The 71,786-nt window shown below is 36.3% G+C and overlaps 5 protein-coding genes and 1 pseudogene across 8 annotated transcripts; 4 read left to right on the top strand and 2 right to left on the bottom strand.

Moving 5' to 3' along the window:
- The first annotated feature begins 7,123 nt into the window (after window positions 1-7,123).
- Window positions 7,124-8,271, top strand: LOC113324951 (thymidylate kinase-like). Its single transcript, XM_026573221.1, has 4 exons — window positions 7,124-7,228; window positions 7,313-7,372; window positions 7,850-7,993; window positions 8,095-8,271. Exons 1-4 carry the CDS (start codon window positions 7,124-7,126, stop codon window positions 8,269-8,271), a joined length of 486 nt encoding a protein of 161 aa, XP_026429006.1.
- A 17,904-nt stretch (window positions 8,272-26,175) lies between these two features.
- On the top strand, window positions 26,176-33,425 carry LOC113324950 (annotated as a pseudogene).
- A 931-nt stretch (window positions 33,426-34,356) lies between these two features.
- On the bottom strand, window positions 34,357-36,923 carry LOC113320599 (protein DETOXIFICATION 29-like). The gene is made up of 6 exons (XM_026568503.1): window positions 36,472-36,923; window positions 35,846-36,387; window positions 35,580-35,666; window positions 35,437-35,493; window positions 35,118-35,356; window positions 34,357-35,038 (listed from the first exon to the last, which is right to left on the bottom strand). The coding sequence occupies exons 1-6, from the start codon at window positions 36,790-36,792 to the stop codon at window positions 34,758-34,760; spliced, it is 1,527 nt and encodes a 508-aa protein (XP_026424288.1). The 5' UTR covers window positions 36,793-36,923; the 3' UTR covers window positions 34,357-34,757.
- Window positions 36,924-37,863: 940 nt separating this feature from the next.
- LOC113322179 (clathrin light chain 2-like) lies at window positions 37,864-40,294 on the bottom strand. Its single transcript, XM_026570219.1, has 3 exons — window positions 39,751-40,294; window positions 39,339-39,492; window positions 37,864-38,431 (listed from the first exon to the last, which is right to left on the bottom strand). Exons 1-3 carry the CDS (start codon window positions 40,158-40,160, stop codon window positions 38,033-38,035), a joined length of 963 nt encoding a protein of 320 aa, XP_026426004.1. The 5' UTR covers window positions 40,161-40,294; the 3' UTR covers window positions 37,864-38,032.
- An 11,067-nt stretch (window positions 40,295-51,361) lies between these two features.
- On the top strand, window positions 51,362-61,511 carry LOC113320346 (RNA polymerase II C-terminal domain phosphatase-like 2). Of its 4 annotated transcripts, XM_026568259.1 has the most exons (18): window positions 51,362-51,825; window positions 51,933-52,403; window positions 53,213-53,423; window positions 53,899-54,056; window positions 54,146-54,216; window positions 54,322-54,427; window positions 54,508-54,597; window positions 54,773-54,914; window positions 55,005-55,360; window positions 55,491-55,554; window positions 55,690-55,814; window positions 55,889-55,942; window positions 56,075-56,171; window positions 56,303-56,452; window positions 56,764-56,981; window positions 57,831-60,692; window positions 61,045-61,125; window positions 61,248-61,511. In XM_026568259.1, the coding sequence occupies exons 1-15, from the start codon at window positions 51,523-51,525 to the stop codon at window positions 56,811-56,813; spliced, it is 2,448 nt and encodes an 815-aa protein (XP_026424044.1). In that variant the 5' UTR covers window positions 51,362-51,522; the 3' UTR covers window positions 56,814-56,981; window positions 57,831-60,692; window positions 61,045-61,125; window positions 61,248-61,511. The 4 variants fall into 4 exon arrangements, with proteins under 4 accessions (XP_026424044.1, XP_026424043.1, XP_026424045.1 ...); XM_026568258.1 differs by having other exon boundaries at window positions 56,764-60,692; XM_026568260.1 differs by having other exon boundaries at window positions 56,764-60,692; window positions 61,045-61,131.
- LOC113324949 (eukaryotic translation initiation factor 4B1-like) lies at window positions 60,265-61,272 on the top strand. Its single transcript, XM_026573220.1, has 3 exons — window positions 60,265-60,692; window positions 61,045-61,125; window positions 61,248-61,272. Exons 1-3 carry the CDS (start codon window positions 60,265-60,267, stop codon window positions 61,270-61,272), a joined length of 534 nt encoding a protein of 177 aa, XP_026429005.1.
- Window positions 61,512-71,786: the final 10,275 nt, after the last annotated feature.

The following is a 71,786-nucleotide window of genomic DNA, read 5'->3' as shown; positions in this document are numbered from 1 at the left end:
CCCCCAGAGGAATTGTTATTGGCACCCATAATTTGGATAAGGGGCACCCCAAGGACACTAGTTATCGGCACCCCAGAACCTGTTAAGGGACACCCATCTTCACCTTCGTTTGAATCTTATTTTGGCGGGAAGCTGTTGTAGACGGGAGGCAGATAAGAGTTCGAATTTTGTGAAAGATTTAAGGAGATTCACTCAAGAGTTTGGCTTTTAGTTTTTGATAAATCTTCCACAGCACGTGAGAAGACTAAACTCTTCCATTTATATGTGTTTACAAGTACAGATGTATATTAAAGATTCTATAAATCAGGTTTGGATTCTATAAATCAGGAAACTAACACCTTGAGACTAGGTTTGGTTGTTTAGTCATCTGAACTAGTCAGTTCCTGAATGCCAGGTCTTCTGGTAGACTTAGCCCTGACACCGTCCCTCAAGTTGAGTTGCAGCTTGCGGATGTTCAACTTGTCTCTTATGTACTGAAACCTAGGTGATGATAACCCTTTGGCAAATATATCAGCTAGCTGATCTTTGGAAGAGATGAATCGCATTTGAAGATCTTTCCTTCAACTCGTTCACGAACAAAATGGAAATCTATTTCAATGTGCTTTGTGCGAGCATGAAAGACCGGATTGGAGGTGAGATTTGTTGCACCAAGATTGTCACACCACAGTATCGGAGGCGCTGTAGTGATTCCAAGTTCTGTTAACAAAGACTGAATCCATATAAGTTCTGAAGTAGCAATAGCCATGCCTCTGTATTCAGCCTCGGTGCTTGACTTGGATACCGTCTTCTGCTTACGTGCACTCCAGGATATTAGATTTCCTCCAAAGTATATGCAATAACCACTAGTTGAACGCCTGTCATCTAAGCTTCCTGCCCAATCTGCATCAGAGTATGCATGAAGAGTACTACCAGTATTTGGTTTTATGAGCAAGCCATAATCTATAGTGTTCTTGAGATATCGCAGGATCCTTTTAATGAAATCCCAATGTTCAACATAAGGATCATGCATGAATTGACAGGCTTTGTTGACAACAACTGAAATATCTGGACGAGTTAGATGCAGATATTGAAGAGATCCAACAACACTATGATATAATGTTGGATCCTCATATTTAGCAGTACCTTGTTTCTGCAATATCGCCTGTGCTGCCAATGGGGTACAAATAGGTTTTCTGCCATCCATTTTAGTCTTACACGGTAAATCAGAAATATACTTTCTCTGTGTGAGAAACAAATTGCGACTTTGGATGATAACCTCCACTCCTAAGAAGTATGAGAGAGTGCCCATGTCTTTTACTGCAAATACATTATCTAGGTCAGCAATCAATTTGTCAATAAGCACAGGATTAGATCCAGTGACAATAATATCGTCTACGTAGACAAGAACATATGTAATTCCTTCTGTAGTTTTCCGAACAAACAATGAGCAGTCTTCTATTGATCCCTTGAAACCCATCTGAACAAGATAGCCACTTAACCGAGAGAACCAAACCCTTGTAGCTTGCTTAAGGCCGTACAACGATTTGTTCAATTTGCAGACGTAATTGGGCTTATCTGGATCAACATATCCTATTGATTGCTGCATATACACCTCTTCATGCAAATCCCCATGCAGAAATGCATTTTCAACATCAAGTTGTCGCAATATCCAGCCATTCATAACAGCAATGGAAAGAACAAGTCTGATCGTGCAAGGCTTCACCACCGGACTAAATGTTTCCCCATAGTCGACCCCTTCTCTCTGATTGTAACCTTTGGAAACCAGACATGCCTTATATCGCTCAATGGATCCATCTGGATTCCTCTTAATATGATACACCCATTTTGATCCCACTATATTCATCCCATTTTCATATTTTACCAAAGTCCAGGTACCATTTCTCAGTAGCGCATTAATTTCTGCATCCATAGCCTTTCTCCAGTGTGGTTCAACAAATGCCTTGGAGAAGCAAGTTGGCTTCATGAATTCAGAAACTTGTAAGGGATGTTTAGTTGTTGTGAGACACAAACGCTGTACTGGTTTAGTTATACCTGACTTTGCCCTTGTCCTCATTAGATGATGCTGCACTTGTGTCGTGGCAGATGACGGTGCTCCTACATCAGTAGAAGTAGTGGAAGAAACAAGTTGATTGGATGTTTGTAAAGCATCGCCTACTGGACTTAGTATATCAGATGGTCCAGCAGCTGCAAGCACTAGATTTTGTGCAACATCATACGGGGATGCAGTTATGACTTCATTTCCATAACTGCTTTGTGGTTGAGCTGACAAGTTGTGAAGTTGTTGATACATCGTTGCACCATTATGTTCAGTTGGTGCACCAGTAGTTTGTCGTAATGATCTGAAAATGGTTGAAGCAAACAACCTCGTACTTGTCAAATATTTCTGCGGACTGAGCTATGGGACATCCTGCTGCGTTGGGGCGTACGGAAATGAGCATTCTTCAAATCGTACATGGCGAGAAATATAAACTCTATTTGTTTGCCTATGTAGACACATATAACCCTTATGGGAACTGTTGTAGCCTATGAATACACATGCTAATGACCTTGGCTCTAACTTGTTAGAATTGTATGACCGTAGACATGGATACACCAAGCAGCCAAAAAATTTAAGGAAAGAGTAATCTGGTGTTTTTCCGAACAAGAGCTCTAGTGGAGTTTTAATTTCAGACTGTGATTTTGGTACTCTGTTTATGAGATAGCAAGATGTATGGAAAGCATCAGTCCGAAAGTATTTGGGCATATGCGCATGGAAAAAGAGTGCTAATCCTGATTCATTGACATGACCTATCCGTCTTTCAGCAAGACCATTTTTGGGGACGTATGTGGACAAGAAAAACGATGTTGGACTCCAGATTCATTAAGAAAGGCAGTGAATTTTTTATATTCACCTGCATTGTCAGACTGGAAAACTTGGATTTTGTGATCAGTTAGGTTTTCAACCTGCTTTTTAAATTGAAAAAGTTGGGAGTGCATCAGATTTTCGAATAAGAGGAAACACCCATGTATAATGTGAAAAGGCATCCATGATTAACATATAGTAACGATAACCATTCCTAGACATATGAGGTGAAACCCAAATGTCAGACACTAATAAACTCAATGGCTTATTAAACACAGTACTACTAACTGGAAAGGGAAGCTTCTTGCTCTTACTAATGTGGCAAGAATGACAAAACTCAAAAGATTTATTTGTAACTGGAAGAGAAAACTTATTAATGACTCGATGAACAGTACGTTTCATTGGATGTCCTAATCTTTGGTGCCACTGAGGTAGAGTATTTGTGATGAGGTCTTGGGTTGAACTGAAGAACTAGCACCGCCAACATCATGAAATACGTACATCCCATTTCTATTCCGTCCCTGCAGCAGTGTTGTCCCCGTGCTTGTGTCCTTTACAACAAAAATATTTGTGTGAAATTCAAAGAACACATTGTTATCTTTACAGAATTGATGCACAGAAAGAAGATTTCTTTGAATTTAAGGGACATGGTATATATTGTTGAGCTGAAATTTTCTTTTATTGTAAATAAAATAGGATTTAACAATATTTGCAATGGTGAGAGCGTTACCATTTCCAACTTGTACTTGTTCAGTACCTTCATATTCATGTGGAATGCTGAGATTGTTAATATCAGATGTTAGGTGATGGGTAGCTCCTGTATCTGTCACCCAACCATTGTCACCTCGACTTTGTGGCAGTGCAACATACGCATCCGGAGGTCGCTGTTGCTGGACAAACTCCTTGTCAAACCGATACCAGCAACGCACAACCGTGTGATTTCTCCTTCCACAGAGTTGACAGGGTCCCTGAGAAGATGGGTTAGCTGGCCTTAAACGTTGAGGCTGTCGATTCTGAGGTGGCTGATTTCTGTTTCGTCTTGGATCAGGCCTCTGGGTTGAAGAAGATCCTCCAAATGTAGCAACATTAGCCAGAGGCTGCTGAAGTAGAGGTTGTTGTTGCTCAAGCCGCATGTCGTAGGTGAGTATATGCGCTTTGAATGTATGCATGTCCATATCAGTAACAGTACCCAAAGCAGTAACAATGGGGTCATAACTTTGGTTGAGTCCATTAACAATAACAGACTTCATATCATCCGAAGAAACATTGTATCCACAAGCTGCAAGACCGTCAGATAAATTCTTAGCGTGATTAAAGTATTGTTGCATTGTGAGATTACCTTTTGAAAGTTTGTGCAGTTGTCTTCGAAGATGCATCTGGTGAGCTGCTGTTTTTGGAGCAAACTCCCTCTCTAGAGTATCCCTCACAGATTTGGATGTTTCAAGACTTGTGACTTTGCCTATCACAGATTCAGATAATGAAAAAACAAGCCAGCCTAGAAGAAGTTGATCAATATCTTCATGGTTTGTGTATTCTGGATTAATGGCTTCTGAATTTGGAAGGGTTCGTGGGGGAACTTCCTTTGTCCCATCAACGAATCCAATGAGTTTGTAACCTCTCAGAACGGGTTTGAACAACGTTTTCCAGAGAAGATAATTGGTTTCTGTAAGTTTGAGTGTGATAAGATGATTGATGTGAACATTCTGAAGAGTAGTAATGTTCGTCATTGAATGATTTTTTTTTGTGGATTGCGTGGTTTTTAGGATCCTAGCCTGATACCAACTCAAGAGTTTGGCTTTTAGTTTTTGGTAAATCTTCCACAGAACGTGAGAAGACTAAACTCTTCTATTTGTATGTGTTTACAAGTACAGATGTATATTAAAGATTCTATAAATCAGGAAACTAACACCTTGATACTAGGTTTGGTTGTTTAGTCATCTGAACTAGTCAGTTCCTGAATGTCAGGTCTTCTGGTAGACTTAGCCTTGACATATTCAATCTCGGAATTTTGGTGGGATGGACTTCCTAGAGTATAACAGGGTTGGTAGGATTGATTGGATCGAACGAATTGGGATATATAAGCCCGGGAGAAGAAAAGAGAGGAGTTGGAAAGTTATCGGGTTCTGTTATCGGATTTGGGGAAATGTAGTCGGAGTTGGACGTAGAATTTGATTGGGATTATCCTGTTATCATAAACAAGATGCATATGTGTCACAGATTCGAAAAAGATGGGCATAAGTTCTCGGTTCCTGCAAAACAGGGAAGTAAAGTATTATCGGGCTTTTTGGTTATATGTATGGGAGTTGGCGAGATTCTGGAGAGTTTAACTATATTTAGGACTCTATCTTACCTTATCTAAGAAGTTTACAACTCACAGAACCGCGTAGATAAGCTTGGCACGGAAAGAAATCCCGAGACTTGAGGTGGAGGAAAAAGAAGAATAACCGAAGATTTTTTGAGATTCAATCGACCTGTGGGCTATAAAAAGAGTTGATATAGGTCATAGAAGGGTCACGTAAGCCTTGGGGTAGTTGCAGAGAAGTTTATTAGGTTGCAGAGACGATTTCACAATTCACAGGCGAGTTGTAGACGAGGAAGAAGAAGAACAGAGAGCAACACCTAAGGAAAGTCGCAGAAACCGTCACCTATTCTTTCAAATAGAATCTCTTTGTAACAATTTTTCCAACAATTATATTGACATTGCAAAAGTTCTCTTAAGGTTTCTTTGTAACACTAGTTATGTGACAATTATATTCGTTACAAAACATACTGCTTTATACCTTCTCTCCTTTTCAATCAACTTTTGAGCAAAAAACATGTATTTCGAGCAACTGATTAATATGAAGAGCTAAACCCCTTAGCTGAGGCGACGGAGGAAGCCATTGTTCCATGAAAAGTGGTATAATTCTATTTTAATTAATTCTTGCTATTTCTTTTATGATTATTTGCATGGAACTAATATTGGAAATTTGATTTTTATTGAATGATTGTGATTCGTTTTGATGGAGCATGCTTAGTTTTAAAATTTTGATGTTTTATGCTTGATGTTTACAATTTTTACTTCAAAAATCTACTATAGGCAATAAATTAGAATCATTTTTAACGCAAAGAATTACATAAATATTGATTAGATTGAATCACTTAATTGGTCAATGGTGGAATCCTGAGTCGCAGTGCTTTTTATAAGTTTGATAAAAACTTAAATTTGAGTTTTCTCGTTTTCTATTTTGAATTTGAATCTAAAATAGAATCTGTACAAGTCTTTAACGAACCACTTTTCTTACCACTGTAAAAACTACATCAATACACATGCCAATAGAATTGAATAAGATACAAGGAAATTCTTTTATTGTACAATGATTAGAGGAATATCTTGGGACATTTTGATTTATTTTTGAAGTGCATCATGAAGGCTTATTGTCTTGGAGGAAACTGGTAAGTGAATTCTACCTTTACATAGTGCAAAACAAGAAGAAAATTGATTCTAGTTTATTTTTATTTTTTGTTTTTCTGAAAAGAAAGCTGAACCTTATTACTTATACAAACCATTACATCATTTTTCTTAAGAATTTTAGATGATACGCATGGGTGTTTGTGAAACAAGTTTTTTTCCTTCTTAGCTATATAGTTAGCTGCAGAATTGCGCAAAAGCGTGGACTACATCTATTAGGCAATTATAATCATTGTAGATGTGGAATTGAGATTTAGATCCAATAACAAATGAACTGCCTGCAACAATCCAAAAACTTCATCTTGTCAACTACTGTCAATGTGCTTACTCGAGCTCTATAATCTACCTGCAACTTTGTAACTAATAGTACCACTATCACAAAAATTGGTATTAGGCTTCATTGATGCATGAACATAAAGTTGTTTGGACGGCCATTTGTAGTCATTAAGACTAAAGTGAAAATTGTATTCATAAGTAAGGATAATCATATAATTCCCCCTTGTTATGACTAACGGCCGTGATCATTGTTGTTCAGCTGAGGTGTCTTTACTGTCCTTTTTTTGATGTGTAGCTATTAGTTAGCCATGCTAATTAGATGTGTAAATTTTAGGTACACAAGATAAAATGGATGTGTAGCTACTAGTTACACATGCCAATTAGATGTGTAACTTGTAGATACACATGCAAATTGAACAACTGTTATTATTGATTGCTGGGCTCAGAGAGTCGCAGTTCGATGCCATATCATGAGCATCAAATAACTAATATTCCCCTGAGGTAGTTAAAAAAGTAGTGCTTAGTCAAAAGTACTTTTGATGTGCAGAATGTTGATGGAGAGTAAGTTGAGGAGTGGGAAAACCCTAATTGTAGACCGTCATTCTTACTCCCGGGTGGATTTTTCATCTGACAAGGGTCTAGATATTGAATGGTGTAAGGTGATTCTCGTTAGAAACTCGACATACACAGGCTTGAGGTTTTTTTACTTATGAGATGACTGCTGAACTCATTATATGTCACAGGCTCCAGAGAAAGGTTTGCTGGCTCCAGATCTAGCAGCATACCCAAACATACCACCCCAGGTGGTTCCTAACTATTTCTAGTTTCTATTTCCCCTAGTAAGAATTAGGGGTGGGACTTGGGTTGAGTTAACCCACCAAACCCATGCCCAACCCGAACGTTGGTGGACACGGGCAAAGTATTTCAAAACTTTGGACAAGCTTGGACATAAATTTTATAAACCCGAGTTAAATTTTGGCAAGATGGGCACAAATATTTCTAACCCGGATAACCCGCCCAACCCGAAGAACTATAATACAGTTATATAAAACTATTTTTCATAATTGGTATTATCATCTATTTAGAGTAACTTTAGATATTATCTTCAAATCTAATAATGAAAATATAAATTATATTTATCCTTTAATCATTCAATATGAAAAAAGATTATATTATTGTAAATAATTTTCAGTTATTTAGAAATTTAAGATGAATATAGCAATTAAATCTTATTATTATGATAATTTGTTATTATCATATTAACAAACTCGTATGTCTAGCGAAACTTGGGTCAACCTGAGGAACCCGGGGAACCCGAGGAACATAACTTGGGCGGTCTTGGGAAGTACCTCCATAGGTTTCACGGGTTTGATAGGCAATCTGGGCAAAGGATTCCTAGCTCGGGTCTACCTCGGCCAAGCCTTGTAACCCGCCCAACCAACCCAAGTCCCACCCCTAGTAAGAATCAGTTTGATATTTGATACATGTTATAACTTGTGTTTTTATAACTGAAACATTATTTCAGAAAGCTGTAGAAAGAGGAGGTTATGGAGGTGAGAGATACGAGCAGCTTGAGTTCCAGAAGAAAGTTCATCAACACTATGAGATGCTTCATGATCCCACATGGAGGGTACATTCCTGCATTCAATTATCGAGGCAGGCGTATTTCATGGAATTTCTTCTCACAAAAGGACTACCTTAAACTTGAAGTAGACCTAATAGCTTAAAATTCTAGATCCCAACCATTTTTCTGTACTCTATTAGCTTCAAACCTTGATGATCTCGTCAGCTCTGTCATCTTTTTTTAGGCCATTTTTCAATGATTTGTCTCATATAATATTAAACTAATACATGTAATTTTTAGTACGCTTTTTTATTGGTGTCAATTTATTTTCATGTGTAACTTCTGGATACGCATGTCATATGTACGTCTAGCTCTTCTGGATAATATGTCATATGCATGTGTAACTCTTGCGTACACATGTGTAACCATATGCATACACATGTGTAACTGTTTCATGCCATATGGATGTGTAACTTCTGGATACACATGTCGTGTGCATGTGTAACTTCTGATTACACATCATATGTTGGTGGGAGGCGGTAGCCGGTGGTGGTGCCCGCCGACAACGGTTGGTGGTGGTGGTTGCTGGTGGTGGTGGTACCTGCCGACGGCGGTTGGTGGTGGTGGGCGGTGGTGGTTGTGGGCGGCGGTGGTTGTCCGAGGTGGTGGTGGTCGTCGGAGTGGTGGTGGCGGTCGGTGATAAAGATGGTTGTGACATCATGTTTACTATTTTTAATAATTTTGGGCTTAAATTTAAATGTTATTCAATTAAGGGCTTTATAAGGGTATGAATGTCTTTTAATAACTTGGGGCCTAGATTTAAACTTCCTTTAATTAAGGACCTCATATTATGGGTAACCCATGGGTGGGGTCTTATCCTAATTTTCCCGAATATGGGTCATCCGGTCGAATCCAGTGAAGCATGTATTCATATAGTTCACCCGTTTCTCTGCTACTGCAATTCGTTTACAAACCGAATTATCTGATAAATTCGGTGGATGATTAGATGAGCTTCGTACTGATACAATGTTTATTTGGTTGCGGTTGGAAGAAATTTGTGACTAATTTGATTGATTACCGTTAGATTCACCTCAATTTTCAGGAAATTAAAATCAATTTTGTTTTTTTGTACAAACTTTGTGACTGACAAAGACTATGTCTTCTCATCACATAGAAGGCTTCCTTAACAGTCGGCCAATGAAGAATATTTCAGTCCGCATTTTTTGCATCGGTTATCTATTTGATTCTCACGGTTCATTCTTTTGAAGTTCCAAATTCATGTAAGTTGTGCTTCTAATTGCAATTTATATACTATCAAGTATTGAGTATTTCAGAATAGGTGTGTACTGTGTACCTTGTAATTCTTGTAAGGGTACCAAAGCAAACATGCCGGGGTCTGCAAAGCTATAAGAACAAACCCTCTATTTCCTTCTTTGTCCTTTGTTTCTAAAAAAGAGTCTTTTTTTTGCGAAGTTCAATCCGGCAAAAAAAAAAACAGTAATTACAAGGAGTATCCACAAGAGGCCCAAGAAACATGAAATCATGATCAAAGTAGGGGATAAAGATGCTGGGAAGTAGGGGTGTGCAACGGGCGGACGGATTAGGGGTCATCCGCGTCCAATCCGTCAAAATTGCGGATTTGGAAAATCAAATTGTATCCGGCCCAACATCCACGGATCAGAGGATAATACGGACCGGATACGGATTACCCGTGGATTTAGTCATTAAAAAAAAAAATCAGAAAACTTCCAACATTTCTTGTAATAATTCAACCTCCTTGCTTTTTATTCTCAGTAGGTGTGTATTATAGGTTAAAAAGGATGCCATATGTTCAAAGTACTAGAGACATATATTAATTAACTCCTGGGTCTTAACAGAGAACAACATTTGGTATGGGAGGAATGTTATTTCATTTCTACGTTTCGGTGCTAATGACATCACATAAATAACCCAGGAAAGGGTTTATATAGTTTCCAATGCATGAAACTATTTTCATTAACCTCCATCTGGAAATGCACGTGGCTTTACTTAGTTAAGCTTGATCGCGTTGGATAAGGATCAGCTACTTAGTATTTGTCTCTTGCAGTGATGTATATCTCAACTGGGTGCACCTGCTTGATCAAATGGTGCGCAACCACAATCCAAATGTTCGCTATTTATAACACTGCAAGGTATCTTCAGCATTTGTTTCTGATCCTCTGTAAGTTCAACTTGTTAGTTAACGGTGTGGGAGAATTAGCGGATTTCAAATTCCAACCGTAACCGAACCGTTGAATTGTATTATTGTTGGGAAAACCAATATTTTCAACCGTAAATAACTCTGAAACTATTTCAAAATCCCTAATTTGATTAAATTCTAACTATTTATGTGATCAAAATCAACAAAAAAGGGTGGGTTTTCGATTCTTACCTAATTGAAGTAATTATTTGAGGAGAATCGATAAAGTAATTACCTAATTGAAGATGTCGTAAAACAGGTATAGAGGAGAGTAGAAAGGGAGACAAACGAAGAGAACCTTAATAATTACATTTTCATTAAACTTGGAATACTGTTACATTACAATTCACTCTATTATATACTACACTATGGCATCACATATTGCTTGACTTAGTCCTAAAACTAATCATCACTTGCTCGCATTACTTAAAAACTAAAGAAGACCTACTAAAAATCCTAATAATACTCAACTACTTAGCCTACTCGACCAGTAAGACTGTGCTTGCAATTACTGCAACTATGACCGCTAAAATACCAATCAGAGTTGCAGTATTTGCAAGCAAAGTCTTAGTGATCGAGTAGGCTAAGTAGTTGAGTATTATTAGGAGTTTTAATAGGTCTTCTTTAGTTGTTAAGTAATGCGAGCAAGTGGTGAGTAGTTTTAGGACTAAGTCAAGCACTATGTGATGTCATTGTGTAGTATATAATAGACTGAATTGTAATGTAACAGATGTATTACAAGTTTAATGAAAATGTAACCACTAAAGTTTTCTTCGTTTGTCTCCCTCTTTACTTTCCTATATATTTGTTTTACGACACGGTATCAGAGCTAGGGTAGACAGAGAGTAAAGAAGGCTCTAGAGAGTATAGAAAATTTTGAGAGATTATTATTGTATTGTTTTTGAAGAAAACATTATCCTTTGAAAGAACAGTGAAGTATTTGATTATGTGATTGTGATAATAAAATCAGTTTTTTGTTATTCATTTGAGAAGATAAAATCAGTTTTTCCCATCCGTTCTCTCTGTGTTAACACTCTATCTCGATCATCCTTTTTCCTGAGATGGTATACGAGAGATATTTTGGTGTAGTGAAAGAATGTCTTTTCAATTGTTGCTCATAGAGTGTTTGACTCATATGTTACCCTCTGTGTTTACATCTCTGTCTCTCTATCTCGTTCTTCATTTTGAGATTGTATCCGAGAGTTATGTTAGTGATAGAGTATGTTTTCTTTTATCGTTCACAGAGTATTTGATTTTATTATTCAATGAAATTTATTAAAGTGGTTTAGCATTTGGATCTACTTTTCTAGAGGAAGTTTGTAAACTGCTAATGGAAGAGGTTGTTTTAATTCAAAGAAGTTGTTCTTAAAAGGGTAAGTTGTTACTCTACTAATATTTTATAAGTGGTTTTGACTCAAGGTTTGAAGTAGTCAGAAGTGAATGACTTAAATATATCGAGTTGGGTTTGAAGCTTTGGGTACATGGATGAAAGTGTTTCATTCTTAGTGATGGATAGGATCCGTTTCATTTGTAGTTTGTAGTTGCTGACTTGTTGCACTTATTAGTGGCGTTCAAGCAACTAGACAAATAGATTTATCTGTTCATATTACACAGTAAGCATAAGTCTCATGACATGATTATGGTTTCGTGGAGGTAATATTATCTTCAGGTTATTATTGGTCATAGATATTTGGTTTTGCTACTGTGAGGTTGGGTAATATGGTGTTTGAGGTGCACAGGTTTTACATCAAATTTCTATCCACGGTGAGGTTGTCCTTATGTCTCACAGAGATTGGCGATGTATACTTGCAAGGTGTTAATTATATATTTTGACTCTTTCCTGAAGTTTCATGTGTTCAGTTTTGTTTCTTCACGATGTTTAAAGTGAAGGTGTGGATGGTTTTCTAGCCTTGTGTTTGCGGTGGCCTGTGTAAGGTGGTACCTCCGTGTAATTTTTGGTGTCCTGTGTAAGGTGGTGCCTTTATGTAAGGTATTCTTCTTGTCTTTTGGTGGTTGAAGTGTATTCTTCAGTTTTCTTCCTTATAAGGTGTTATAAGAAGATATTTATATTAGAGCTCGAGGTGTTATTCCTCGTGATGGCTAATGCTTGATTCATTAGTTACTTTTGAAGCTCACTATGTGGATCTCAGTTGAGGTTTCCAGAGAACTGTTAGTTTGGATTTCTTGTGATGTGTTTGGTATTTGGTCTTTTTTCTTTGTGACTGTTTTGAAGATTGAGTTTGGGTGATTAGCATAGTTCTCTTAAATTTTCCAGAGGTGTCAGCGAGTTCATGAGATACACATACTTCTCTTAAACCATGTGGACGTAAGTCTGCTAATGAAGCACAAATATGGAGGATATGTCACGGGACAATGCAAGCGAAGAGGTATGTTTGTTGATACTCGTTTGATTATGGATATCTGGAATAGTCTCCATTTTATGATTTTGGTCCAGTAGTGATGATTGGTCTGGATGATGATTGGTCCAGTGGTATAGTGATTTTGCCTCGCACTGTTTGCTGGGTTCCTTCCCAAGGTGGGTTTCTCAAGTGTTTTGATGGTCTATGGCATTCCAGTACTTACAAGGAAGGTTAACGTAAGAATACTCTTGCACTTTTTGGAGATGTGAGTGGCTTCCAGAGATGTACAGAGTTCTCTTGAACTGTTCGGAGATGCCAGCGAGTTTGGGAGATGCTTAGAGTGTTCTTGAACCATGTGGAGAAATGTCTATGAAGACATAGGTCTGATAATAAAGGATATGTTGCTGGTAAGACGTAGCATAAATGAAGAGGTATGTTTATCGTTGCGTATAAGGTTTCTGTTGATGTTAGTGTGTGATTATGGACCTTTGAAATGGTCTGCTGGATGTCCTATGGTAACTAGTTAACAATGTTGGTATAACTTACCCAGGTATGCACTAAGGGGGAGTGTCACAAGTGCATACTTATGTTCTATAATTTTGGGTGTTAGTTGATATCATGTTGAATAGTGGAATTGGTATTTTAGTGGTCAGAGTTGCAGTAATTGCAAGCACAATCTTAGTGGTCGAGTAGTCTAAGAAGTTGAGTATTATTGGGAGTTTTAATAGGTCTTCTTTAGTTGTTAAGTAATGCGAGCAAGTGGTGAGTAGTTTTAGGACTAAGTCAAGCACTATGTGCTGCCATCGTGTAGTATATAATAGAGTGAATTTTATTGTAACAGATGTATTCCAAGTTTAATGAAAATGTAACCATTAAGGTTCTCTTCGTTTGTCTCCCTCTATACTCTCCTCTATACCTGTTTTGCGATAGAAGAGACGATGGAGAAAAAGAAGAGCATTATGTTTAAGATTAGTTTTTGGTTTTAGGTTAATCATTTTAAAATATTTTTATTTTTTGTAGGAAATACCAATAGGTCCTAGAAATAATATATTAGGATGAGTTTGGTGCAGTTGACAGAGTCAACTGTCTGTTTGGTCCTTTTTGGAAAAATAAATTAAAGTTTGGTCCTAAAGATTATGGTTTGGTCCTAGGGTGACGTCATGGACGATGTAATTGTCACTAGGTAGTGGCAGAAATATCCTTTTGGGACCATATATATATATAGAAAAAATCACTAAAAAATATCTTATTTTCAGATTTACTTTCTCTTCTCCTATTTTCAGATCTAGTTTCTCTCCTCTCCATTTTTTCTTTTTTCTGTTGCTGCTCATGAAGAGGATGAAGAACAACGAATTTTTTTGGTTTATTTGTTACTGTTGTTGTTGAATATGATGATGAAGACGACAGAGATTTTTGTGTTTCTTCGTCATTATTTGTTGTTGTTGCTGTTGAAGAAGATGAAGATGATGAAGACGATGGAGTTTTGAAGATTTTCTGCTGCTGTGTATGGCGAAGAAAAAGAAAAAGATGAAGAAAACGATGAAGAAAACTAATATAACCTTCAATATTCATCTCGGATCTAAAATCTTCATATTGGATCTTGATTTGTTTGGCGTTGTTAATGAAGATTTGATGTTGTTGCTGCTGGTGAAGTCGATGAAGATAATGAAGATTTATGCGTTTTGTTGTTGTTGATGTTGCTGCTTAAGATGAACTTCATTACTGAAATGAACTTCATTTTTGGAATGAACTCTGCTATTTGTTTAAGATGAAGATGATGAACTCATGTTTTGCTGCTGCTGCTTGTGTTGAAGATGAAGATGAAGACGACGAAGTTCATTCCTGGAATGAACTTCATTACTGAAATGCACTTCATTTTTGGAATGAACTTCATTGTTGAAATGAACTTCATTTTTGGAATGAACTCTACTGTTTGTTTAAGATGAAGAACTCATGTTTTGCTGCTGCTGCTTGTATTGAAGATGAAGATGAAGACGACGAAGTTCATCACACAGAATGAACTCTGATTTTGATCTGCTCGTGTTATGTTGTTGAAGGCGATCCATGAAATCGATGAAGACGATGGTGTTGCTGTTGAAGAAGATGATGGAGATGATGTTGTTGCTGTTGAAGATGATGGAGATGGTGTTTTTTTAGGTTTTTATATGGAATTCATTTCTGGAATGAACTATGTTGTTTTAGGTTTTTATATGGAGTTCATTTCTGTAATGAACTCTGTTTTTTTAGGGTTTTATATGGAGTTGATTTCTGGAATGAACTCTGGTTTATATAGGTGATTTATGAAAAAATAAGTAGAAATTAACAAGAGTTCATTTTGAAGAATGAATTGCTACAAAAAAATAAGTAGAAATTAACATGGAAGGTGCTTTTGTCTATTTAATATTTTTAAATAATTTGAAGAATGAACTAAACAAACATGGGACCACCTAAAAAAGGACCAAACGATATTTTTTCCTTATTTTTTTTTATTATAGGTTAAATATCCCCTTATCCACATTTGGGTCACTTGAATCAGAATGAGCCCTCAAAACCAAAAACTCGGAGGCCCCGTAATATTTTTCTTATGGCTGCCGGAAACTGTATAATTCTCGGCGATGGAGGGGGAGCCGCCAAATAATGCCCTAACAGAATATCGATTTTGTGATCTAACACCCCCTCTGTCACAACCTACTCTTGACTCCCTAACTGAAGCTGGTTTCAATTACTGTACACCAGTTCAGAGAGCCACAATACCACTTTTTTGTAACAACAAAAATGTTTCTGTTGATGTTGTTATTGGTTCTGGAAAAACCCTTGCTTTTATTATTGTAGGAATTACCAATAGGTACTATTATGGTAGTCTTAGTTAATGGCAGGTCCACCCACTAAAGCCCAGTAACCAGAGGTCCATAATAAAAAGAAAAAGAGAAAAATGGACCAAAAATTTTATCCCCCTGGTCCGGTACACGTGCGGGATGTCATAATCCACTTTTAAAAATACCTTAACTACTCATTCCCTGATAGTACATATATATTTCTTTAAAAAAAAATCACAATTTTTTACAAATCTGAGTTCCGCTCTCCTCCTCTCTTTTTACTTCTGCTCAAATTTTGATGCTGCTTTTGGATTACGAGCTAGAGTTTTTTTGAAGATCTCTTTGAAGATTTAAAGGTATGTTATGTAATATCTCTTTCTGCTGTTTTTTTTTTTTTTTTTCAACTGAATCTGTGAAGATCGAATCGTTTTGATTACGTTTTCACTTTATTGTTTCGTTTTTTGTTTGTTTTTTGCGTTTATTTTTGTTTTAGTTTGTTTTTTATGAATCTTGATCGTAATTATTCAATTTTTTGGTTATATTATGATGTTTTTAACATATTTGAACTTTCGATTTGATTATCTTGTTGTTTTCGCTTCTTTATTTTATCAAAATCGTGTTTGTTTGTTGTTTCAGGGGTATTATCCAACAGTACATATGTTGCATACTGATACAAATTGCTTTTGATTATGTTTTGTTCTTAGTTTTATCAGTTGTTGTTGTTTGATTCATAAGTACATATCTTCGATACTGAAATAAGACTCTCTTGATTATGTTATTTTGATAGATTCTTTACATTCAGTTATTTTTTAGTTCATGAATCAGCAGTACATATGTGGCATACTGATACAAACTGCTTTTTTTTGGTTGATCTATTAGTACGTATGTGTAGTACTGAAATATGTGCTTTAATTCAGCTATATTCATGGATTCATCACTTTTTCTTTACATGCAGTTGTTTTTTTAATTCATGAATACGCAGTACGTATATGGCGTACTGATAGAAATTTTTTTTGATTTTGTTTTTAACATATTTGAACTTTCGATTTGATTATCTTGTTGTTTTCGCTTCTTTATTTTATCAAAATCGTGCTTGTTTGTTGTGTCAAGGGTATTATCCAACAGTACATATGTTGCATACTGATACAAATTGCTTTTGATCCCGTTTTGTTCTTAGTTTTATCACTTGTTGTTGTTTGATTCATAAGTACATATCTTCGATACTGAAATAAGACTCTCTCGATTATGTTATTTTGATAGATTCTTACATTCAGTTATTTTTTAGTTCACGAATCAGCAGTACATATGTGGCATACTGATACAAACTGTTTTTTTTTTGTTGATCTATTAGTACGTATGTGTAGTACTAAAATATGTGCTTTAATTCGGCTATATTCATGGATATCACTTTTTCTTTACATGCAGTTGACTTTTTAATTCATGAATACGCAGTACGTATATGGCGTACTGATATAAATTTCTTTTGATTTTGTTTTATTCAAAGTTTTTCCACTGTTTTTGGGTTCGATCCATGAGTACGTATGTGTAATACTGAAATATGTGCTTTGATTCGGTTATATTCATGGATTCATCATTTCTTCTTTACATGCGGTTGATTTTTTAGTTCATGAATGCGCAGTATGTATATGGTGTACTGATAGAAACCTCTTCTGATTTTGTTTTATTCATAGTTTTGCCATTGTTTTTTGGTTCGATCTATGAGTACGTATGTGTAATACTGAAATATGTGCTTTGTAATGTTATATTCATGAATTCATCAATTCTTATTTACATGCAGTTGATTTTTAGTTCATGAATACGCGGTACATATATGGTGTATTGATGGAAACTTCTTTTGATTATGTTCTATTCAGATTATTGCCACATTTTTATTTGTTTGATCCATGAGTACGTATGTGAAATACTGAAATATGTGCTTTGTTATGTTATATATTTATTATTCATGGATTCATCAATTCTTTTTTACAGGTAGTTGATTTTTATTTCATGAATACGCAGTACGTATAAGGCGTACTGATAGAAACTTCTTTCGATTCTGTTTTATTCAGAGTTTTGTCACTTTTTTTTGTTTGATCCATGAGTACGTATGCGCAATACTGAAATATGTGCTAATTTATTTATAATTGATTCTAACAGATATGTACTTTATCTGGAAGCGGTGCAGCAGATATGTACTCGAATTGTAAGCAGCGGATATATACTCGAATTTGTAAGCAGTGCGACAGATATGTACTCAGATTTGTAAGTAGTGCGACATATATGTGCTCAAATTTGTTAGCAGATATGTACTCGAATTTGTGAACAGTGTGCCAGATATGTACTCAAATTTGTAAGCAGTGTAGACACACACGTTTGGTAGTAAGGGGTATTATGGTCATTTCTATGTTTTAATTAATTTTGGACCTCCGGATGAAAAAAATTCTGGTTGGACCTTACTATAAATAACTATATGGGCTTTGGACCAATCAACAAATTTTCCACTCGTGAGAGATTTCCTGTTTAGTCCACTAAACCCGATCCGGATTAGTGGCTAGTCCAGCGGGAAACAACATTTACTCCCTAGTCCAAAAAAGATTTGAAAAGAGTAAAATTACTCTACTAACCCTAACATATAATATACTATGTATGTTAGTAACATATGTAACTAGTATACATATGTAATATGTAGTAACATATGTAACTAGTAATATGTAATAACTAGTAACATATGTAATATGTAGTGTCATATTAATATGTAGTGTCATATTAGTATGTAGTATGTTATATATTGATATTACATATTAATATGTTACTAGTATACTAGTATACTAGTATAATACTAGTTACTATTAGTACTACTAGTATACTAGTATAGTACTAGTTACTACTAGTAAACTAGTCTACTAGTACACATGTTACTACTAGTATAGTAGAGTAGTTACTTAATTTACGAGTAACATATTCTTTTTACTATTAATATAGTACATATTGATATGTAGTATGACCATATTGATACTATTAGTATGTAGTAACCTATTGCTAGTAATATTAAATGTGTTGATACTAATTAGATCTGTAAGGGTGTTTTAGGCATTTAGAAAATACACTTTATAATCTCCACAAAATTTTTGGACTAACGAGTAAATGTTTTTCGTGGGTGGACTAGCCATTAACTGGGTCATGAAAAATTGGACTAAATAGTTATTCCTACATCTAATATTAGGACAAAAAACGACCCGTATAAACTGAAGCGGCTTGGTACCGGGTAATCGGGAACCATTGACAACCCTAATTTGATTTGATTATTATTGTAGGATAAATCGAAAGAAAAAAGAGCTCCGTCTTTCCATCTCCGTCTTCGCCAAATCATATCTCCTTTATTTTCTTTTACCTTTATCTTTACTGTCTTTCTTTATCCCTCATCTTACACCTAACAACAATGGAGTTTTGGGGTAATTTCTTAAATACTTTCTGCTAGAGTTTTTTTTTTTTTTAGTGTACCAAATCTGTGATCATGTCCAAGTTGCTTAAAGTTCTTAGTGGTGTTATTTTTTCAGAGTGTTTTGGGGTTTTATTGTTGTGATTCTGGTTATGCTATAGCATAAGAAAATCATAATACAGTAGAATGATATATTTTTTTCATTTCCAAAATGTGAGTCGAAGAGAAACTTCTAATTTTTATGTAAAAGATGAGTTTATTAGGTCAAGCCTTTGTCCAAATGTATGTACAACATGATACTAGTAACATATGTTACTACATACTACATTTGTTCTATATATGTTACTACATATTTTACTACATACTACATATTAATACTAGTATACTAGTAGTTACTAGTATACTACTAGTTATTAGTTACTACATATTACATATGTTACTAGTTACTACATATTACATATGTATACTAGTTACATATGTTCCTACATATTAAATATGTATACTAGTATACTAGTAAACTAGTATTAATACTAGTATATATGTTACTACATATTACATATGTTACTAACATACATAGTATATTATATGTTAGGGTTAGTAGAGTAATTTTACTCTTTTCAAATCTTTTTTGGACTAGGGAGTAAATGTTGTTTCCCGCTGGACTAGCCACTAATCCGGATCGGGTTTAGTGGACTAAACAGGAAATTAAAGAGTATACTAGTATGTTATGATTCTGGTTATGCTATAACATAAGAAAATCATAATACAGTAGAATGATATATTTTTTTCATTTCCAAAATGTGAGTCGAAGAGAAACTTCTAATTTTTATGTAAAAGATGAGTTTATTAGGTCAAGCCTTTGTCCAAATGTATGTACAGCATGACATAAGAATGTTACATCAACTCTTATTAATTTATGTCTTTTAGGTTCTTTTGGTGATGTTTTCCATAATTTTGGGATTTATACTACTTAATCATGAAAGTTAGATCGATCTTGTTACTCTCCGGTTTGTAAATTTGATAGTGTTTTACTCTGTGCATGTGTATATACACTACACAAGGAAACGATGTGTTTAGTTAAAATTTTGAGTATGTATCACATCAATGAATGGGAAGCATTTGGTTTTTGATGAAAGTAAGAGCATTTAGTGAATCTCCATTCTCTTAGCTTCCTTCTAAACTTATCTGCTGGTCTACATAGATTTAACTTGACTCACTTTCAAAAAAAAACAAACAACTTTTGATGTCGACACACCACTTGAACTGAATGTAAAGCTCAACTGTATTGATAGACAAGCCTTGTCCAATTCTACGTTATATCGTTAATTGGTAGGTAAGCTTAACTACATTATATCCTAATCTAGCCCTGGCTGTTCATGTTAATTGGAACTGATATGAACTGGCTGAAAATATGAACTGCATGAGTGATATCTAGTCGTGTAATAGTGAGACTCTTTAATTGTGGGCTTCTTTACGAAATCCAAGTGTGATATTTTGGATTAGTGGCTAGTCCAGCGGGAAAAAACATTTACTCCCTAGTCCAAAAAAGATTTGAAAAGAGTAAAATTACTCTACTAACCCTAACATATAATATACTATGTATGTTAGTAACATATGTAATATGTAGTAACATATATACTAGTATTAATACTAGTTTACTAGTATACTAGTATACATATGTAATATGTAGTAACATATGTAACTAGTATACATATGTAATATGTAGTAACATATGTAACTAGTAATATGTAGTAACTAGTAACATATGTAATATGTAGTAACTAATAACTAGTAGTATACTAGTATACTAGTAACTACTAGTATACTAGTATTAATATGTAGTATGTAATAAAATATGTAGTAACATATATAGAACAAATGTAGTATGTAGTAACATATGTTACTAGTATCAATATGTTATATACTGATACTACATATTAATATGTAGTATGTTATACATTGGCACTACATATTAATATGTAGTAACATTATTAATATGTGGTATGTTATATATTGATATTACATATTAATATTGATACTACATATTAATATGTAGTATGTTATTAATATGTAGTATGTTATATATTGACACTACATATTAATATGTAGTGTCATATTAGTATGTAGTATGTTATATATTGATATTACATATTAATATGTTACTAGTATAGTATACTAGTTACTATTAGTATTACTAGTATACTAGTATAGTACTAGTTACTACTAGTAAACTAGTCTACTAGTACACATGTTACTACTAGTATAGTAGAGTAGTTACTTAATACTAGTTTACTAGTATACTAGTATACATATGTAATATGTATACATATGTAATATGTAGTAACATATGTAACTAGTAATATGTAATAACTAGTAACATATGTAATATGTAGTGTCATATTAGTATGTAGTATGTTATATATTGATATTACATATTAATATGTTACTAGTATACTAGTTTACTAGTATAATACTAGTCTATTAGTACTACTAGTATACTAGTATAGTACTAGTTACTACTAGTAAACTAGTCTACGAGTACACATGTTACTACTAGTATAGTAGAGTAGTTACTTAATTTACGAGTAACATATTTTAGTAACATATGTAATATGTAGTAACTAATAACTAATAGTATACTAGTAACTACTTGTATACTAGTATTAATATGTAGTATGTAGTAAAATACGTAGTAACATATATAGAACAAATGTAGTATGTAGTAATATGTTACTAGTATCAATATGTTATACTGATACTACATATTAATATGTATATGTTATACATTGGCACTACATATTAATATGTAGTAACATTAATATGTGGTATGTATATATTGATATTACATATTAATATTGATACTACATATTAATATGTAGTATGTTATATATTGACACTACATATTAATATGTAGTGTCATATTAGTATGTAGTATGTTATATATTGATATTACATATTAATATGTTACTAGTATACTAGTAAACTAGTCTATTAGTACACATGTTACTACTAAGTAGAGTAGTTACTTAATACTAGTTTACTAGTATACTAGTATACATATGTAATATGTAGTAACATATGTAACTAGTATACATATGTAATATGTAGTAACATATGTAACTAGTAATATGTAATAACTAGTAACATATGTAATATGTAGTGTCATATTAATATGTAGTGTCATATTAGTATGTAGTATGTTATATATTGATATTACATATTAATATGTTACTAGTATACTAGTATAATACTAGTTACTATTAGTACTACTAGTATACTAGAATAGTACTAGTTACTACTAGTAAACTAGTCTACTAGTACATATGTTACTACTAGTATAGTAGAGTAGTTACTTAATTTACGAGTAACATATTCTTTTTACTATTAATATAGTACATATTGATATGTAGTATGACCATATTGATACTATTAGTATGTAGTAACATATTACTAGTAATATTAAATGTGTTGATACTAATTAGATCTGTAAGGGTGTTTTTGGACTAACGAGTAAATGTTTTTCGTGGGTGGACTAGCCATTAACTGGGTCATGAAAAATGCCCTAACATAATATCGATTTTGTGATCTAACACCCCCTCTGTGTATGGCGAAGAAAAAAAAAAAGATGAATAAAACGATGAAGAAAACTAATATAACCTTCAATATTCATCTCGGATCTAAAATCTTCATATTGGATCTTGATTTGTTTGGCGTTGTTAATGAAGATTTGATGTTGTTGCTGCTGGTGAAGTCGATGAAGATAATGAAGATTTATGCGTTTTGTTGTTGTTGATGTTGCTGCTTAAGATGAACTTCATTACTGAAATGAACTTCATTTTTGGAATGAACTCTGCTATTTGTTTAAGATGAAGATGATGAACTCATGTTTTGCTGCTGCTGCTTGTTGATGAGTGCCAAATATTGTATATATTTATCCCTTTTTGTTGGCATTTAACTCATCTTTTGCGCATTAATTCTACATTTTATCCCATATTCTGTATTTTCATTGTTTTCAAGAATAAATATTTTTATTAATTAATTTTGCATTTTTAGGTAATAAATAAAGTTCGGATGAGTCGCGGAGCGAAAAGAGCAGAAAAGTAGTGAAAAGCCGGGAGAAATTACGCAAGGAAGCCGCGAAGAATGGTGCGCACAACCTCATTTTCTACACAACAAAAGCGCCTCCGTTCTCAGCCATCAGATCAGTTCTCAGGAGCATCCGACGGTCGCTCCTTCATAGAGCATCAAAATCTGAAGTCTCTGCCGAGCACCACAGCGCTGAAATTCCAAGCCTTCAGATTAGATGGTAGTTGAATCCAGCGGTCACCTCATCACTGTGCATCAAATCCTGATGGTTCCGCCCAACACTACAGCACCTAACCTAATCTAGCACCGTTGACTTCGTTGTGTTCCGCATCCAACGGTCGCTACAAACTGCTTCTCTCTTAGCCGTCCGATCTACCTACCATCGTCACATCCTACGGACCAGATCGCTGCTCATCAACTTCAGATAATCCCGCTTCACACCCTAGCACCAAACCCTATACTACCACCCAAACACTCCCTCCTTCCCAAAACTTCATCTCCTTCACCCGACAGTTGCAGAGCTCTGCAACTCCACCACCTCCCCTCTCTGCCGCTGTCGCTTCCTTCACCACCACCAGTTCCATCACTGCCACTACTATCTCTTCACCGACAACACCCCCATATCCCTAGCCTAGTTATTTTCTTCATCTCACAACCTCTGAAACCCTAGGTTTTGGGGTGAGTAAAATAGCTAGAAATTAGGGGACAATAGGAGCAGAGGAAGAGCAACAAGGACTAGAGGAGGCATGGGTCGAGCAAATTTTGGGAGTTTGTAAGTAAATTTTGTGTAATTTAAAAAAGCCCTAATTTTCTGATTTGGGGAAAATGGGTGTAAACCCTAATTTGATAATTTGGGTATAAAAGGGAAGTGATGTGAGATGTAAAAACGGTTCTTGGACTAGCCAAGTTTCCACCCAATTTGGGTTAGCTTAATTTCAATTGTTACTGTTATTATCTTGCTCCTGTTACATTGCACTGTTAACCATTTGCATATGTTTTTATTGTGCTGTGTATGATGTTGTTGTGTGTATCTGTTTGATGTTTGTTAGTTTAATGTTCTAAATTCACCACTAGGGTGAAGATGAAACCTTAATGCCACTGTGTAGGAGACTACAATTCTGGCCTCTCATCACATTGCTCTCACATTGTATGTCATGCATATAGTGTAGTTAGGATCCCCCTGTGACTGAAAGTGCAGCAACCCATGTGAATTGCTTATGGTCCAAACCTCAGACTAGTTATGCTTTAATCAGATAACTAGTACCTTGGGAGGACATTTTGGTTGCAATTGGAATATCCAACTTAGTCTAGGTTAAGAGGTGGAATCAATGCCCTAGTTTGCCATCCATCTTCAACTGTTAGTATTGTTTTCTTTCATTTGTTTGGTTTTCCTGCATTTTCTGTTTTGCATTTTCATTGTTTGTTTCCCCTGCTGCTATTTCTCTTCCTGTTAATTGCTCCCTTTTCTTTTTCTCTTGGCCTTGTGCTGCTGTTACTTGTTATTCTTGCTGCCTCATCCTTGTGCTGCTGCTGCAGTACTGCTTTTTCTCTTGGCCTTGCAGACTGCTGCTGCTACTTGCACTGCTTGTGCAGCTGCTGTACAGACCTGCAGTACTGTCTGCTGCTTCTCCTGCTGCTTGTGCTGCTACTTCTTTTCTTGTAGTGCACTTGCCTTGCTGTGCACTTTCATCTGCTGCACTGTTGCTGCCTTATTTGATATTTCTCCTGCCAAGGCTGCTGCCAAAGCTGCAGTTCCTGCATCAAACCACTACTACTGCTGCTGCCTGCCAAGCCAAGTCCACAGTTCAGCCCAAGTCCAAAGTTCAACTGAACCCAAATTCAATCTAGTGAAGCCCAAAGGCCTAGCTAAACCAAGCCAACTGAACCCAAAGGCCCAGATTCTTGACTGAAACAAAAGCCCAAGGTTTAGTTCACTAAGGCCCATTTCACTAAGGCTCAAAGCCCAGTTTAGGTTAAGGTTAAGACCCAATCCAATTCCACTGTGGGCTTAATCAAAAGCTTAAGTTTAAGTCCTAAGCCCATTTGCACTTCAAAGAACATACTGAGCCCAAGCTCAGTTCCTTTTATTGAGAACAAACCCAATAGTACATTAAGCCCAACACTTCCAAAGGGCTTCTAAGCCCAAAGCAAATCTAGGAACCCATTTAGCTAAAACACTTCCGAAACACACCCGATCTCTGTGGATCGACCCGTACTTGCACGAGCTACAACTGACGACCGTGTACTTGCGGTATTACTGTAGGCCCGCGTTTCATCGCTTCATTTAATACACCCTTTCAAGGCCTGCCACTTGTGTTGAAGATGAAGATGAAGACGACGAAGTTCATTCCTGGAATGAACTTCATTACTGAAATGCACTTCATTTTTGGAATGAACTTCATTGCTGAAATGAACTTCATTTTTGGAATGAACTCTACTGTTTGTTTAAGATGAAGAACTCATGTTTTGCTGATGCTGCTTGTATTGGAGATGAAGATGAAGACGACGAAGTTCATCACACAGAATGAACTCTGATTTTGATCTGCTCGTGTTATGTTGTTGAAGGCGATCCATGAAATCGATGAAGACGATGGTGTTGCTGTTGAAGAAGATGATGGAGATGATGTTGTTGCTGTTGAAGATGATGGAGATGGTGTTTTTTTAGGTTTTTATATGGAATTCATTTCTGGAATGAATTATGTTGTTTTAGGTTTTTATATGGAGTTCATTTCTGTAATGAACTCTGTTTTTTTAGGGTTTTATATGGAGTTGATTTCTGGAATGAACTCTGGTTTATATAGGTGATTTATGAAAAAATAAGTAGAAATTAACAAGAGTTCATTTTGAAGAATGAATTGCTACAAAAAAATAAGTAGAAATTAACATGGAAGGTGCTTTTGTCTATTTAATATTTTTAAATAATTTGAAGAATGAACTAAACAAACATGGGACCACCTAAAAAAGGACCAAACGATATTTTTTCCTTATTTTTTTTTATTATAGGTTAAATATCCCCTTATCCACATTTGGGTCACTTGAATCAGAATGAGCCCTCAAAACCAAAAACTCGGAGGCCCCGTAATATTTTTCTTATGGCTGCCGGAAACTGTATAATTCTCGGCGATGGAGGGGGAGCCGCCAAATAATGCCCTAACAGAATATCGATTTTGTGATCTAACACCCCCTCTGTCACAACCTACTCTTGACTCCCTAACTGAAGCTGGTTTCAATTACTGTACACCAGTTCAGAGAGCCACAATACCACTTTTTTGTAACAACAAAAATGTTTCTGTTGATGTTGTTACTGGTTCTGGAAAAACCCTTGCTTTTATTATTGTAGGAATTACCAATAGGTACTATTATGGTAGTCTTAGTTAATGGCAGGTCCACCCACTAAAGCCCAGTAACCAGAGGTCCATAATAAAAAGAAAAAGAGAAAAATGGACCAAAATTTTTATCCCCCTGGTCCGGTACACGTGCGGGATGTCATAATCCACTTTTAAAAATACCTTAACTACCCATTCCCTAATAGTACATATATATTTCTTTAAAAAAAAATCACAATTTTTTACAAATCTGAGTTCCGCTCTCCTCCTCTCTTTTACTTCTGCTCAAATTTTGCTGCTGCTTTTGGATTACGAGCTAGAGTTTTTTTGAAGATCTCTTTGAAGATTTAAAGGTATGTTATGTAATATCTCTTTCTGCTGCTGTTGTTTGTTTTTTTTCAACTGAATCTGTGAAGATCGGATCGTTTTGATTACGTTTTCACTTTATTGTTTCGTTTTTTGTTTGTTTTTTGCGTTTATTTTTGTTTTGGTTTGTTTTTTATGAATCTTGATCGTAATTATTCAATTTTTTGGCTATATTATGATGTTTTTAACATATTTGAACTTTCGATTTGATTATCTTGTTGTTTTCGCTTCTTTATTTTATCAAAATCGTGTTTGTTTGTTGTTTCAGGGGTATTATCCAACAGTACATATGTTGCATACTGATACAAATTGCTTTTGATTATGTTTTGTTCTTAGTTTTATCAGTTGTTGTTGTTTGATTCATAAGTACATATCTTCGATACTGAAATAAGACTCTCTTGATTATGTTATTTTGATAGATTCTTTACATTCAGTTATTTTTTAGTTCATGAATCAGCAGTACATATGTGGCATACTGATACAAACTGCTTTTTTTTGGTTGATCTATTAGTACGTATGTGTAGTACTGAAATATGTGCTTTAATTCAGCTATATTCCATTCATCACTTTTTTTTTACATGCAGTTGTTTTTTTAATTCATGAATACGCAGTACGTATATGGCGTACTGATAGAAATTTTTTTTGATTTTGTTTTTAACATATTTGAACTTTCGATTTGATTATCTTGTTGTTTTCGCTTCTTTATTTTATCAAAATCGTGCTTGTTTGTTGTTTCAAGGGTATTATCCAACAGTACATATGTTGCATACTGATACAAATTGCTTTTGATCCCGTTTTGTTCTTAGTTTTATCACTTGTTGTTGTTTGATTCATAAGTACATATCTTCGATACTGAAATAAGACTCTCTCGATTATGTTATTTTGATAGATTCTTACATTCAGTTATTTTTTAGTTCACGAATCAGCAGTACATATGTGGCATACTGATACAAACTGCTTTTTTTTGTTGATCTATTAGTACGTATGTGTAGTACTGAAATATGTGCTTTAATTCGGCTATATTCATGGATATCACTTTTTATTTACATGCAGTTGACTTTTTAATTCATGAATACGCAGTACGTATATGGCGTACTAATAGAAATTTCTTTTGATTTTGTTTTATTCAAAGTTTTTCCACTGTTTTTGGGTTCGATCCATGAGTACGTATGTGTAATACTGAAATATGTGCTTTGATTCGGTTATATTCATGGATTCATCATTTCTTCTTTACATGCGGTTGATTTTTTAGTTCATGAATGCGCAGTATGTATATGGTGTACTGATAGAAACCTCTTCTGATTTTGTTTTATTCATAGTTTTGCCATTGTTTTTTGGTTCGATCTATGAGTACGTATGTGTAATACTGAAATATGTGCTTTGTAATGTTATATTCATGAATTCATCAATTCTTATTTACATGCAGTTGATTTTTAGTTCATGAATACGCGGTACATATATGGTGTATTGATGGAAACTTCTTTTGATTATGTTCTATTCAGATTATTGCCACATTTTTATTTGTTTGATCCATGAGTACGTATGTGAAATACTGAAATATGTGCTTTGTTATGTTATATATTTATTATTCATGGATTCATCAATTCTTTTTTACAGGTAGTTGATTTTTATTTCATGAATACGCAGTACGTATAAGGCGTACTGATAGAAACTTCTTTCGATTCTGTTTTATTCAGAGTTTTGTCACTTTTTTTTGTTTGATCCATGAGTACGTATGCGCAATACTGAAATATGTGCTAATTTATTTATAATTGATTCTAACAGATATGTACTTTATCTGGAAGCGGTGCAGCAGATATGTACTCGAATTGTAAGTAGCGGATATATACTCGAATTTGTAAGCAGTGCGACAGATATGTACTCAGATTTGTAAGTAGTGCGACATATATGTGCTCAAATTTGTTAGCAGATATGTACTCGAATTTGTGAACAGTGTGCCAGATATGTACTCAAATTTGTAAGCAGTGTAGACACACACGTTTGGTAGTAAGGGGTATTATGGTCATTTCTATGTTTTAATTAATTTTGGACCTCCGGATAAAAAAATTCTGGTTGGACCTTACTATAAATAATTATATGGGCTTTGGAACAATCAACAAATTTTCCACTCGTCGAGATCCTTCGCAGTTCGTGGCACACACCTAAACCTCATCAGGTACGCAGGAATATAATTTGATTTCTTAGTCTTGTGTTTTTGTATTTAACAGCGATCCCAAGGTTTTTTTATTTTATACTACAGGTTCTGGGGATGATTCTTTGTCCAACAAGAGAGTAGTGGCAAAGCCTTTCACTTCAACGTTACTGAATGTTAGGCCAGTGCTTCTTTTTGATCAGAGAGATGATATCACCAAAATTGAGGAGGAAGGAGCTAATTTGATTATGGGCACGCCTGGGAGGATTTTAGACATTATGGATCGGATGGAGAAATTTTTAGATTACAGAAACTTTGAGGTAGTAGTACTTCATTAAACCCATTATGTTGTTTGTGTAGACAATTTTATCCAAGTGATTAGGTTTTATGTTATGAATAATAAGTGCAATTTGAAAAAATTTAGAAAACTATAACAAGATTGAGTGGAACACTGAAATGGGAGAGTTCCCTATTGGTTCCTTAATTACCATTCCTTTGATATGTGATTTGTGACCATTCAACTTCTTTTCTCATTTTCATTGTTAAGTTTATTTACTTTTGTTTGGGACAGATTCTGATCTTAGACGAGGCTGATCAGCTACTAGGAAGCGATTCCGGTAGGAAAACAAATTCCATCATATCTCGCTTACCGAAGCAGCGTAGAACTGGTCTTCTCTCAGCTACTCAAACTGAGGAAGATTGCGAGCTGGCCAAAGCCGGATTAAGGAATCCTGTTTCAGTGAGGGTTGAAGTTCGAAATGAAGCAAAAGATGAGCTACAGTCTGCATCTTCAAAAATACCTCCGGGCCTTCATTTGGAGGTATGCATCAATGATTTCGAAAGCTCCCCCAATTTCTTTATTTTTTATTTGTTTGCTGGGTTTTTATTATGTTGCTTCTGGAGAGGTGTATGTTAGTTTGGTGGCAACAAGTTTGATTATGAATTTCTGATCAACTGTTTGCCTTGGTATGGTTTTGTTATTAGTGAAATCTGAAGACAAGTTGACTAGGAATCTTGCTTATTAACTATATCAGTAGAGCTTTCCTCACATAAACATTCACTGGAAGTTGGAAAAGTTGTAGCCGAGCTGTTAAGTTCTTTGAACAGGCGCATTCAACAGGTTAAACATAGGTTGGCTAGATGTCTTGAACCATTGTTACGCTTAGTTTTATGGGTGACTCGCGAAATCAGAAATTAAGACCATTTTCTTAGTTTCTTTCTCCAATTCGTACTTCTGGTACCTACATATTCTTTGGTTTGACCCGGCGCTTTCCGTTTTGAGACCATGTTTTACATCCTTGATCTCGCAGTACATGGTATGCGAAGCCAATAAGAAGTCATCACATCTTGTTGATTTCCTTATAAAGAACATGAATGAAAAGATCATCATGTAGGTTATGCAGCTGGCCTATTTTGAACATCGATTGTTTCTTGATTCCTATAAATGTGAGGTATATTGATCTCACTGATACACATATCCACTTGTTTTATTTTGATTTCTTCTTTGTTGCAGCTACTTCATGACATGTGCTTGTGTTGACTACTGGGGAGTTGTTCTTTCAGAAATTGCTGCTCTCAAAGGTTGTTCCATCATTCCTCTTCATGGGAAAATGAAGCAGGTTGGTAAATTTGAATAGCACCATGAGTAGTCTGATTCATAGAAGCTGAAAACCTATATTGATAGTTAGTGTTCTGTTCTCCTTTTAGAGCCTGCAAGAGAAAAAGCATTGGACACATTTAGAGAAATTTCAAGTGGAATTCTTCTGTGTACCGATGTAGCAGCGCCGGGACTTGACATTCCGGGTGTTGATTTGGTCGTGCAGGTATATTCTATGGTGATCTTTTTCTTTTTTCTTTGGAACTCTATAACAACCATGAGTCATTCGAGCATTTCTTTCTGTATATAATTTTGTGCGTGTCTGACTGAAATCACAAGGCAGTGATTTTTTCCTCTTCAAAAATTTGATAAAACACAAAGAAGATAGTAATTTAATAAAAAAAATTAAACACAAAGAAGTTGATAATTTATTTGTAATAAGGAAAAATCCAATGAAAGTTTCTTCTTTTGAATGCAGTATGATCCCCCTCAAAATCCAGATATGTTCATACACAGGGTTGGCCGTACTGCACGATTAGGCAGACAAGGACGAGCTATTAATTTTCTCTTACCGAAGGTTTTCCTCTTGTACTTGCTCTCTCTTTTTGTGACTCTTATGTGTTCCCATGGGGGAGATTCATTGATAGTGTAACGATACATCTGATTTTGTGTAAACTTAATTACTTTGTGGTTTCTTGTTCTTTTTAGGAGAAGAAACTGTATAAAGAGTACCAAACAATAAAAAGGGTCCCACTTCAGAAGAGAATATGTTCTGACGATGTTCCTGATATCATTCCTCAGGCCAGTATATACGACACCATGATCTCGCATGCATAAACTTATCTTTTCTGTTCGGTATCAGAAAACATCACCTTGTTTATAGTAGAGTTTCATTTAGATTAATGTGATATCTTTAGTTACCAGGAAGAAACTTGAAGTACAGAAACGTTCATAATTACGTTAAATATTTTCAGCCTTGATTGTTTTTTGCTCAAGCATTTTTCTTGTAGAACTCAACAGTATAATTCTATGACTCCTATGCCTGACTTCCTAATTGTTCTTAACTTAAAGTAGATTATATTATCTGGCTACAAGCATCTCTGATCTGGTGAAAACTGATTTTTCAGATAAGAAGTGCTGCAAATAAAGATCGAGATGTCATGGATAAGGGAGTAAGAGCGTTTGTCTCCTTCATTCGTGCATATAAGGAGCATCACTTGTCTTTCATTTTCAAGTTAGCTGCTGAACCTTCCATCCACAAATTTCTCCAAACCGTTCTGTGTCCTTAGTCTTGATTGTTTGCAGGTGGAAGGAACTAGAGGTGGGGAAGTTGGCGATGGGATTTGGGCTGTTGTGTCTCCGTTCGATGTCGGAGCTGAATATTCGCTCACTCGTTACCCATGGTTTTGTTCCAGCTGAAGTTGTTAATTTGGCAGAGATCAAGTACAAGTAAGAATTGTTCATTACTCTACCAACTTCTTGATGAATGGAAATGTAGTAGACACCCGGGAGATCCTCGAACTGATTCCCACTACTGTATTTGTCAATTTTCCCTGAAAATATTTGCATTACTTAAATGTTGCATGCTGTGGAGTAGTCCTATAATAAAAAACTAGTACAGAACTACGGATTCCATGCAATAATCTGCATACTGTGGAGTTAACTTATGGGTACTTTTAAGAGTCTCTGAGAGTGCAACTAGCTTTCTTTTATTCTCATCTGCGCCTGTGTAAAATGCATCTCAGCATCTGTTTGACACTAATTGTTCAGAGATAAAAATCGCGAGAAACAAAGACAGAAAACCCTGAAATTGGAGAAAGCAGCAGAGCTTCAAGAACCAAAATTCAATAAACCCAAGCCAAATCCAAATGCATCAGTTACGAGGAAAAAAACTGCTAAGCAACGGCGAGCAGCTCAGTCAGTTGATGACGCAGATGAGTTGGACAGGGACTACCGCGCTCTGAAGAAGCTAAAAAGGGGTGCTATTGATGAAGCTGGATTCGTAAAGCTGACACAAGGAAAAGATTTACTCTGAGCAATAGCACTATTTTATGGAGGTATCTTTATCTGCAACATTAGGTTAACTGATCAAGTAATCCTCCATTGTTTTCCTTCTCCTTAATGAGCTATTTTAGTAAGTCCTTTTGAACTTTTACATTGTGCTGAGCGAGATCTAATTCAGTATAAGATCCCAACATCACAGTGTGGACCCTACGTTCCGAATGGGATCCACGTTTCTTTATACGCTTTGCTTGTACATTACATCCATCTTTTAACGGTTTCATATTTCGAAACATATGTATGGAAAAAGATCAGTTTTCATATACTTGTACGCATGCTCAGGATCACAACTGTTGCCCTTTACTCCCTTAAAAGAGTAGTCTGCATTCTGCAAGCATTCCTCTATCTCTCCCTTAATTATGCATGCATCACTGTAAATGCTCTAAAGAACCGACAATTCCATCTCATGAGCTGTCTGGCTTGTTGTCAGTCAGACATGGGTCTTATAAATCACTCTGCAGCATTTTGATCCAAGATTGGTGTCAGTCCATCTAATTTGGGGAGCTGGACTTCGTTTACAAGGCAGTAGTTCATTTGCATTTTTTCGGTTTCTTTTCTTGGTTACTGGTCAAGGCAGCAGTGTGTATAGTGAATTCTGTTTTGAAACTGTGTTTCACTTTCTCGTGGGTTTTTTGTTTGTTTTTTCAGACTTATGCATGCAGTGGTCGTGGAAGATTGGAAACTCTCAATGTGAATCTCTCAACTCCCTTGGTATTTTTGTTAAGATTTAGATGAGGTAATGATATGAAAGCGGACTGAATTTGGAACCAGCTTTGCAGAAACCAAGGTTTTTAAGCTGTGTTTCGTAGAACTGCAAATATGTAAAGAAAAAAAAAAAAAGTTCTGGTCATGGAATTCATCTCCCCCTACAGTAATTTTTTAAAATGCTTTCTGACTTTTCACTACTCAACTACTTTAATTAATTAAGAAAAGACTCCAGATCAACTACTCAACCACTTGTGTGTACTCTTTTCTACCATCTTCAATTTTTTCCCAGAAGTGTAAAGATGGGAGCAGAATTCAGTGGTTCACCTCTGTCTATTTATTGAAGTATCTTGTCTTCCTCTCTGCTTCCTCTCATACATCCTTCTTCCTTGTCCCTCTGCAAAACCCACAAGCAATATTTTCCAATAGGAAGAATACTAGATCTTAATCAACTACTGATCATGATTGCTAGAGACAAACTCTTTAAACTCATGCCACAGGAACCCCACTTCAAACCCCTGGAAAACTTTCCTTCCTAATAGTCTTCAAGGTTTCAGGGTCAGAAACCCTTAGAAAAACCAGGCAACTTCTTTTGGTCACGTAGAAGAATATACTTCTCAAGTCACTTTACTTGAAGAGAATGGGTATAATGTGGGTCAGCTTTCGGTTAAGTTTCATAAATTGGTGGTAGAGAGAGTAGAAAGGAGCATCAAGATCAGAGGAAGGATAAACTTGTTAAAGCAAAATATGAGCATGGAGGATTTCTCATTGTGTTATATCTTTGTGTTTGGATTGAAGAAGCATATCAAGCTTAACTTGAGCGATGCATTCTAAAAAAGAGAATCGTTATAGTGCCAAGTTGGCATCTCCAAAGAGAAATTGGGGTGGAACACTAGCCAAATGCTGCATTTGAAACTGTGGAAAGGATGGTGTGTGCTCTGAGACTCTGTTCTGCTTGGAATTTTCGCATTATACAAGATGATACCACCCATACGATCTCTGCATGTGAATTCCTAACATGTCCTGTGACATGACATAGGGTTTCAAAGGTACTTCCCATCAGCTGTAAACATTGAAATTATTAAGCATCCAAAAAGAAGAAGAAGTTCTGGTATTTAATTGGCATAGGGTCTCAATACTGCATTCTTCTTCCATTCAAAAATAAATAATTCATACTCTTCTTAGAAAGGAGGAACTTTTTGTTAGACAGATGATGATCCCACTCACAGACACAGACACAGACGTGAGTGCTGCTGATTAATTTTTAAGTGTGAGTTGCGGATAGACTATAGAGGCAGAAATTCTCTGCAAAAGTCAAATTCATCCAAGGACCATCAATCAAAATATTCACTGCCTACAAAAAAGAAGTAACACTTCTCAAACCAATCTTAAAAGTAGCACTATCATAAAAGAGATGCTGTGCTCGACTTTGGTTCCTTTGCCGCAACTTCTGACGAGTTTCGATCCAGATGGGCACCCCACTACATTGGTGATAAAATCAAACCAAATTCTTTTTCTCTTCTGCATCGGGTTCGCCACCCCATTTTCTAATCCTATAGCCTGCAATAGAAGCCTCTTTGTTCCAATTCGTCATGTAAGTCATTCCAAAGAGGATACCAGTTTGCAATATAGTCCCTAAAAGCATTCCGCACCAAATCCCCTGGACACCGAAATCGAGCTTGTAACCGAAAATGAGACCCAAAGGAATCCCGAAAAGATAGTAACACCCAATGTTTACATAAGCAACTAGAGCTTGCCATCCTGCTCCTATTGCCACACCTGTTTTTCAAACCATGTTACATTCCGTTGGCACGTCGCGTTTTCATGTAAGATATACAGAAGAAAAACAACTGAGTACCTGAGAGGACCGGCTGCACGTTGTTTATGATGATGGAGAAAGCTAGCAATGGGGTGAGAATGTAAATGAGTTCCTGTACCTCAACACTGTTTGTAAATGCCGACGGGTAAATTTTCCGAGTGGTGATAAGAACCAAGGCCATGATCAATCCCAGAACAAACGAACTTAGAACAACCACTATTACTGAAAATTTCGCGGTTCTTGGATGACCTGCTCCAAGTTCATTAGACACCCTCACACTGCACATAAACATAAAAGGGTGCACAATTTGGATTCCTGTTTTGGTAATCGGTAAATTCAAATGCTAACTCAAACGAACCTGGTAGCTGCATTGAATCCGAAAGCCACCATTACTGCCCAACCCAATATATTCATACTGCATAAAATCCAACCGGAGGTTCATTTTGACTGTATCGATTCGATAAACATAAACCGGAGTCGATTTCAAGTAGTATTACTCACCAAGTGGAGAGGGCATCAACTGCAACTTCAGGGTTCTTCAGATATCCAGCAAATAGAATCAAAGCCATATAGTACCAGACCTCCAAACTGTACAGCCACCAGTCAATGGACATCTTTTCATTACATTTTCAAGTAGGTGTTTCTTGGATATATACAGACTCTAAAAATACTCACTCCGTTTTCGGAAAAGTGATCATTTTTCCAATTTGGCTTATTTTTAGGCAAAAATGAAAAGAAAAAAATATGATAGAGAAAGATGAGTATACCAGAGCATTACGGCGGATGCAAGAGATAACTTAACAAAACCCCATAAATTCTGAAAAGCCTTCCATGAAAATCCAGACCAAGCTCTACCACAAGTTCCACTAAATATGTACAGCAACTGGCCGACAACAATTAGCCACCAAGATGCATTCAAAACCACAGCTGCCCCGACAAGTCCCCATCCAAGTTTCAACATGACGACCCAACTGAATACGGTGTGGAGAATTAGAACCACAAATGATATCATAGCCATTACCATGATCTTGCTCTGTGCTTGCAAGAACTTGGCTATCGGAAAATTCATCGAGTACGCAAACAACTGCGGTATCATGTATATTGCGAAAACGCCAGCTGCTTCTGCTATTTTCGTATCTTGTCCGATCAATTTCAAAAGTGGTTCCGCAAATATGTAGAGGAACATCAAGATAATTGACGTTGCGTTGAGTATGACCCATGATCTTTGCATGTAGATCCCCAACATGTCGTGTTGACCGGCACCATATGCCTGGCCGCACAGGGTTTCTAAGGCACTTCCCATTCCCATCTGCAAAACATAAGAAGATGAAGAAGAAGAAAACGAAATATGACTGCAATTGTTGTACAAATCAGTTAAAAGTATCTACCATACCATGATGCCGAAAGAGAATCCGGCGATGACAGAGTTTTCTACAGAGAAAGCAGCAAGTTCTAGCGTACCGACTTGACCGGCGAAAACTTGAGTTATAGCTCCAAGTGAGTACTGGCATATTGATGTGAATACAGCAGGACCAGCTAAAAGCCATAGTTTCTTGGATTCGACAGAGAATTCTCTAAAGAAATCTCCAGCTCCTTGTATTGGTAAAATATCATCTTCTTGTACAAATGATGAACTTTCTCGACGGCTGTTCAATACTTCTCCGGCTTCATCTCTGTTTGAGATAAGAGGTTCGTAAGCAGTAGAATTCTCCATCTCTTTCTCTCTATCTCTTACCCCCCAACCCTCAATTATTAGAGGGCAAGCAGAGAGAGAGAGGACAGAGTTAATATTTATTGTGAAACTGAAATGTTTTGGTTGGATCCTGGGATGTTTATTATAGGGGGAATTAAGGTTTTAACTGATCAGAATGCCTCATATATGTACATTATTGATGCCATCATCACTGACGTACTTAAGTTCAGTCCTGATACGTAAGTACAATCGTCCTTGAGATTTTGATCACACGATGTTGAGTTGAAACCAATTCAATGTGGACAGTCCATATCAAAACAAGGCGGCTGTTTACCAAATCCGTATAACAAACCTCATCACTAGATTAGAAGTCGAAATGTAATTCTTTCAATTTTGATGGTTCTTATCCTGTATAATAATATGCATTATTGCATTTGGAAAAAAATATCTTTTCGAGATTAGCAAGAAAGGATAATCTTTTCATGAGCTAATCTGAAAGATGATGATTGACAAGTGATTCCACAGACAGAAGAGGGTGAACAGATAAAGGTAAAAGTATGAGTTATTTAACCAGGGAGAGAGAGAATCAATTGATTCGCTATATTATTGTAATTTTAAATCCAATGGACCATAAATCTTGCTGTTCTAATTTGTGCTTGTCATGGACTCATGGTGGCCGTCTCTTTCTATCACTTGGCCAATTTCTAAGTTCTAAGCATGATAGACTCGTTAAATTTGGCCTTGCATACTGTCCTAGTTACTAAAGTTCAATGCAATTGGTTAGTGTGGTACAGCATATGTGGTAAATGTCATATCCATATAAAATCCAGTCTTTTTTTCAGTTCTTATTTGAAAGTATCAAGTTGGAGATGAAGCTAAATTCTTGATGGTTTTGAGTTTGCAGCATATACGGCCCCTTTTAAGGAGGGGATTTGGGATTTTTGAAAGTCTCTAATTATAGACCTAAAGTTGACTGATGCTTAATGTTGCACCAGATATAAATCCTAGAAGTGTTGTTTTTCAAGGTACAAGAAGATAATCCCGCACCGCCATCCCAACCAAGGAGAGATTAGTGAAGTCCCTCAAAAGACATTAACCACATACGGTTGAAGTAAAAATATGATTATAGAAAACTCCTGATTTTCACGCTTTAGTTGCTACTTCTATCAACTTTAACCAAATCATCATTAATATTACACCAAATGCCACATTTTCCTGAAAACAAGAATAAACACTCTCCATTTCAATTTTTTTCGTACTCTTAAGCTGTAGCTGGTACAGCGGCAGTAGTCGCAGCTGGAGCCTTGGAGGAAGCAGTGGCTGGTCCAGTTTTCCCGTCTTTAGCAGCAGCTCCAGTTTTAGCGTCTTTGGAAGCAGCAGCTCCGGTCTTAGCATCTTTATCAGCAACCGGTGGTGGAGGCTTCATGTGTGCAGGAGTGTTGTGCTTGAGCTTCGTTAGAATCTGACGCATCCTAGCGAGGTCAGTTGGTTTACCAGGCTTTGGCCCTTGAACCACAACAATTGATGGTTTCTTGTCCTGGTCCTTCTTCCCCCTCCTCTTCTCAATAGCTGGGACTTCATTAGGGACGAGCTCAGCAATAGCCTTCCAGTAATTCTTGTCAGCCTCAGAATGAAACTTGTCTCGATTGGCCACAAAGAGCTGAGATACAACACATATACTAAGTCAGTAACATTGTCAAAACACTGACACTGCTTTTCAATTTAAACTATATTACAATTCATCTATTTCTTATGACTCGGTCATACTGAAGGTACAACACTTCAATCCTTAAACAGATAAGGTAATTTGATAAAGGATATAAAATTAAACACCTCAGCTTCAAACTATTCAATAGCTATTTATTTCTACTGTGTTAGCAAACAACTGGGTTGAAATGGATAGGTAATTGGTGGGAATGTACAGACCCTAAAAGCAAGGTACAGACTTCGAACTTCATCAAAATATGTATCATGATTCATTAACACGGTGCAAAAGACTACACGTAATTGCAAGAAACATCGATACAATTTGTGGAAAGCTGTTAAATATTGATCTTTAATTCATTCCGACTTTATCGTACACAACTCATGTAAAAAGTTGAGCAAGCATACTATCCCGTGATCTTTTAAAACACACATCAAGGGACTGTGAATCCATACCACCCAAAAAGGCAAAAACACGCATGACTTGAATGGACTACACCTACCGAAACTTATTTTTAGCTTGAGATGTGTATTTCTATGACATTTGATTGTCCAATTGCATGTCACAAATTGTGACGATGGAACACCTAGTCCGTGACTTAAAAGAAGCATAGCCAAACTCTCTTAGTCCTAGGATTGTATTTCTAAAACATTCAATTGTCTTAAAGCATGTTGAAATATCCAGGGTCAACAACGTCACAATCTACAGATTCTACAGAATAGCTACCCAAGATGGCTAAACCTTCATCTTCTTGTTATGATCATCGTCACGCAACCAACATAGAGAATCAAAAACAGTATATAAAATCAATTTTCATAATTTAAGGAGAATATCTTACTTAAACAACACATAAGCCACTCACCTTCTCTTTTTCCCTGTTTAAGGATTTGTTGCTGTCCATAGCGAGCTGCCTCTTTCTGTAAAACTCAATTTTGTACTCATCGGCTTCATCTATTATTTGATTCAACAATTCTTTCTCATTTTTCTCTTTCTCTGCTAACTGAATAGCATTCACCCTGCACAAAACAAACACAATCGAATTAAGCACCACTCAAAGATCTCAGCATATATCCCTAAAAATTCTTTCAAAACCAAAAATTTGATTTCTTCAAAATAAATCAAGATCTACCAAAACTTAACTTCAATTATACTACTCAATATTAAATTAACATCAATTTATACTAAAATATCAAAATCCACATGGGATCATAGCTCAAAAGCACTCAAAACCATCAGATCATTAAGAAAAAACATCAAATCAAACGAAATCTAACCTCCTCCACTCACGAAGAGCGAAACCTTCATCTTGCATCTGATCAGGTGGTGGCAAAACTGGACCATCAGATTGACCAAAAACATCATCGTCAACATCAAGATGATGTTTACCATTCAATTCAGATTCAAACGGTGAGAAACCAGAACCAGAACCATAGATCGGTGCCTGTGGAGAAGGAGTATCAGGAATCGGTTGATGATGAGATGAAAACATACCATCATCATCCTTAAAGATCGGCAACGAGGTATTATCATCACCACCATCTTTGAGAGAATCGTTATCAGTGAAATTTGTAGAGGCGTTGAATGAGTCAAACCGTTGAGAAGGAAGACGAGGATCATAACCTAAGTAATTATCATCATCAAATGGGCGAGTTGATGAAACCGATTCATCGAATGAAGATGACATGGTGATTTCTCCGATCTACTCTGCGTAGAACACTCTGTCTTGATGGCTGAGCGCGCACTGCGCGCTTAATTATCAATTCCTACTGCTTCGGTGTCTAAATCGACTTCCTATACAAATACACAAATGAATGTTCACAACAAGACGGTGCCTGCCAGCCGTCATTTTTGCTAAACCAGGATTGATTTTTCTTTTACACAAAAATGGTTAAAAAGACTAAAATCAATAATTTTTGGGTGAAATGGACAGTTAGATTTTGATACTGTTTAAATGGACAAAAATGTAAAAATAGGCAGGATGTAACCAGTTTCATCATGTCTATTTTCAAATATTTTTTCTTATTTTTAATTTACACAGGATGTATCTAGTTTCATCCTTACTATTTCTTAAATTCAAGCTAGGATGAAACCAGTTTCATTCTTACTATTTTTTTTGGCCATTTCACTTAAACTATTTTTTACTCGTCCATTTGAACCGTTATTTAAAAATATTTGGACAAATGATCCATTTTCCGTTTCTTTTATGCCCGTATTGGTGGTCCATGAGCTGTAAATTCTTGACGCCTACTATGCAGGGGGTGACTCTAAGTCTGATACCGCCATGGCCAATGGTTAGGCTCCAAGTACTGCATATGACCAGTGGTTAGCCTCTAAGTGATCGATCAATATCTAGCAATTGCCGAGAGAAATAGAAAAGTGTTGTATGGAAATGGTTGATGACCACCGGAAGCTTCTCTAAGATAAACATATCATAGTTTAACACAAACTTTGACTTAGTCAAAGCAATATGTTAAGGGCATGTAAAGCCACATCTTTTAATACGTGTCATACGTATGTTCTAAACACGGGCCTATATAAAGACATGATACCATTGTACTGATGGGTTAGAAATGAAGAAAACTTGAGAAGTAATAAAGTTCTTTCAGTATCATTTCCCTTTCTTAATTTAGTAGTATGTACGAATACAAAGTACTACAAACGTAACATTTCAGGCTAAGTTACTTAACTAATTAAGTAGCTTCATATCACCACATGAAACTCAGTTAGTAAATTAGTTGTGTCATCGTATCATTACATAACACGTTATGACCATGAATTGCTCGACAGCTACGGTGTGTTCGTTTGATTAATTAGAGGAGATGTAGCGGGAACAACATTTATAATCGGCGGAGATTATTATTTTTCCTTCCCTGATTCTTTTGTTTTATGTCCATTGAATATAATTTTAAATCTGTACTTACCTATGTTATTTTTGTTGTGGTCAGGATACCGTAACGGATTAAAGTTTCGATTTGTACAGTTAAATTGAACTTTATCCTAATTAAGACGCATATATATATCAACGTGATATATATTTTAATTTGTAATTGTTGGTAAGTATGGGATGGTGAGTATCGCAACTCCGTGAACTTTGTCAATTTTCTTTATCATTTTATTATGGTACTAACGGTTTTAATATCGGTAAAGCGAAAAATTGTCGTATCCCTGAATGATAGTGTAAATTTGATTTTCTCAGCTTTGATAATCTCCAGAAATTTTGAAATAGTTCCACCAGAAGATGGAACATCGTGTGCATAATATGGGAACCAAATGTGTACTCCGCTAGTCCGTTGGTCCCAGAAGTGACCCGTTATAAAAGTACTAGACGTTCCTATCGGTGGTCCCTGAAGTGGCCAACTAGGCAACTTTGCCATAACCAACTTATCCATTTGCGCACTTGTAAACTAATATTTTATTGACCTTGAAGGTGACGAAGTTGGAGATTTGTTAATATTGTATTAGTACCATATGTGTTTTGATGTTTATCCTTTGTTTTAAGTTTTGTTTATTTTCTTTGCTTATTTTCGTAAGTAATGGATTCCAGAAGTAATTCATGAGATGTTGTCGACTCCAGAAGTAGTCCAACATATATTTTGTGCCTTCCTGTAAGAATCCAAAATTTATGAGTTCCAGCAGTAATCCATAAAATAGATTCCAGATTGGGTTCCAGGAGTTAGCCATGAATTTTTGGGTTCCCGAAGTAGCCCATGGTTACGTAATGATTTTGTTAATGACTTATTAATGTCTATCTCTCGTCTATATGTGACAACAGATACGGATTCCTGAAGTAATCTATCCATTTTAAATAGACGATAGAGATATCTGTCTTAAAAATCGGAATAATAAACACGATTTTTCGAACCACTAATAATTTTATAACCTTGAAGAGGTTTGATTTTTTCAAATGTAAAATCATTCCAGTTACGAATAATATGATAGACGGCTCCGCACGTGTATCATTTTAGTGGTATAACAGTCATCTTTATTAACGCCTTATAATATTCCGGATTCCTGAAGAATCTGTTGAGTTTTTGAGAATATTTGGTGTTACCACCTTGAAATTATAAACGAGCATTTTTATGGAGTATTTTATTACTTCATTTGTTCTTGTGGCAGAAGCACATTTAGAAGAGCTTGAGACTCTCTCTTTTATGGGGTGTGCCATATGAAAATTCTATCAGTAGAATCTTAAAGTGTCATTAGCCAGAAGTTTGATGACCTCGATTTTTCATGCTCATGCATGATCGTTATGGATACCAAAGTTCTACCAAGATGAGTAGACAATTTAAAATGCTCATGGACATCCTTTACAGAACCTGAAGCTTCCGTCAAACAAGGTTGTAAATGGTGTTGTTCTTCCTATGAGACATTTGTCTCTTTAACTGGTATTAACAATAGCCTTACGGTAACCAGCTGAATCACCAACATTCTAGCAAAGAGGATTTATGGTGGCATTTTGTAGGGCTTATTTGCCTGCACTCTGGACAATTTTTTAATACTTCACTGTATTAATAAACGCACCTTCTAGATGGTCTCTTATTATATTAACACGTAATGTTATATTTTGCCAAACTGTTTGTGTAAATCTTGTGGTTGCGAGACTCTCCAGTTAATTCCATTTATTTCGGTGGTAAATTGATAGGCTTTTGATGCTTTGCCTTCAGTTGGTATTGTATCGAGCATATAGTTAGCACGTGTGTACACTCGACATGGTCTAGTTGAGTTCTTTGCTTAAGCATCTATAGTTTATTGCTTGACCAACTATTTACCATCAATTATGTCTTGCAAAGAAACCTTACAATTTACGTGTTTGGTCCATAGCGTCACCTAGCTGTATATGTTGGTTTCAATTCATAAGACATTTACAACCATGTGTTGGTAATGTCTTATTGAAGATGAGACTGTATTCCCGCCGTTAGGGGGAGGAAGTAAGACGTCGAAAAGGAACGGCGTGAAATGTCTCATCTCTTGTGGAGCCTGCAGATGTTTTTGGGTACTTTTTGTAGTTAAATTAAAACCCAAAAAACTATCAGGAGCAGAATTTCCTTTGAAAATCAGGCAATTATGGAATCAGAATTTTCCAGAAATGAGATAGTAATATTTCCGCCATGATCAGGAAGACTAAGATGCCACCAGAAGTTGGCATGATAACCCGCCACCAGAAGTTGGCGTGACCAAGTTGATAACCTTAGAGGTTCTCCCACTTTAGTCAGGGGGAGAAAAGTCACCACAAGAGGATGATGCGAATTATGTTAATAACCTAAAAGAGGTTCTCCCCCTTAACCAGGGGGAGAAAGACTGCCGTCTGAAGATGACACGTATTATGTCGACAAATTTAAGGGCTTTTCCCTTGAAGTCATAGAGATGACAGACACCACCTAAAGGTTGCAGTAAGCAATGTCGACAATTCAACAGGTTATCTGATTAAGTATTTATCCTGATCAAACAAAGTTTGGCTGTCGTTAGATATTGGCGTGAAACTATCTCAGTTTATTGTCTCACACCAAGATATTTGATGAAATTGAGGTGTTGGAGATTACTCATGATTAAAACACATAGCTGCAGTAGTTTTTGGGAAGTATTGTTTGTCACTTGCTTGAAGATGTAGACACAAGAAGTTGTCACAACAGGGAAAATTATGCATCTCGTAGTGACCAAGTCGTGTGTGTTAGGACACGCTTGAGACATGAATAATTGCCTCATATATGCCACTTAAAAGAGAACCCAATCACCTTTATAATATGTAGTGCTCTAGAAGAGACTGCATATAGTGCTCGTGGAGACTATCGGAATATGATCCACATTCTCTAAGTTTATGCCTCCTTATTAAAGATAAGGAGATGTTAATGCCTCTGAAGTGACGCTGGTACCAGTATGTGAAACTTCTATTGATTGTGCATGCATTAGAGAAATGTGTGGGATCTATATGATTGTCGATTATTGCTTATAATAGTGATTGTGTACCCCTCTGCAGAGGAACATCGATATTGTGACTGGTAGGCATAAAATTTGATCTCCTCAAACTAAGTTAGAGGATGAAATCTCTTGAAAAAACGCAAAAGTTCGGATCCGACTCACACCGTAAAATTGTGAGGCCTGAAAATTACAGGTTGGTGTTTGAAAAGAAGCACAGAGAGAATAAAATAATCGTGATTTGAGGGTTTTTCCTGCTGAACCCCAAGGATTGGTTCTATGAAACGAACATTATTCTCCTAATATAGATGCATTTTAGCGTGGTAGTCCCTGAAGGACTCATATTGCACCTTGTTATGACTAGTGATTGTGATGAATCCCTAAAGAATTCGAGTTTCTGACTCAAGCAGCCACCTGACTTTTTGAACTATGTCAGGCTTGAAATTAGGTCATAATCATCACTTCGGAAAGGAGAAATTTGTGAACAATCCTTGTATGTGTTTTTATGTTCTTGGTATAAGGTTAAAATCCAAATGGATTGATGATATCATTTTTGGCTTCTTAAAGAGCCCTTAGTGATGCTAAATCCACGCTTGAACTAGACTATGAGATCTCGTTGAAATCGAAATATTTCTCGGCCAGAAGTCTGAGAATATGCTAGCACAGACTAGAGTATCTAATTTTTGATACTGGTAATACTTATTGTGCTACTATAATTAGCACCATTAATATGTAATTCTCAAAGGTGGAAAGTGATCGATCTATCTGATACGTACGTAGAAATAATACTTTATGGTCCAGAAGTACCATGTACAAGTATAATGTATGCATTCTCATCCTATTGCTCTAAATTTTGTTTTGCAGGTTACACTTTTAGAGGTTGAAATTGATTCTACGATATTTATGAGTTTACAAAAGGCCTTTCATTGTTGTGCTTGAAGTTAAAGCGGAAAATTGAATTTGGTGTGCAATTTGAGGATTTAAACGCGAGGTGTACATTGTTAATGGTACACCCTGCGCAAGACCTGCAGTCAACCCTCCATAAACTGCAAATGGTAAAGCAGTTTTCTGAAGGCTATATAATATTTGCACCGCCAACCCCTTTAAGAAGTCATGCTTCAGGGAGAGTAAATTCGTAGAATCATTGGATGGACTTAAACGCGCTGTCCTATTTTTCCTTCATTAAGGTTTTGTCTCGATGGGTTTTCCTATCAAGGTTTTAACGAGGCAGCATATGCGTGTCCAGCACCATTATCGGGCGACGTTCGTTGTACTCTTTTTCTCTGGTCTGGTTTTGTCCCACAGGGTTTCACAGACGAGGTTTTTGACGAGGCAACATGCTCTTAGACGTCGAAATTATTCTGAATTTGATTGCTCAGGTTTTGTCCCAAGAGGCTTTCCTGGAACATGCGTTCAGGTTTTGTCCCTAGTGGTTTTCCTGACGCAGGCGTGTAGGTTTTGTCCCAAGTGGTTTTTCTAACGCAATCTAACGGAGGAAGTATTTCCCAGCGCTCAGGTTTTTGTACCAAGTGTTTTTCCTAGCACAGGAGTCCAGGTTTTCCCAAGTGGTTTTCCTGGCCCAGCTTTGTCAAAGAAAATATTTTCGTGGCGACGATCACCCTTATTATAAGCTCAAGTTTTGTCCTAAATAGTTTTCCTGACGTAGTTTCGACAAAGGAAGAAAGTAATAGCAGCGACTAGCCCTATTTGGAATTTCAAGTGCTCAGATTCTTGCCCTAAGCGGTTTTCCTGACACAACTTTGACTAAGAGAGCAGTTCATGGTGGTCCTCACCATTTAAAGCTTCCAGTGTTGTACTATTTTCTTTCGGCCAGTTTTTATCCCAGTCGGAATTTATGGAAAGGTTTTGACGAGGCAACAAATTCCTTATGCTCGGATTTTTCCCATCGGATTTTACCGGCAAAAGTCTTAACAAGACGACATTTCGAAACGGTGGTCATTCAAGGAGAGTGTTGTATGGAAATGGTTGATGACCACTGGAAGCTTTTCTAAGATAAACATATCATAGTTTAACACAAACTTTGACTTAGTCAAAGCAATATGTCAAGTGCATGTAAAGCCACATCTTTTAATACGTGGCATACGTATGTTCTAAACATGAGCCTATATAAAAACATGATACCACTGTACTGAGGGTTAGAAATGAAGAAAACTTGAGGAGTAATAAAGTTATTTCAATATCATTTCCCTTTCTTAATTTAGTAGTATGTACGAATACAGAGTACTACATACGTAACATTTCAAGCTAAGTTAATTAATTAATTAAGTAGCTTCATATCACCACACGAAACTCAGTTAGTAAATTAGTTGTGTATCATCGTATCATTACATAACAAAAAGTGAGTTTTTCCTTTTTTTAATGGGAAAAAAATTTCATTCGACCATTCCTGATTGATACAGAGTTTTCCTCTAATGAGGGACTCTAACCAAACCGGGATATTATATTTCTCGAAAATAGACTGGATAATAGTATTAGCATCTTTTGCTAGTTTATGCACTACACTGTTTGTTTCCTTTGGAATATGAGAAATAGATCACTTATTAAAAAAATTTAAAAGTTCCAGACAACCTCTTATTATTGAATTTGTTATCCACTTTAAATAGCCTTGAGAACCATTCAACGCACTGACTACATTAAGGCAATCTCCCTCCAGATGTGAGTGTACAACCCTTTTACGCTTTGTCAGCTTTATTGCTTCATATGTAGCTAATGCCTCAGCTTTCTCCCCATCTTTCCGATTGTGAAAATAAAGAAATCCAAAATTTCATTGATTTTTGAAAATTTTGAGTTTGGGGTTACTAGAACAATCGGTAGATAATGAACATCACGAAAATTCGAGAATTTACTACCGATTATGTTTGTGTAGAGAATTAGAAAATTTAAGGATTTTGGTACAATCCAATTTTGGGGCTACATTGTAATCGGAAGCTAATTAAATATCATTTTGTACCGATTGTAGCTTACAATCGGTAGACATGGTATTCCATTATCTACCAATTCTGGGTAGTTCTCAATCATGTGAAAATGGAGTTTCCTCTATATAACAAATTTCTCCCGATTGTAAACTTAACTACCGATTATGGAGGGCATATTTGTCATTTCGAAAATTTTGAGATAAGGGGTGACTTCGTTTTACATTTAGGCGACCCTATTTTGTTTTATTGGTCGCCCCTAATTCTTTCAGGGTTGCCCCTAAAAATGCTTTGATATTTTCAGTGTTTAGATAAAAAAATCTTGAACTTTTCTTTTTTTTTTTGCAATATGAAATCTATTTAAATCATACGACAACGTTTCATAAGATAGATTGGTAGATATGATGAGTAAATAAGATAGGCCCGTCTTCACATACCTATGTGTTTAGGAATTTCTCACAAATGTCTTTGTTTGTTCTTCAGTCTTCAATCTTTGAGGGTATTTGGTGATATTTAATACTCAACTACCATGCTCTAATCCTAGTATGAGACTTGCTAGAAATCAAGATATAGTTGCATCTAACATCGATAACAAGATTGAGATGGTAAAACTTGCGATTTCGATGAGTGATGCTCTAACAAGTTGCTTAAGATTATTTATCACATTTTTTATCCTTCACGAACAAGAGTGAGATTTTGAAGACTTTGCTCGGGGATCGTAAATCACATGCGAGCTATCTTATTTTCTATATACTTAACCTGTATCTAAGTGATTATCATAAACCATAGATTAGATAGATCAAGATATATCTAGATTTTTCTAGGTGATCTTGTGAGGGAGAATCAATTAGGTAATGGAACGTGTAAACCCTAATTGTTGAGGAGCATCCTTTACATATAATTAACGTTTCGCTAGAATATTTTCAAGAGCATCTTCTAAGGAGAATTAGTATCCAACTAAAACAGTAACAAGAACAATTCCTAAAGAGAATCGGTCTTCTGCTTGGAGTTTTTATAGGTGCACAAATACAAGTAAAGCAGGTATTACATATAGTCTGAAATCTGGTGGTAGGTAATTGGTGTGACAACTTATATCAGTGTGTGTTCAATCTGGACTAGGTCTCGAGATTATTATACAAATGTATAAGTTCCCTGTTAACATTTTTTTTGTGTCCATGTTATTTCTTTTCGGCATTATAGTGGTTCATCTTAATGATTGAAATATCACATGTTGGACGTCATTAAACCTAGATAATATTAACTCAACTTTAAAGAACCTACAAGAATCTTTCTTGTTGAATTTGTGTTTTAAAAAATAAATTACAAGACTTGTTCTTGTTGGAATTCGGTTCGTGTAAAATTCAACATACTAGGTTTACCTTGTGAAAACAATCTTGTATACAGTTTCACAACCAAACGTATAAGTTGTACAAGGATCATCCATATAGTTTCCAAATTAAAAAATCTGGTGGTGTACTAGTTACCCTCTCCCTTTCACTTGTTACCCTTTAGTGATGTATGCGTTGCCACATCGCACATTATTGCCAACCGCCAGACCAATATCGCAATGAAAATCCTTTCATGTGACGTATTTGATGTCTCATATAAAATAATGCAGTAGTGGACTACTAGTATTGTGGTTAAGTCATGTGATGACTTGTTGATACCAAATACTCAACTCTGTATTTAGTTAAGTAGACTTGATCAATGTCAAGTCTAGTAAAGATAACAAATCTGGTAATGACTTGAATTCTAGTAAGTTTATAAGTATACTATATTTTCATGACTAGAGAGTAGAGCTCCAATTATGATGCCACTAACATCTAAACAAGATGATACTCGTTAATAAGACAGTTGGCCAAATAATGGTATCTCGGGTGATCTCAGTTGAAAGTCTCACTTGTAAAATATTCGTGGCTCAGGGCATCGAGGGAATAGCTCAAACAAAATGTACACTTGAGCAGGATGAATATTTTGGTGTTGTGATGAGGTAGTGCTATAAAAATCACTTAATTGGAGTATAAGACGCAAACAATAGGATAACACCATGGATTAGTTTGGCGTTGGAATATCCAGCATGATTAAGCAAGTCTAGCGCCACAAAATCCTGGCGCTGGGATTCCAGAGCATATTAGTAGGTAATTATGCTAACAACTAAGGAAATCTGGTGATGAGAATCCCCCTAGCGTCACTAGGACTTCGGACTGGCACTAGACAAGTGATATTTAATGACTTGGCCATACTTGATAGCTTGGCGCTGGCTTATGTGAGAGCAGTTCAGACCGAACCGTGTTCAATTGTTAGGTTAGGTGTAAACTAGACTTTGCCAAAAGGTAGGCCTAATCCAATGGACATGAGCTTTCCGAAGGTGAACATGCAATCCTCTTTCGTGCTCAGAAACTCGAGAATATACGCTTGTCTTTGAACTATATAAACCTCACATGATTCTACTGAGAGTAGCCATGACTCAGCTCGATAAATATGTACTTAGCGGTTAAACTTCAAATGTTGGAGTTTTATGTGGATATTGTGAATACAATAGAAAATTGATATTTTTCAAATAAGAATTTGAGCTTTGATACGTATGTAGAACGAGTTTAAGGAATTCAACCGTGAAATTTCTGCAACTTAAGACAAGTTCAGTATTGTCGCATAATAGTAACATAATTATTCAGTAATATATAGCACGACAACTTATTTCGAATATATATCTTATATAATCAGAGAAATTGGGAGAGTTCACATCAAGCACCATCAAATCTTCCAAAATTCAAGTAATTGAAAAGAATTATATATATAAAATCGGTACTAAGTCATACAATACTGATACTATATACACAACATACTAAAAGTTCAGATGGGTGAAGCAGATTTTACAATTTTTGTTTTTTCTCATGGTTCCTTTTTCTTGAGACACAGAGCAATGGTCGCTAGAAAGTACACTTAGGTATAAGCCTATGATTTATGCTATTACAAGGGTTCGATCCCAAACCTCCATATTAGAGTAAGCTTGAGAACCGTCAGACTACTTGATAGCTCTCCGCATTTATCAAAAATACACCATCAACACAAAGATTATGAACACTAATCTATTAAAAACAAGTTAGACAAAAGCAAAAAAAAAAGGTAGAGACATGATAAACTTCATTTGATGTTCATATGGGCTTGCCGCCGATCATACCTATTTGACAATTTGACGTGCCTTATATCATGTCATTTCCATGACAATTGGTCAAAACAAAATTTAAATCTTTGGAACAATGCAGTGGTGGAGCTGAAAATTTAACTTGGGAGTGTTTCTTGGGGTGATTTAAGCGTATTACTTGGACTTATTTTTATCAGCTCAACTAAAATAAATAGTAAAAAAAAGAGTTTTGGGGATTTTAGGGATGACTTAAACCAGTCCTAGTCTGGATGTAGTTCCACCCGTTGAGCGATGTCATTCACAATTTTACTAGCCATTCTTCCCATGTTTAAAGTTAACGTGAAAAAAAAAGAAAAATGTTTAAATGGATTTAATTATGTTTACCATGTGTTACGTGGTACTTCTTGATTTTGCTGGCTTGGGTTCTGCCCCTAAATATGGACCCACCACACCAAACTTATCTTCCAGTGCAGGTCTAACCCATGACCCCAACTACATCCGCCAACACACAACTTAATACCGCTAAAATGTTGTTAATTCATCCCTCGTGTGTGATCAGTAGCAAAAGTGCCTTTAAATAATTTTCTCCCTCTTTTTCTGTTATGAAAACAACCTACGTGGCTAAAAATGTTAGCGGCAACAACACAGCTCCCGTCGGCATTTAGTGTTTTTTACGACACCTGACAAAACGGAAACGCATTAAACCATCCCCTTTATTTACACAATCCTAGTCAGCAGTCGCGTGCCGAGCTTCCCAACAAAAGGACATTTCGGTAAACTTACACAGCAACCCCTCAACTTCCCATTTCCGCCTATAAATAGGTCTATTGATTTCCTCACAACTCACAAGAAACCGCTCGTCTTTTTTTTGTAAGAGAAGAGAAGAGAAGAGAAGAGAAGAGCAGAGCAGAGCGAAGCAAAAAATTGAGGGAGGAAGGAGGAGAGGAGGAGGAAGAAGAAGAAGAGTAATAGAGATTCCCAAATCTCTATCAGAAACCCTAATTTTTGATTAAAAAAATTTGTGGATTTCTCGTGTCAAAATTTGTTGTTTTTAAATGAGTCGATTAGGGTTTATTAAATGTAAAGCGTACCACGGAGATGTATATTTGGGTGAATTGGAAAATTTACCCGCCAAAAATCAAAGGCATTTTCAATTTCCGAATGATGAGATACGAATCAATCACTTGTCTATGTCTAGTGAAAGATGTATTCCGCTATCGATTCTCCAAACTATTTCTCCATTCTCCATTCGTTGCAAACTCGAAACAGCAACACAACCAACACCACTGCCAAATCCGATCAACAATGAGCAACCTCCATTAACTCGTCTGCATTACTCTTGTTTCCATGAACTCAAGGTAATGTTCCATTTTTTAATATCTTTTTCATAATTCCAAGAATCTTTGAGAAATGATTGTTAAATTGTTTTAGTTTGAGTAATTCTGTGGGATTTTGAATGTTGCAGACTGCGGTTGTGGTGATTGGAGATGAAGAGATACACTTGGTAGCAATGCCAAGTAAACAGGAGAAGTTTCCGTGTTTTTGGTGTTTTTCAGTACCATTAGGTTTATATGGATATTGTGTAGGAATGTTGAATTTAAGATGTTTAGCAATTGTATTTGATCTGGATGAGACACTTATCGTTGCTAATACAATGAAATCATTCGAGGATAAGATCGAAGCTATTCAACGTAGGATATCTTGTGAAACTGATTTGTTTAGAGTTCAAGGAATGACGGCTGAAATCAAAAGGTATATAGATGATAAGTTACTATTGAAACAATATTTAGAAGGAGATACAGTTTTTGATAATGGTAAACTACTTAAAGCTCAAACTGAGGAAGTTCCCCCGTTATCGAATAGTCATGACAGAGTTGTTCGCCCTGTTATAAGATTGCCAGATAGAAATACTGTTCTTACTCGAATTAATCCAGAGGTTAAAAGAGCTAAAACCCTCTCTCAATTGTTTATTATTGCCATTGTTATGATTTTAAACTTTGTTTGTTTTGTGTAACTTCGGCTTGTATCTAATTTTCCGTTGCAGTTGAGTAAGTCAGTAACAGGCTTATGTATGCAAAAGTTTGATTGCTAGTTGGTTTTCCATATAGAGGCCAATGAGGCCAACCATGAAAACTTGACCTGTATGCTTGTATTAGCTCGTTTTCAAAGTCAACCTCATAGGTGACCTTTAAAAATGCTTCTAAGCTGCTGATGAAGTGTGTAAAAGGAAACATTTTGTAATGCTCACGGAATTAGATATTGTTTCCCACGTTTTTGTTCCAAATGATGTTACTCCTGTTTCCTGAGGGTATAAGTAGTGTCCTGTTATTAAGTCTAAATTCGATATAACTTCTTCGTGAAACCTGGATTTCTCAGATTGTAAGATCCAACTGATAATTCTTTGATAGATGGCAACAATGCTTGAATGTTGATGGAATAGTCCTTTACCAGAAGAAATTTAGGATCACCACTTTCTCGAGAGAGGTTACTTAGAAGTCATCATTTCGTATTCGCAACTTTGTTTGTAGTCGTGAAATACTATGTTATCGTGGTGTTATTGCTCTGTAAATTAGTTTAGCATATGATCGGTCTGTTACCTGAAATATCATAGTTGGATTACTAAGTTGCAACAGGCAATCCATTCAGTTGCCCGCTCTAAATTACTACAGATTTGTTTCATTTCGTGAGTCTTGGAGCATGTGTGTGCTTCCTATAATTTTATTCATCTTATCTTTTTTTCTGCAGGTTCGTGATACAAGTGTGCTTGTGAGATTGCGGCCTGCTTGGGAGGATTTAAGAAGTTATTTGACAGCAAAAGGGCGTAAACGTTTTGAGGTGTATGTTTGTACAATGGCTGAAAAAGATTATGCTCTAGAAATGTGGAGGCTTCTTGATCCAGAGTCACACCTGATAAACCATAAGCAAATTCTCGACCGCGTTGTGTGTGTAAAATCAGGTATGCAGATGATTTTAAATGAGAACAATGTGCTTGAACATCTATTAGAAGATTCAAACTTAAGATGTTAGTATTAAGTTTTCTATTTATATAACCAAAATCCCGAAGTTCACTGCGAGTTCAAGTGCAGACCTTGTGAATAGCAGTTAATTTATAATCAATCAAAAAGAGCAGATAGAACCTCATTGGATATTCATAATGCATCTTATATAGATAAGCCGTCTTTGTCTTTTTGTTTTTTGAAAATTGGTACCAACTTCCCTTGCTTTAACTGGGGTCGAGTGGTCATTCTGTCCGTGTTCCCCTTCTCTTCTCCAATGCATATTTCTCTGTTAATAGAAATGACAAATGGGATTTGGGAATGCGTTTCTTATTCCACTGTTGGCTGCTTTTGTATTATGCAATTTTTCTTGTGTCCCCTCACCAAGTTCTTGTACTGATTTCCTTTTTTTTTCCTTTCTTAATAAATCCGTAGACTCCAAGAAGTCATTGCTAAATGTCTTTAGAAACCGAATCTGTCATCCAAAGATGGCAATGGTGATTGACGACCGGCTGAAGGTGTGGGAAGACAAGGATCAGCCTCGGGTTCATGTTGTACCTGCATTTACTCCATATTATGCTCCTCAGGCAGAGGTACTAAGTTATGGTTTTTCTTAAGCTTGTTCATTGAGTGGAATTCTGTATCTTATTTAAATCTGAAGGGCTTCTCTTGTTCTTGATAGACAGCAAATGCAGTACCGGTTTTGTGTGTAGCAAGAAATGTTGCCTGCAATGTTAGAGCTGGGTTTTTCAAGTACGTTATAAAGCATTTATTTTATATGGTTCTTTATTGGATTATTGTTATCATCTTCAATTTACCTCTTAGTATCTGATGCATTAAACATGACATATTTGGCAGAGAATTTGACGAAAATCTATTGAGAAAAATCTCTGAAATTTGCTATGAAGATGAAGTTGCAAATTTGCCTTATCCACCTGATGTTAGTGATTTTATGATGTCAGAGGTAAGCAAGTTGGCTGCATTCTATACTGGAACCAACAAAAGATTCGCAAATGTTAACATGTTAGTTCCCTATTTTGTCAGGATGCTGGTTTTATACCGAACGGCAACAGAGATGCCCCCATAACTGAGGGTATGCATGGTGCTGAAGTTGAACAGAGACTAAAGCAACCTGTGAGTTTGCATTGGTTTTTTTCATTAGTTTTGATTTGCACTTATCTGTTACTAAAAGAAAATTTGATGACCTTCGTTTTAGAAATTAGTTGTCTTTGCTTCATTTGGAAAATTATTTGCACTTATTGTCATTATTTGACCCCCAATAATGACAATTAGCTTGTTTATATTTTAGGATGACAAGAAAATGGTGGATTCAGCAGCACCTTTTGTTGGTAATAATCATGATTTGAGGCCTCACATTTCGCAGCAACCAGTAACTGTCTCGCACGATGTTACCTGGCCGACGGCTCCGAGAACCCTTGTGCCACTACAGAGTAAAATGATTAGCTTTTCTTGGCTATTATGTTCTAGTGGTGTTTTTTTTTCATCATGTGCTCACATCATGTTCTCCACATGCATTTTAGAGCCTAGTTTGATTGGAGTTTCTGTGAGACGAGAAGTCAATCCCTCAGAGTTATACCCTGAGTCAGGGAGAAGAATCATCACCATGCCTCACGGACAGGATGTGCGGGAACTTGGGTTGGGTGACTCTTCAAATCTATCAAGACCACTTGTACAAGTAGCGGTACCATCAGTCCAGGGTCGCGGAGGTTGGTTGGTGGAAGAGGACCCCAATGTGGGACCTAGTAACCAAACGTTAAGGCATCTTCAGGATGCTGGTGCATCAAATCTTGACAAACAACGAGGTTATCATCGCAGTGTTGAGAATTCCTTACCCTCTGGCACTCTTCCTCCCCTACCTCAAGTAAAGAATGAACAGGTTTGTCTCGTATTTGTGCCTTGCTGACTACTGGAATTCACCTGTTAGTTTTGGCACTCACTCAAAGCCACAGTTAATTATACAAGTCATACGGAACAAACCAGTTAGTTAAATTCTTTCTAATATGCAGGAGTTTTTGGGACATAAACGGCAGAAACTTAATGATCAACCGTCAAGCCAGTCTTTGCCGTCTGGTATGTAAAAAGTTTCACCAATTGACAATCAAAATGGTCTCTCTATTATTATATTTAACTGGCAAATAGTATACCCGCTCCATTTCGTGTCTCGCATTCATCAATATGCTTGCTACTTGTTATACTCTTTTTCAGAACAAAATGGGATAAATTTGAATCAAGTGTCCATTACCACCAGAGAAAATGAAGCTGGAAAAGTGTTTCCTCCCTCTATGTCTATAGGAGTGCTGCAAGAAATTGGTCGTAGGTGTGGCACTAAGGTATGTCATACGGATACTTTGAACCCCACATATTTCTTAAATGTTTTTGTTTAATGTTGCTTTTTCCTGTTTAGGTTGAGTACAAATTTGATACAAGCACCAGTAAGGATCTGCAGCTTTTCGTTGAGGTAGGTTATCATTTTCCTTGCTTTCGGTCGGATGTTAGAGCATTTCTATTTTGTAAGTTTGTAATTATGGATGAACTGCTTATACTTTCTACTCTTGACTATAGTCTGTATTGTTTCATGAATCTGATTCAGGTTTTGTTCGGTGGTGAGAAGATTGGTGTTGGCAAGGGAAAAATGAGGAAAGATGCTCAGCAACAGGCAGCTGAGAAAGCTCTTCGCAGCTTGGCAGGTATATGCGCTGATTATCCGCTGTGACCTGTTGGTTAAGGATATGGTTGTATTGAGAAGATCTATTCAAGTGCTCTTTATGTCATTATTTACATTCTATAGCTAGTAATTTATAATATGGTAACAATGCAGATAAATATGTTGCACACATTGCACCTGAGTCTGGAGCTGTGCACAAAGATTTGGATAAACTCTCCCTCGGAATGGAAAATGGATTCATATGGGATATTGTGGATCCAGCTAAGGATGAGTTGTCGAAGGAGGTGGCTTTACCAAACTTAGGTACTTTGCGTTCACCTTTTATGGTGTAGCAACAAATTAGAATTAGTTTAAGCTAGATTAGAATAGTGATAATTTCACCTAAAGTGATTGAAGTTTTGATCATCATGTTCTTAAGCTTGTAATTTGGTCAAGGCTGTCATATCCTATTGGTCTGTAATAGTCAGGTGATTAGTTGTCGTAATTTCTTTTTTTTGCTTATATTTTTCTTTTTTTCTGGTCTTCTTTCTCTAAACCTCGTTTCATTCTTTAATACTATTACCAAGGAAATCTGGTCAACGTCTTTGACCAAGCAAAACCTCAATTTTTGGTAGGAAATGGGCCTGGAATGGATGCTATTGGATTAAGCGGCGTTCAAAAATAACAACCAGACAAAAGTCCTGTGTATGGGGTATTATATTATCTCACAGTCACATATAGCATTCAAAAGGGAACTGAATTTAGTTGCGAAGTATGATGTCCGAAAATTACATCTAAATTCAAAGACAAGTTCATCATGCAGTTCCAACTTGAGTAATGCTGCAACATCCAGGTATTGCCACACTTTCATCTCTTTTTGTGTTGTGCAATTGTGATAATTAATGAGACTACTTGACATATTTTTTTTTGATAATTCATTCCAAATCCAAGTCAGCAATAACGTTCCGTTAAAAGAGTACAAGTGTCTTAATCTGAGTGGATAGTGTTGGTTATGACGGAGTTCTTGATTTTTCGTTAAATGAAAATAACCGCCTTTTTTTCCTTTACAATTTCTCTCCTCATTCTTATTCGTGTTAAACTCTAAGTTGAGTTTCTGAACAACTGCGAATTAGCTTCTTCCTCTCCGTAACTTTTTCTTCTTCGAAAAACCTAACAATTTCTCTCCTCATTCTTGTTCGTGTTAAACTCTAAGTTGGGTTTCTGACAACTGCGAATTAACTTCTTCCTCTCCGTAACTTTTTCTTCTTCGAAAAACCTAACACACAGAGAAACAGACAAATTCTGTAAGTTTTCTTTGAATTTTCGACAAGTATTGGATCTTATTTCGTTACTCAGCAGGAGAGGATTCTGATTGGCGATCAATCTTCTTCTTCGCTAAAAGAACCCTAAAATCCACTACATAAATTGATTCGATTTTATGTTTGTTTTGGTGGTATGGTGTTTTGCAGCAGGACTGTTCTTGTTTTTCAAATGTGCAAGTATTCACTAACATCTAGCCTATGTCATGATTTTTTCTTTTGTAATCAGAACCTGGGCAATCCTACAGAGTGCCTATGAGTTAATGTAGTATGTTCAGTTATTTTTGTTTGAGAAGTTTGGGTTCAAAATTAACTTAATTAACTCTGGGTTCTAATTGTTCCATGGCATGATACTGATGGTTTCTTTCTTCTATCAATATCAGGATCTAATGGCCTTTAGGGGTTTTTGTTTTGATGACCGCTTCGGGGGTTGACACATGAGTTACTCGGAAAAAATTATCATGTAAGTTTTCAATTTTTAGGTTTTTACATGTCTTTTTTTTTGCGTCATAGGAATAAATTCTATTAGGTAAATTATTAAAACGAAAAGTAGCCTTCATTGTTATATTAGATTCAGTGGCCAGACGAATAATTCCAGTCTCCAGTTCTCCAGATTATCTCTCTGTTTCATTGTTATAAACACTGCAGTTCTCCATGTCTTTTTTTACATGTCATTTCTGCATTTGATTATATGTTCTATTGTAGGATTCTTTGTTATTATATGTTATACTAGTCCTAGAGCAATATGAGCTTCCAGAACGACCAACGAATCTGGGTCAACCAAATATAATAACAAAGAATCCTGCAATGAACATATAATCAAATGCAAAAATGACATGTAAAAGGACATGGAGAACTGCATCATTTATAACAATGAAACAGAGAGATAATCTGGAGAAACTGAAGACTGGAATTATTCATCTAGCCACTGAATCTAATGTAACAATGAAGGCTATTTTTCGTTTAAATAATTTACCTAATAGAATTTATTCTTATATCGCAAAAAAAAGACATGTAAAAACCTAAAAATTGAAAACTTACATGATAATTTTTTCCGAGTAACTCATGTGTCAATCCCCGAAGCGGTCATCGAAGCAAAAACCCCTAAAGGCCATTAGATCCTGATATTGATAGAATAAAGAAACCATCAGTATCATCCCATGAAACAATTAGAACCCATAGTTAATTAAGTTAATCTTAAACCCAAACTTCTCAAATAAAAATAACTGAACATACTACATTAACTCATAGGCACTCTGTAGGATTGCCCAGGTTCTGATTACAAAAAAAAAGTCATGACATAGGCTAAATGTTAGTGGATACTTGCACATTCGAAAAACAAGAACAGTCTTGCTGAAAAACACCATACCACCAAAACAAACATAAAATCGAATCAATTTATGTAGTGGATTTTAAGGTTCTTTTAGCGAAGAAGAAGATTGATCGCCAATCAGAATCCTCTCCTGCTGAGTAACGAAATAAGATCCAATACTTGTCGAAAATTCAAAGAAAACTTACAGAATTTGTATGTTTCTCTCTGTGTTAGGTTTTCGAAGAAGAAAAAGTTACGGAGAGGAAGAAGCTAATTCGCAGTTGTTCAGAAACCTAACTTAGAGTTTAACACGAACAAGAATGAGGAGAGAAATTGTAAAGGAAAAAAAGGCGGTTATTTTCATTTAACGGAGAATCAAGAACTCCGTCATAACCAACACTATCCACTCAGATTAAGACACTTGTACTCTTTTAACGGAACGTTATTGCTGACTTGGATTTGGAGTGAATTATCAAAAAAAAAAAATGTTAAAGTAGTCTCATTAATTATCACAATTGGACAACACAAAAAGAGATGAAGGTGTGGCAATACCTGGATGTTGCAGCATTACTCAAGTTGGAACTGAATGATGAACTTGCCTTTGAATTTAAATGTAATTTTCGGACATCATACTTCACAACTAAATTTAGTTCCCTCTTGAATGCTACCTGTGACTGTGAGATAACATAATACCCCAAACACAGGACTTTTGTCTGGTTGCCATTTTTGAACGTCTTAACCTCGGGCCGCTTAATCCAATAGCATCCATTCCAGGCCCATTTCCTACTAAAAATTGAGGTTTTGCTTGGTCAAAGACGTGATTTTCCTTGGTAATAGTATTAAAGAGTGAAACGAGGTTGAATGCTCCTATTGCTTCATGGTATTCGTTGGTGGTTTTGGAAAGTATTTCGTGGGGAAAGGGAAACGATGCAGTGGCCAAGTCAGTTGAACTATGGAATGAAGTAACTAAAAGAAAAAGGTTATGCCCAGATTGAAGAGCGCCACTGGACACCTACTTCTATTAGTTTTGAAGTCGTTTGCAGGGAAGCAAATTACCCTTCAGATTTCCTCTCCCGTTTGCAAAACAGAGCAGGGAGGTGCACAGTAAGGAAAGCTGGAGATCCAGATTTCGAGATTTCCTTCCTCGAGTATCTCCTCAAACGAGATCGGGAAGGATATTATATCAAGCACGATGGTAATTACCCATTCATGCAGCGCAAACCGAACAGACTCGCGAAGCTAACAGGTCAAGGCAAGGCAAGGCCAGTGAAGCTAAACCCTGGTTTTTACGGGAAGTTGAAACTAGTGTTGCGATGGTTACTGGTATTTGGAAGCATGATTGTGTACGTGACTTTTAAGAGGAAAAAAAGTTAACAGTTCACATATTATGGGATTTGAAGACTCAACTGTTGATGAGTTGTTAAGATTATCTACTGGATCTAAAGAAAGGTCTGATGAAGAAATGGAATATGGAAGAGGTGGTTTAGGCGGTGGATTAAAATCTTATGGTGGTAGGTGGTGGTGATTCAGATGGATCTTGGGGTGGTGGTGGTGGTAGGAGATATGATGATGAAAGCAGAGGACCACCACCCAGGGTTTCTGATAATTTGGCTATGGGTAAAATACCATTAACTACTTCCAGGACTAGTAGTTTTGGTTGTGGTTTTGGGAGGGATTCCAGTGATAGAACTAGAATGTCGCTTAGTCCACCTAGCGTTATGGAAGGTGGTGCTTTGAGTGAGCCTGTGAAATCGTCAAGGCCTAGTCCATTTGGTGAGGCACGTCCTAGGGAAGAGGTATTAGCTGGAAAAGGTTTGGATTGGAAGATTGTGGATGCAGAGATTGATGCAAAGCAAACTACTAGCATGCCAACAAGTGTTGATTCTAGTCAGCCAACAAGTTCTTCAAGCAGGCCTCAGAGTCACGACCAAAGGTCAATCCTTTTTCATACTACAATTTATTTACTGTTTTGTTATTACGATCTTTGGAGTTAAACATTGTTATTCCTCCGTAGTTTCTGTTATATCTATATAAATTTAATTTGCCTCATTCTTATCTTAGTGACATGTTGCTCACATGTTGGCCAAAAGATTATGGATTTTTAACACTTGTGACAGTATTATCTCAGGGTTCAGGGTTGCCACAAGTGTTATCTCAGGGCTGAATAGATTATATCATCTCAGGGTTTAATTCTTTATACACTTTTTAAAACGTATCTTAAACATGTTTGTGCCATTCAATGAAATGTTTATTTAAATTTAGTGGATGGGTGTTGAATGTTTCAGGGTTGTCGATTTCACGGATCAGAGGCCACTGTCACAGTCTGCCAGGTCCGATGACTCGAGACATATGGAGCCAAGGGGAAGGTATAGGTCGGCAGTAAGCTATATCTTGCTTGAAAGACGATTAAAATTGCTGCTATATAGATGATTACTCTTACCAGTTCTGTGTCATGATGCTAAAATTTCTGTTATGTTATTATTGGCAGGTCCAAGCGAGGGGATAGGTTGTAAAGGAGGTTGGTCGTGTGAATTCTGCTTGAAAGGACGTTGTTTACTCTCAATAGTAGAACGAGAGGCTCCACTGTGGTGGAGTTTGTAGGAGTTTCATTAACTGGGTTACTCCCAATCTGATTCACAGTTTCCCCAAGTTGTCCTTCAGCTTCTATATCTTCAATATTACTCATACTGTTATTGTTTGAACTATTTTTGAAATTGCCAGGGATAACATAACCAGAGGAATGAAAACATTATTCTTAGTGAATAGTTGACCTAGAAAGACAGCATTGAGATTTCTAGCACCCATCATACTTTCAAAAAAGTGAATGGTATCTTGAATAACATCTATAGCATCTTTTTTTTCTTTGCACTTATTTTTATCATGCCTTAACACCAGACAATCTCTACAAAATTTGGGTGGCTGTTTTTCATAATAAAACTTGACCCATTTGGTAACTCCAGCAGCAGTGACAGCCAAAACCCCTCTCCTTATTGCAGTATGAAGGTTATATTAACACAGACCTTGAAATATTCTCCAGCCTTGGAAATAACCAGATTTAGGTTCAGTGGCAACTACTTCTCCTAGCATTGCTCCCATATCCTTGATGCATCTTTGATTCATGTGTTCAGGTAGTAAACCTTGAAGTGGGATCCAAAAAAGATGGTTATCCCAAGTATTTTCAACTATAAACCTTGACTGTAATATCATAGTAATCCACTACAAGATGACCATCAAAAGACCATGTTCTTTCATTAGAAATCGATTCCATGAGTTTGAGATCTTTTCTAAAGTTGAAAATGACAAAGTTTTGATCAATGTCCATCACACTAACAGCTCCAGGAGCCACGAATGGCCATGTGACCTTCTCAATAGTCTTGCTGGGGGTCTTTATAAACTTAATGTAATCTGTCCTGAAGTGAAATTGAATGATTCTTCTGCTTACATGTGTGTGTCATTGGATGTTTGGCATGGTAGACTTGATCATGTAAATTACAAATCAATGCATAAACTGGCTGGCGTAGGCTTCATACCCAAATTCACTTTAGATAAAAGTCATAAGTGTGAGTTTATCGTAGAATCTAAGCATGCTAAGAAATCATTCAGTAAGAATGTCCAGAGAAACATGAAACCCTTAGAGTTAATCCATTCAGACCTAGTTGACATGAAGTCAGTTCAAACTAGAGGTGGTAAGAAATGGTTTGTTACCTTTATAGATGATTATACGAGGTACTGTCATGTTTATTTGCTTAGAGGGAAGGACGATGCCTTAGAAGCCTTTAAGATATATAAACGTGAAGTTGAAAACCAATTGAATGCTACTATTAAAACTATTATGTATGACCGTGGTGGTGAGTATGAAATTCATGTAGGAAATTTCTGCGAAGAACATGGCATAATAAATGAAAGTACATCCCCTTATTCACTACAATCCAACGGTGTAGCTGAACATAAGAACCATACCCTTAAGGATATGATGAATGCCATGTTCATTAGTTCAGGATTACCTTCGAACTTGTGGGGGGAGGCCATCCTCTTAGCCAATTACATCCTGAACAGAGTACCCTTTAAAGGATCAGATAAAACTCCATATGAGTTATGGAAAGGTAGACAACCATCTTATGCTTACTTCAAAGTATGGGGGTGCTTGGCAAAAGTGGCAATCCCTCCTCCTAAGACAACTAAGATAGGACCCAAAACCGTTGATTGTGTTTTTATAGGGTATCATGAGCATACTAGTGCTTATAGTTTTATGGTTTTGAGTTCTGAAATTTCTGACATAGGGTTGAATACTATCACAGAGTCTAGGGATGCTGAGTTCTTTGAGAATGTCTTTCATATGAAATGTGATTCTCGAAAGAGATGTTTAGATGATCCCCTAGAATTTCCGTCAACCAGTCAGTCATTACCTTTAGAGGAAGATGAACAAGAAATAGAACCTAGAAGAGGTAAAAGGGTTAAAACTAAGAAAACCTTCCTGGTTGCATTACATACCTAGCCGAATCTGATCCTCAGAATAAATAAGCCATGACTTGTCCTGAAGCTCCATGGTGGAAATAAGCTTCAATTAGTGAAATGGATTCCATTCGAGAAAACGGTACTTTTGAACTTGTAGATTTACCTCAAGGGTCTAAGGACATAGGTTGTAAATGGAATTTCAAGAGAAAATGTAATATAAATGGAACTATTGAAAAATACAAGGCTATGTTGGTAGCGAAAGGCTATAAACATATAGAAGGTATAGATTTCTTTGATACATATTCACCAATGAGTAGAATTAGCTCCATTAGGATGTTAATTGCTATAGCTTTTGTCCATAACCTAGAGAACATCAAATGGATGTAAAGATAGCGTTTCTGAATGGTGAATTAGATAAAGAAATTTATATGGAACAAATTGAAGGCTTTGTAGTTAAAGTTTGTGAAAATAAAGTTTGTAAACTCAAGAAATCTTTGTATGGATTGAAACAAGCACCTAAACAGTGGCATGAGAAATTTGATCATGTGAAGATTTCTAGTGGTTTTAGAATTAATGAATATGATAAGTGTGTTTATAGTAAACTTGTCAAGGATGCCTGTGTGATTTATGCTTGTATGTTGATGATATGCTTATACTAGGTACAAACATGGATGTTATTAATACCACTAAGAAACTGTTGAATGAGAACTTTGACATGAAATGCTTAGTCCCCGTTGATTTCATATTAGGGATGAAGATTAGAAAAACTTTTAATGGTTATAGTCTGAGTCAGTCTCATTATGTTGAATCCATACTTAAGAAATATAATCAATTTGACTATAAACCTGTTTGTACTCCGTATGATTCTTATTGTCATCTCATGAAGAATAAGGGTGTAAGAGTTAACCAACTTGAATACTCGAGAGTCATAGGAAGTCTGATGTACTTGATGAATTGTACGAGACCAGACATTTCTTATGTTATGAGTAGGTTAAGCAGGTATACTTGTAATCCAGGGCAGAAACATTGGGATGCACTTATTAGAGTTCTAAAGTACTTGAAGTACACAATGACCTTTTGTTTGAATTACGAAGGGTATCCGGCCGTCCTTGAGGTATTTTGCGATGTAAAATGGATAGCAGACTCAGAGGAGTCTAAGTCTATGAGTGGATATGTATTCACTGTAGCAGGTGCGTATGTATCTTGGAAGAGTTCCAAACAGACATGTATAGCTCGCTCAAATATGGAGTCGGATTTTATTGCATTAGATAAAGAAGGAGGGGAGGTAGAATGGCTAAGAAATTTTTTAGAAGATATTCCTCTCTGGAATAGGCCTGTGCCATCTATATCTATACATTGTGACAGCAAATCTGCGATAGGTAGAGCTAAGAATAGCTTCTACAATGGTAAGTCTATACATATGCGTAGAAGACATGATTCTTTGAAAATACTAATCTCAATAGGAGTTATTTCCATAGATTGGACAAGGTCCAAGGAGAATATCGAAGACCTTTTGACGAAAAGTTTGTCCAAGGAGATAGTTAGTAAAGCATCAAAGGGGATGGGGCTTAGGCTCAAGTAATTAAACTTGCCATGAAGGATACTCAACCTTGATGACTGGAGATCCCAATATCAAGGTTTCGAATGAGACAACTAATTTGTGGTGGGTAAAGGTAAACAATATCAGAGAATTTCATTCTCTGTCCCTTCCCTATGGTGTTGATGTGATAGTGTGACTGCATGTGGATGATTACTTTTAATCAAGTCATAATGAGTTTTATAGTTTCAATTTAAGATTGAAGTGGGGTGTAACAGTAAAAACTCTTGATGGAAATCACCTATCTGAATGAAGAAGTGGGTTGCTTCCTATGAGAATAGAACCGATTCTCTAGAGCATTCTGAGAAACGGGATATGTCCAGGGCCAAAATGACATGAACTTAGCAACACTTGGAGGATATCATGCGTGGATGCTATCGCGAATTGCACCAAACCCTAGCAGTTAAAGACATTGCGTTGACTGTCTAGCAAGTAGTTCCGGTAACTTCTCACTAAGAAAGGTTCAAGACCTCATGGACACCTTTGCCTAAATGGTATTTTACGTACTCTGATTTTTTGTTTTTTACCGAGATTTCATTCATGTGGGGGATTGTTGGAGGAAACGAGTTATTTAATAAATGATTTTTTGGTCTTGGTGTGGTTTGATCTCATGACCTAAGGGTCTAAGGATACTCACTCATTTTTGAGTGAATGAAATGGAACCTTTAGTCTCACATTGTGGAAAACTAACCACTATATAACCATGTGCTCATGGATATAGTGTAAAATAATGTGGGTGGAGTGGGTGGGTGAAAAATACATGTTTCGACCCATGCATATGCGCGTATACTATGGACCAAGTTCCTCTTCTACTCGTATTTTTTTTGGCGAATTTTTCTTTAGAAAATTAATTCCAAAAAAAAATTCTTAAGAGTTTTATTTATGGGAAATTCATTTTACGTGTTTTACTTGTTTTTGAAGAAAACCAAAACCTAACTTGATTTGCAAGTATCTTTTCCTATAAATACAACTCTTAATTTTGTTTACAACAATACAAGAAGCGACAATCTTTAGGTCTATTTTTATTCTTGTTGTTGTTTTTTTGTGCGGCGTTTTACTTCCATCCCTGTTGTTGAGTTCAAGAGTGGGTAACTTGTGTTGTGCTAACTCAAGTTATATCAGGCAGTATTATCCTAGACACATCTTCGTTGTGAGGGGTTTAGCATTACTCATCTCGAGTATACCCGCGAACTAATGTGTTAAGGATAACTTGTTGAACCTGTGATTCTGCTCACGTCAAGTTATTTCGGATTAGTTATTTATATCTTACTTTTGATACATCTAACGTCTTGTTCATTGTTGCAAGATTCCAACAATCTTAACACATTAGTATTCCTTGTAACAATGGGAAAGAACGACGTTGAAAGACCACATAAGTTTAACGGAAAGGATTTCAAGAGATGGCAATCCAAGATGTTGTTTTATCTAAGACATCATCAACTGGATTATGTACTTGTTCCACATGATGAATTGACGAATGCTGAAGCTTTAACTGAGAAGGAGCTCGAGTTTAACAAGAGGTGTAATTTTCTGGCGAAAAATCATATCATGAATGGTTTGGAAGATGCGATGTATAATTTTTACAATGTTAAAGAAAACTTCAGTGCTTATGATTTGTGGACTGCGTTAGAAGCAAAGTATCAAGCGGAGTTTGCAGGGAGCATTTCTGGTGGCGAAGTTTATAGACTTCAAGATGACGAATGATAAGCTGTTGTTGATCAATTCCTCGAACTTCAACAAATCATTAATGAGATTCTTGCTGAAGGTATGGTCATTGATGAGACGTTTCAAGTATCTGCGGTAATTGAGAAGTTACCATCTTCTTGGTCGGAGTATAAGAGAAATCTAAGACATGAAACTGGAGAGATCTACATGGTTGAATTGTGCTTTAAGGATAAGAACGTGTCTTCTTCAATGAATATGAGTAACAAAGCTCACATGACTGAACACAGATCTTCCAAAGTTGGAAAAGGTGAGAGTAACAATCATAACTCTAAGCGTGGTCCTTCCAAGAAAGGTATGTTTCGAAAACCAGAGTCTAGCATTACTAAAATTAAGGGTGCTTGTTATGCGTGTGGAGTTACTGGACATATGGCAGTTCACTGTAGATATCGTAAGGACAAGAAGGGTAATGCTAACTTGGTTGAAAAGAAAAAGGAAGACTTTTATGTTGTAATGTCTGAAGTTAATTTGGTGATCAATGTGATGGACTAGTGGGTAGAATCTGGAGTTACCAAGCATGTTTTTGGGAACAAAGACCTGTTCACCTCCTACCATAGGGTATGGGAAGGCGAGAAACTCTATATGGGTAACTCATCTGCATCAGAGGTTGCAGGAAAAGGAAAGGTCGGTCTGCAGCTCACATCTGGCAAGACTCCTACATTGAATGAAATTCTTCATGTTCCAGACATCTGCAAAAATCTTGTTTCTTGTACTTTTTTAGATGATAAGGGTTTTAAAGTTTCAATTGAGTCTGGAAAGCTTATAGTAACTAAGGGAAATGATTATGTGGGTAAGGGTTATAAGACTAAGGGTCTTTATAAACTTAATGGAATATGTCCTGAAGTGAAATTGAATGATTCTTCTGCTTACATGTGTGTGTCATTGGATGTTTGGCATGGTAGACTTGATCATGTAAATTACAAATCAATGCATAAACTGGCTAGCGTAGGCTGCATACCCAAATTCACTTTAGATAAAAGTCATAAGTGTGAGATTATCGTAGAATCTAAGCATGCTAAGAAATCATTTAGTAAGAATGTCCAGAGAAACATGAAACCCTTAGAGTTAATCCATTCAGACCTAGTTGACATGAAGTCAGTTCAAATTAGAGGTGGAAGAAATGGTTTGTTACCTTTATAGATGATTGTACGAGGTACTGTCATGTTTATTTGCTTAGAGGGAAGGATGATGCCTTAGAATCCTTTAAGATATATAAACTTGAAGTTGAAAACCAATTGAATGCTACCATTAAAACTATTAGGTCTGACCGTGGTGGTGAGTATGAAATTCATGTAGGAAATTTCTGCGAAGAACATGGCATAATACATGAAACTACAACCCTTATTCACCTCAATCAAATGGTGTAGCTGAACGTAAGAACCGTACCCTTAAGGATATGATGAATGTCATGTTGATTAGTTCAGGTTTATCTTCGAACTTTGGGGGGGAGGGCTATCTTCTCAGCCAAGTATATCCTGAACAGAGTTCTATAGTTTTAATTAAGTATTAATGAGTTATATAGTTTCAATTTAAGATTGAAGCGGGGTGTAGCAGTAAACACTCTTGATGGAACTCACCTATATGAATGAGGAAGTGGGTCGCTTCCTATTAGAATGGAGCCGATTCTCTAGCGCATTTTAAGAAACAGGATATGTCCAGGGCCAAAATGGACAAAACGGCACGAACTCAGCAACATTTGGAGGATATCATGCATGGATGCTATCGCGAATTGCACCAAATGCTAGCATTTAAAGACATTGCGTTCACTGTCTAGCAAGTAGTTCCGGTAACTTCTCACTAAGCAAGGTTCAAGACTTCATGGACACCTTTTCCTAAATGGTATTTTCCGTACTCTGATTTTTCGTTTTTTAACGAGACTTCATTCATGTGGGGGATTGTTGGAGGAAATGAGTTATTTAATAAATGATTTTTTAGTCTTGTTGTGGTTTGATATCATGACCTAAGGGTCTAATGATACTCACTCATTTTTGAGTGAATGAAATAGAACCTTTAGTCCCACATTGTGGAAAACTAAAGAGGTGCTCCACTATACAACCATGTGCTCATGGATATATTGTAAAACAATGTGGGTGGAGTTTATGGTTGCGAAAAATACATGTTGCGACCCATGCATATGCGCGTATACCATGCACCAAGTTTCTCTTCTACTCGTATTTGTTTTTGACAAATTTTTCTTTAGGAAATTAATTCCAAAAATATTTTCTTAAGAGTTTTATTTATGGGAAATTCATTTTACGTGTTTTACTTGTTTTTGAAGAAAACCAAAACCTAACTTGATTTGCAAGTATATTTTCCAATAAATACAACTCGTAATTCTGTTTACAACTTGATTTGCAAGTATTTTTGATACATCTAACGTGTTGTTCATTGTTGCGAAATTCCAACATTAGACACTACATGGTCTCCACTGATAGACGCATTTATGTGTCTAATATAGATCATTCTTATATATTGTTAGTGCTCGATATCGTACTTATTTGGTTATTTTATTTATTTGTAGGTGTTTTTGGAAGAATAAGGCTTTGTGGCGAAATTGGCTAAAAATGCGGCATTTGGACCTCCGTTGATAACGTGCCGGAAGCGCCCCATAATTGTACCGGAAGTACCCCAGGAATACCCCGGAGGAACCCCGAAAAAAGTGCGTAAAATGTCCCAGAGAAATCACTATACGGACCCTCGATTTTGGATATGGGGTAACCTAATTACTAAGGGGTGACCCATTTCCAGGCAGCTGTTAAAGGACACCAGAACTGGATAGGGGGAGATCACATTTCTTCACGTTTTCAAATTAATGTTTTGGCGGGAAACTTCATGCATGTTTACTGGCAGAGTTGGATTCGATTAATGGACGGTTTCTAAAGAGATTCAACCCCTAAAATCAGTTGGGCAGGATGTGAATGGACTAAACAGAGCTGGTACATGTGTTTTGATCGATCACATTGGGCTGGAATAGCCGGGAGAAGAAATCATAGTCCAAATAGGACACGTATGGTTTTGTTTACGTTTCAAAGATTTTTTGAGGAGATTCTGGGAGAGTTTTACGCTAAAAAAAACTCTACTTGGTCCTGTTCAAGTCTTGGGAGAGTTTTGGGGCAATAGAATAGCTCATAAACGCGTACAGGGAGATCATAGAGAGATATTCTCTCAACAGCGCAGAGAAGAAAAAGAAAAGAAAAAGTCGGATTCAGTAGAGATTTTTGGGGATTAAAAGACTATATAAGAGTTGGTTCAAGTCATAGAAAAGTTGAGGAAAAAGTTTGGAGTCCAGGAGAGCCGAAACAAAGAAGTTACAGAGAATTGGTGCTGCTGCTGCCATTGAAGAACCTGAAGAACACGAAGAACAGACTCACAGAGTCCGTCGTTCTTCAGCAGTCTTAATTTCAACACCCAACTGTCGTTGTTTTACAACAGCAGAGGCTTGTATCGTTTATTTTCAGCCTTTTCAACTTTGTAACAGTGACGCTGTAACATTTATACAGCGTTGCAAACTTCTTTTTACACCATTTTCATCAATAAAAACACATTATTAAGCCATGGATACATCTTATGATTATGTTTTTGGGATGAGGAGCTAAACCCATTAGCCAAGGGTACGGAGGAAGCCATTGTTCCACATTAATTGGTATAATTCTAATTTTACTATTTATTTGCAATATTATTATTTGATTATTTGCATGGGATTGAATTGAAATATTAGTTCTTATTGAATAGTTGTGAATTAATTTGATGAAGCATGCTGGGTTTTAAATACTTTTGATGTTTTATACTCTTTGATTACAACTATTACTTCAAGAATATATTTGAGGCAAATATTAGAATTATTTTTAAAGATAAAATTGGATGAATATTATTTAGAGTTTACTATTTATTTGGTCAATGGTGGAATCCTAGTCTTGGTATTTTTATCCAAAACTTTGAAATATTTTATTTAGTTGCCTGTTTAATTTAAATCTATAAAAATTGTTTTCTTCACAAGTCTGATACGACTCCGTTTTACCACTTCAACTACAATCACTTTTGATAAACCATCAATTTTTGGCGCCGCCGACACGGACCTGTGTTTAGTTAGCATTTTTTTTTAGATTTTTTTTTTATTTTTATTTTTGTTCTTCTTTACGTTTTTGGTTTTTTTTGTTTCCTTGCAGATTTTTGAAGATTGGAGCGAAAGACAATTTTGCCAAAGCTTGTGGTGATTTTCTTAAAGTTTGGGAGCGAAAAGCAAAGCTAAAGGAGCGAAAGAAGAAGATTTTCTTTATTTTGTAAAAGAGAAAAAAAAAAAGAGAGACATTTTTATTTTTGTAATTTTTTTTTATTAGACTTTCTTTTCTTTTGTATTTTTTTTTATGGACTTTGGACATTAATTTTGGGACATTTTTATTTTTATTTTTAAACCCTACGGAAGGGTACCCTTAAATATAAACTTTTTGCAGGGAAGGACGACGATTACAATATCGTCTCGGCCCCTCGGGTTCGCACACGACATAGCAGTCGTGGCCCGAGTCGACAACAACGGTTCATCCTTCGTCTGGTACGGGAGGTAAGTCCAATCGAAACACTCGCGAATCTCCTGCAAGCGGGTTACTGTATTCCTTAAGGTGATAATTGTTTGAGGACGAACCGGACTGTTTTTATATTCCTAGTAAAGGGCAAGGCCTGGCCTAAACAAGATAAGGGTTCGGATTTCATCACCGCTCCCTTCTTGCCCGCCTTAGGAAAACGAAACCTAAAGCGAACCTAAGCATAAAATTTGGACTAGAAAGAGACATATAGGGTATCGATCTTAACAGGACAATCATTCGAAAAATATTGGTTACTCTTTTAAGCACACCTCGAAGTTCTTGACGGTTTCTGCGAGTTGAATGCGTGACTGCGCCGCATTGGATCGGTGAGGTTTTGGGTATCAAAGATCCACTGAGCTTCCCTCGCCTCGATTCAACTTGCTTTAACTCGGATTGATTCCAGAGGGGTTTGCTCAAATTGTAACGAATTCCCTTTCGAAGGATTAGAAGCTGGTCTAGAAACAATCTAAGTGGAGCCATCATGCTTGTTGTTTGCTAGAAATCTTTAGGTTTGCTGTGGGAAAGTCGAGTCAGCCTGCTGTATGATTGCTAGAACCTTCCTGTTAGGATTTTTTATTTCTTTTTGAATTCTTTTTAGTGTATGCCCGATTTTGTTAATAAGGCTTGGAAAAGAGATACTCTAGGTCAATTGATTAGCGAAAAACCTAGTAGT

The sequence above is a fragment of the Papaver somniferum genome, chromosome 11, assembly GCF_003573695.1.
Source record: "Papaver somniferum cultivar HN1 chromosome 11, ASM357369v1, whole genome shotgun sequence".
NCBI classification, from domain to species: Eukaryota; Viridiplantae; Streptophyta; class Magnoliopsida; order Ranunculales; family Papaveraceae; genus Papaver; species Papaver somniferum.
The sequence above is the reverse complement of the archived record's forward strand: the minus strand, read 5'-3'. Positions and strand labels throughout refer to the sequence as shown.

Coding starts and splice junctions, on each gene's coding strand:
- LOC113324951 (XM_026573221.1), top strand. CDS start 7,124: ATGGAGAGTAAGTTGAGGAGTGGGAAAACCCTAATTGTAGACCGTCAT. Junction 7,229..7,312: donor TAGATATTGAATGGTGTAAG/GTGATTCTCGTT, acceptor TATATGTCACAG/GCTCCAGAGAAAGGTTTGCT. Junction 7,994..8,094: donor GTCTACCTCGGCCAAGCCTT/GTAACCCGCCCA, acceptor ACATTATTTCAG/AAAGCTGTAGAAAGAGGAGG.
- LOC113320599 (XM_026568503.1), bottom strand. CDS start 36,792: ATGGAGAATTCTACTGCTTACGAACCTCTTATCTCAAACAGAGATGAA. Junction 36,388..36,471: donor GATTCTCTTTCGGCATCATG/GTATGGTAGATA, acceptor TATGTTTTGCAG/ATGGGAATGGGAAGTGCCTT. Junction 35,667..35,845: donor GCATCCGCCGTAATGCTCTG/GTATACTCATCT, acceptor GTGGCTGTACAG/TTTGGAGGTCTGGTACTATA.
- LOC113322179 (XM_026570219.1), bottom strand. CDS start 40,160: ATGTCATCTTCATTCGATGAATCGGTTTCATCAACTCGCCCATTTGAT. Junction 39,493..39,750: donor GCTCTTCGTGAGTGGAGGAG/GTTAGATTTCGT, acceptor TGTTTTGTGCAG/GGTGAATGCTATTCAGTTAG. Junction 38,432..39,338: donor TAAACAGGGAAAAAGAGAAG/GTGAGTGGCTTA, acceptor GTTGTATCTCAG/CTCTTTGTGGCCAATCGAGA.
- LOC113320346 (XM_026568259.1), top strand. CDS start 51,523: ATGAGTCGATTAGGGTTTATTAAATGTAAAGCGTACCACGGAGATGTA. Junction 54,217..54,321: donor GTTAGAGCTGGGTTTTTCAA/GTACGTTATAAA, acceptor CATATTTGGCAG/AGAATTTGACGAAAATCTAT. Junction 55,555..55,689: donor AAGCCAGTCTTTGCCGTCTG/GTATGTAAAAAG, acceptor ACTCTTTTTCAG/AACAAAATGGGATAAATTTG.
- LOC113324949 (XM_026573220.1), top strand. CDS start 60,265: ATGGTGGTAGGTGGTGGTGATTCAGATGGATCTTGGGGTGGTGGTGGT. Junction 60,693..61,044: donor CCTCAGAGTCACGACCAAAG/GTCAATCCTTTT, acceptor TGAATGTTTCAG/GGTTGTCGATTTCACGGATC. Junction 61,126..61,247: donor CATATGGAGCCAAGGGGAAG/GTATAGGTCGGC, acceptor TATTATTGGCAG/GTCCAAGCGAGGGGATAGGT.